A 72089-nucleotide genomic window follows, 5' to 3' on the forward strand; every position below is an offset into this window, starting at 1 on the left:
ATCAGATATGTTTGGAACCACAAAAGACCCCGGAGAGCCAAAGCAATCTTCATAAAAAAGAACAATGCTAGAGGTATCATACTGCCTGACTTTAGCTTGTACTACAGGGCTACAATAATCAAAACAGCATGGTATTGGCAGAAAAACAGACACATAGACCAATGGAATAGAATTGAGAACCCAGAAATAAAACCACATAAATATGGACAGATAATTTTTGACAAAGAAGCTAAAAACATACAATGGAGGAAAGACAGTCTCTTCAATAAATGGTGCTGGGAGAATTGGATAGCCACGTGCAAAAGAATGAAACTGGACTGTTATCTGTCACCATGTACTAAAATTAATTCAAAATGGATCAAAGACTTAAGCATAAGACCTGACACAATAAACTGCATAGAAGAAAACATAGGTACTAAACTTATGGACCTTGGGTTCAAAGAGCATTTTATGAATTTGACTCCAAAGGCAATGGAAGTAAAAGCTAAAATAAACAAATGGAACTATATGATACTTAAAAGGTTCTGCACAGCAAAAGAAACCATTGACAAAATAAAGAGGCAACTGACTGAATGGGAGAAGATTTTTGCAAACAGTTCCTCTGATAAGGGTCTAATATCCAAAATATACAAGGAACTCATGAAACTCAACAACAACAACAAAAAAAATTTAATTGAAAAACGGGCAAAGGACCTGAAGAGACATTTCTACAAAGAGGACTTACAAATGGCAATAGACATATGAAAAAATGCTCAACATCAGTGATCATCAGAGAAACGCAAATAAAAACCACAGGGAGATACAAGCTCACCCCAGTCTGAAGGGCTATCATCAACAAGACAAATACTAACAAGTGTTGTAGAGGCTGTGGAGAAAAAGGAACCCTCATACACTGTTGGTGGGAATGCAGACTGGTGCAGCCGCCATGGAAGGCAGTGTGGAGGTTCCTCAAAAAATTACAAATAGAATTACCATATGACCCAGGAATCCCTCTTCTGGGTATCTACCCAAAGACTTTGAAATCCTTTATACATAAAGACACGTGCTCCAATGTTCATTGCAGCTTTGTTTACGGTGGCCAAGACATGGAAACAACCAAAATGTCCTTCAATAGATGAATGGATAAAAAAGGTGTGGTATATATACACAATGGAATACTATTTGGCGTTAAGGAAAGAGGATATAGGAACATTTGTGACAACACGGATGGATCTTGAGAGTATAATACTAAGCGAAATAAATCAGACAGAAAAAGCAGAGAACCTTATGATTTTACTGATTTGTGGTATATAAACCAAAAACAACAAAAGAACAAGACAAAGAAATGTGAAACAAAAACTCATAGACACAGACAATAGTTTAATGGTTACCAGAGTTAAGGGTTGTGGGGGAAGGGAGATGAGGGTAAGGGGGATCAAATATATGGTGATGGAAGGATAACTGACTCTGGGTGGTGAACACACAATGGGATTTATAGATGATGTAATACAGAATTGTACACCTGAAATTATATAATTTCATTAACAATTGTCACCCCAATAAATTTAAAAAAATTAGTGAGAAGAGTGCAGCTGTTTTACATTTTTACAAATCTCTTTATAGTTGTTCTCAATAGAAGACAGCTGGATTTCCATATCTAACTCTTCATTTAGTCTGTTGCAATATCCCATATCATGTAGTTCTGGAAAACTCACTATACAATATTAAGAAAATGACAGTAAAATAGGCAAATAATTTCTTAGTTATATTATGAAAACAGTTATTTTCCTTACAGGCTCCTTAAAACAGTAATAGTAACGGCCCCCACACCCCCGCTGGAGTCCCCAAAGCACACTTTGAGAACTGCTGTTTTTTGGATAGGACAAAACAGAGTAGAATTGCTGTCCATAATAGAGAAGGAAGGATATGGAGTTTCTGGAGGTGGCATTTCTGGAAAGAAGTGAGAAAAGTTAGGAAAAATATATGAAAGAGAGGTGGTAGTCAGGTTCTGAGGGAGTACTGGGGAAAAAGATCTGAGAAAATGGCATCAAGCTGGGATTTTAGGGGGCTAATGGTGAGTATGAAATTCCAGGTCATAAGGAATGGACAGTGAGTTTTAGGATAGTGATGTCTAATATTCAATTTTTAAAATAGTCCCTACTGTTCTGTGTCCTAAATCAACATAGTCACCCAAACTATGCTTACATGTTTGTTACATAGCAAAAAAGAATGGTAGCCTCAAGAGTGGGAATGGTGCTTTTTTTTTGCAGTAGAAAGTTTCAGTGTGGACAGAGTCAAGGGATACATAAGCTATCCACAACTTGGTAAACATTTTGGTATTCATCACAGAATTATAATTAGGGTTCCAATGTTTTTCTTTAAATACCAAAGAAAGATATTACCTAGGTATTAGTCACTTGGGTATCAGATAGAGGCAGCAGGGTCAGGCCAGATTGCTTAAACCTTCTGAGTGTACCAAGGAAGGTCTCCTGAAAGTGAGAGGGATAGAGATTGAAAAAGTTGTTGAGGATAGTAATAAACATTTTTTAATAGTTGCTGAAGGGTTACATTAATCAGAGTGCTCCAGAGAAACAGAACCAATAGGAGATTCTTTCTCTCTCCTCTATCTCTCTCTATCTCTCTCTCCATATATATATATATATATATATATATATATATATATATATATATATATATATATATGTGTGTGTGTATATATATATGTATATATATATATATATATATATATATATATATATATATATACATATATATATATATATATATGTTTTCTTAAATATGAAGGTTGTCTGGAGGCAGAACTCCTTCTTCCTTAGCAGATCTCAGTCTTTTCTCCACGTTATGGTGGGTAATGTACTTTACTCAAAGTCTATTGATTTAAATGTTAATTACGAATATATCTAAAACATACTTTTACAGAAATACCAAGACTGATGTGTGACCATAGATTAGCCAAGTTGACACATAAAATTAACCATTGCAAGGGGCTTTGATAGGTAAGACCAAGGATAAGAAAAAATAAAGGAATGTTAGCTAATAACAAGGGCCTAGCTGATGTTGGAGACCACTATTTCTTTTTTTTTTTCTATTAAATTTATTGGGGTGACAATTGTTAGTAAATTTACATAGATTTCAGGTGTACAATTCTGTGTTACATCGTCTATAAATCCCATTGTGTGTTCACCACCCAGAGTCAGTTCTCCTTCCATCACCATATATTTGATCCCCTTTACCCTCGTCACCCACCCCCCACCCCCTTACTCTCTGGTAACCACTAAATATTGTCTGTGTCTATGAGTTTTTGTTTCTCATTTGTTTGTCTTGTTCTTTTTAGTTTATATACCACATATCAGTGAAATCATAGGGTTCTCTGCTTTATCTGTCTGACTTATTTCACTTAGCATTATACTCTCAAGATCCATCCATGTTGTCACAAATGCTCCTATATCATCTTTCCTTAACGCGGAATAGTATTCCATTGTGTATATATACCACAACTTCTTTATCCATTCATCTATTGAAGGACATTTTGGTTGTTTCCATGTCTTGGCCACCGTAAACAAAGCTGCAATGAACATTGAAGTACACGTGTCTCTATAGAGGAATGCTTTCAGATTTTTTGGGTAGATACACAGGAGAGCGATTGCTGGGTCATATGGTAATTCTATTCGTAATTTCTTGAGAAACCTCCACACTGCCTTCCATAAAGGCTACACCAGTCTGCATTCCCACCAACAGTGTATGAGGGTTCCTTTTTCTCCACAGCCTCTCCAACACTTGTTACTATTTGTCTTATTGATGAGAGCCATTCTGACTGGGGTGAGGTGATAACTCATTGTGGTTTTCATTTGCATTTCTCTGATGATTAGCGATGTTGAGCATTTTTTCAGGTCTATTTGCCATTTGTATATCCTCTTTGGAGAAATGTCTCTTCAGGTCCTCTGTCCATTTTTCAATTGGGTTGTTTGTTTTTTTGTTGTTGAGTTTCATGAGTTCCTTGTATATTTTGGATATTAGCCCCTTATCAGAGGAACTGTTTGCAAAAATCTTCTCCCATTCAGTTGGTTGCCTCATTATTTTGTCAATAGTTTCTTTTGCTGTGCAGAAGCTTTTCAGTTTCATATAATCCCATTCGTTTATTTTAGTTTTTACTTCCATTGCCTTTGGAGTCAAATTTATAAAATGCTCTTTGAACCCAAGGTCCATAAGTTTAGTACCTATGTTTTCTTCAATGCAGTTTATTGTGTCAGGTCTTATGCTTAAGTCTTTGATCCATTTTGAATTAATTTTGGTACACGGTGACAGATAGCAATCCAGTTTCATTCTTTTGCACATAGCTATCCAATTCTGCCAGCACCATTTATTGAAGAGGGAGACCACTATTTCATTGCATGATAAGGAACTGTGAAATTTGGCTGGGAATGGGTCTTCCACATGGTCATTGGAGCCACTCAGGATGGTAGCCAAATTTGGGCTAGAGAGAAAAGCTGTGTGTCACATGTCAATATTTATAATTAACAAAGGGCATAAAAATAAAGTTGATAGAGACAATGACAAGAAAGAAAGCCAGTGATATGTGACCAGATGCCATGTACCTCACAGACAGAGTGCAGAGCATACTATAATTGGAAACAGCTATGCACAGCAAGAACAATGCCAGAATCTTCTCATGAAGCTTGTGAGGTTATGAGTATCAGGATAATAAGATATTTCTGTCAGGGAGGGTATAAGGGAAATAACACGATGGTTTGATAGAGGCCAACATGGGGGGAAAATATCTTCTAATGTGTTTGAGGATGTAATTTATTTTCTAAGAAATGGGAGTTTGAGAGGGTGCAATTAAAATTTGTTAAAGCAGTGAAAGTTCTAGAATATCTATACAAGAAAAGTTTATAGGCAAAAAGTTGGCTAGAAGTAGGGGCTTGAAGACTTGTTTGGAAGCTTCATTTGCAGAACAAGAACCTTGTTCCCTAAGACTGCTGAATGCTGATACCTACGGTTTGTAATCCATTCCTTAGCTTCTCCGTTCATTTGAATTGAAGTGAGGGTAATCCAGAAGAGTGTGAGATGAGAGAATGGAAGAACTCTAGGGCTACTGTTTTAATAAATGGTGATAACAGGTCTGTTAAAACAAGCTGGCATCCAGGTTCCAAGAGAGTCTTCCATGACAGTATTCAAATGGAATCATAGCAAATGAGCTTATGCTGTGGACTGGTCACTGCAGTGGCCATGCTGAGCAAGTCAGGTTTAGTGCTGGTAAGCCAAGGGCCTAGATGTTTTGTTCATCCTTATTCATCTTCCAAAACTCAGTTCAAAAGTCACTTTATAGAAAAATGATTTCACCGACCCTCTCTATCATATAGAAATGACTGTCTCCTCCTTTACTCTGAACGTGTTTACATGTTTTTATCAGCACTCTTACAACACTCTTTGGTTTGTATTTTCATCTCTTATCCTTGATTCTAGGCTTCTTGAAAGCAAAGGTACTATTTTACCTGACATTTTGTTTGTGGTGCCAAGTGTTTGGTGCATGGTATCAACACAAAAGTTGTTTCCACACAATAGTGGCAAAGCTAAGTGACAATTACTAATAACAGTAATTTATTCCTTTGATAAAAATTTATTGTACACCTGTTATATGTGGGATCATGTTGGCTTGGAACTATAGAGGTGATCATGACAGAAAGTGGTTTGTTTGTGCCTTGTAGAGTTTATGATCTAGGCAGATTCTTAATTTCTCAATCTCAGTCAAGTTCAATATGCACCAAGGAGAAGAATGAAAACTTTGAAAAGGTATCAGTGGCAAACACATGCAGAGGAAGACTTCACTTGAGTCAACATTAGGATGCTGTAGACAGGAGACTTTCTGATTTCACAATCTCTCTCAAAGACATTATTTACTGTCTCACCTCTCAACCTCATATTGTGTGTCTATCCTGCTATACCCCAGCAAAGCCATGACACTGAGCATATAGCCCTTTCTCAATCAGAGCAAGGCTAACTGTCAGGACAGCAAGCTTCACTGGGTTGGAATTTTGGTTTTAGAGCTAGAGGAAACACTCCAGAGAAAGGAAAGGGCACAGACTGTACTAGCCAACATACTTCTAGGTGAACATTGGCAAAAGAGAAAGAAACCATTAAGCACTCAGGATGAATATTGGAGGAAACAACATGGCACATGTTGGACCTTTCAGTAAATAAACAAAGGTATTTAAACAGCATCCCTCAGGCAGTTCATTTGGTGAAAGAAAATGAAACTCAAGTCTCATGAGAACAGCAACAGCAATTCTCAGCATGGCTTCACTGATGCTTCTTCCCTCTCCACTTTTCTTTCCCTTCTCTCCTTCCACTCTACATTTGAAAGTCTTACCTATCTCTTCTTCATTCACACAGAGGGAAATACTTTTAAGTTTGTTAAATTCATTGGCCTACCAGTGCTAGATGAGCATGACTTGTTAAGTCCCCTTCACCTTACCAAGAAGGGATGCTAGTCCCAAAGCAAGTGTCTCCTTCCCAGTCCCTTCAAGAAACAGTTCATTCTACAAGACTCTTAAGGGATAATCTTTACACTCTTTTCTGTTTACCCTTCATCATGATTCTATCATCAGACATGTGAGTCCAGTTGTTAACTGCTCACTTAAAAAAAAAAAAAAAGAAAGATCTTTTTTCCTACACTCATTTTGCCCAGTAACAGCATGACAAACAAATAGCATCTGCCGTTGCTCACAGCGAAAAAATGCAAGAAAATGGAAAACTGAAGGCATGAAGCATGAGAATCCCACTAATGCCTGATGACTGATCCTGTTAGCACGCATAGTACGTCTTCAGATTTTTCCGGAATCTTAGATCTCTACTGAACAACCACAAACACACACACAAAAGCAATGTGGAGCAGGCTGCAGAGCCTCCTCCCACCCTCTGCTTGTAGATTGATTGTCAGTTTTATACACAAACCCAGACAATACTCTCAATAGATGCCTTTTGGGGAGACAATTGCAGAAAGCACGATAACGGGATTTGTCACCCTGATTTGGCTGCTATTTCAGCAAGCATTTCAATAATGAAAGAAAGTTTTACTAATTATAAATGTGAATGAATTTCAGCTGTCTCTTCTTTAAAAAAAAAATTCTTTTGGAAGAAAGCCAATTAAAATCATCTGTCTAATGCATCTATTCACCCCCACTGCAACAATATGTCAGTTATAATAGATGTCTAATAAACTCAGACTTCTCAGGACAGGATGCTGAGCAAGCTGAAACAGGGAGAGATCAGAGTCTCTACCTACACATTGTTTGAAAGTGACTGATAAAAACCTGTTTTTGTGAAATTTTAGTCTATAGGACAGTAAACCTAGGGGTGTTTACAATATGTCAACACACAAGATGGAGTGAGTTTCAAAATAATGATCTGTCTTATCCAGAGCAAGTTTCTTTCCTACTGATGGCCTGGTACACTAATTGTTATCTTTCCGGGAATTCTGGAAGCTAATTGTCAACACTGATTGCCTGGCTACTGGATGCCTGCTACTTTTCATCCAGAGGGAAAGCACTTACGTTAAGGAGAATGAACAAGTGCCTCCAGAAATTGGAACAAAGGCAATTGTGCTGGAAAATTCTCTTTCATGAGGAAATCTCCATGCCTTTTGAGAAATCAAGTTACTGAGAGGATGTTGTGTCCTAGAAAGAGACTGCCTGAAGTAAATTGGAACAAAGGCAATTGTGCTGGAAAATTCTCTTTCATGAGGAAATCTCCATGCCTTTTGAGAAATCAAGTTACTGAGAGGATGTTGTGTCCTAGAAACAGACTGCCTGAAATCACCAGAAATCATTACGTTAAGAAGCAGTGTGACTGCATATGCAGTACATCATTAATTTCTCCAAAAATAAATACACAGTGGCTCCCTGAATTACACATGTACTTTGGAGGTGACGGTCTTCCCTCATGCATACTGAAAAAATTAATTGTACAGAAAATCCTGGGACGATTGCAAAGGAAGGACATGTCTTTCTATTCTTTTAACATTCATACCATCCCAGAAATGAGCCAGCAGCTTATTCTCAATTGCAAATCAATCCACTATGAGACCAGTTATTTTTTCATAGGTCACATTCAACAGCATATTACATACGTTGAAGGGGACCATAGTTTTGGAATGTAAATTTCATTCTCCTACAAGCATGGAACTTTGTTTCTCACTATCTCAGCCGTTGCTCTAGGCTGCTCAACTAGCTGGCATTGTTTGTTGAAGGCTAAGCTATAGTTAGTCCAGTTGGAGCACTCTGGTCTGTCTTTTGGAGCCATAGTCAAGGGTACTGTCTATACTGACATGTTCAAACTACCATTGAGAGTAAGACACTTTCATTAAAGTCCCCAATCCTGCTATTCTGCCCATAGTAACAGCCCTGTTGTCTTTGTCTTTGTTGTCAACATGGCCTCTGTTGCCATTCCCACTATCATGGTATGTACTGTCACCATGGAACTTGTCAACACCTCTGCTAATGTCTACAGCACCGTCTTCATTACCACTGCCACCAGAACCATTAACATTAGTATGGTAAGCTCATAATGGCTCCCAAAGATATCCAGGCTTTGATATGTGGAAACTATGAATGTTACCTTATATGGCAAAGGTATTTGAAGATGTGATTAAACTAAGATTCTTTTTTTTTTTTTTTTAAATTAATTTTATTGGGGTGACAATTGTTAGTAAATTTACATAGATTTCAGGTGTACAATTCTGTATTACATCGTCTATAAATCCCATTGTGTGTTCACCACCCAGAGTCAGTTCTCCTTCCATCACCATATATTTGATCCCCTTTACCCTCATCACCCACCCCCCACCCCCTTACCCTCTGGTAACCACTAAATTATTGTCTGTGTCTATGAGTTTTTGTTTCTCATTTGTTTGTCTTGTTCTTTTTGGTTTATATACCACATATCAGTGAAATCATAGGGTTCTCTGCTTTTTCTGTCTGACTTGTTTCACTTAGCATTATTCTCTCGAGATCCATCCATGTTGTCACAAATGTTCCTATATCATCTTTCCTTAACGCCGAATAGTATTCCATTGTGTATATGTACCACAACTTCTTTATCCATTCATCTATCGAAGGACATTTTGGTTGTTTCCATGTCTTGGCCACCGTAAACAAAGCTGCAATGAACATTGGCGTACACGTGTCTCTATAGAGAAATGCTTTTATATTTTTGGGGTAGATACCCAGGAGAGCGATTGCTGGGTCATATGGTAATTCTATTCGTAATTTCTTGAGGAACCTCCACACTGCCTTCCATAGCGGCTGCACCAGTCTGCATTCCCACCAACAGTGTATGAGAGTTCCTTTTTCTCCACAGCCTCTCCAACACTTGTTACTATTTGTTTTGTTGATGAAAGCCATTCTGACTGGGGTGAGGTGATATCTCATTGTGGTTTTCATTTGCATTTCTCTGATGATTAGCGATGTTGAGCATTTTTTCATATGTCTATTTGCCATTTGTATATCCTCTTTGGAGAAATGTCTCTTCAGGTCCTCTGTCCATTTTTCAATTGGGTTGTTTGTTTTTTTGTTGTTGAGTTTCATGAGTTCCTTGTATATTTTGGATATTAGCCCCTTATCAGAGGAACTGTTTGCGAAAATCTTCTCCCATTCAGTTGGTTGCCTCATTATTTTGTCAATAGTTTCTTTTGCTGTGCAGAAGCTTTTCAGTTTCATATAATCCCATTTGTTTATTTTAGTTTTTACTTCCATTGCCTTTGGAGTCAAATTTATAAAATGCTCTTTGAACCCAAGATCCATAAGTTTAGTACCTATGTTTTCTTCGATGCAGTTTATTGTGTCAGGTCTTATGCTTAAGTCTTTGATCCATTTTGAATTAATTTTGGTACATGGTGACAGATAGCAGTCCAGTTTCATTCTTTTGCACGTAGCTATCCAATTCTGCCAGCACCATTTATTGAAGAGGCTGTCTTTCCTCCATCGTATGTTTTTAGCTTCTTTGTCAAAAATTATCTGTCCATATTTATATGGTTTTATTTCTGGGTTCTCAATTCTATTCCATTGGTCTATGTGTCTGTTTTTCCGCCAATACCAAGCTGTTTTGATTATTGTAGCCCTGTAGTACAAGGAAAAATCAGGGAGTGTAATACCTCCAGTATTGTTCTTTTTTTTTAATATTGCTTTGGCTATTCGGGGTCTTTTGTGGTTCCAAACAAATCTGATGATTTTTTGTTCTATTTCTTTAAAAAATGCCATTGGGATTTTAATGGGGATTGCATTAAATCTGTATATGGCTTTGGGTAATATGGCCATTTTAACTATGTTGATTCTTCCAATCCATGAGCACGGAATGTCTTTCCATTTCTTTGTGTCTTCTTCAATTTCTTTCAAAAATGTCTTATAGTTTTCAGCATATAAATCCTTCACATCCTTGGTTAAGTTTATTCCTAGGTATTTTATTCTTTTTGCTGCAATTGCAAAAGGAATTGTTTTTTCTATCTCTTTTTCTGAGATTTCATTGTCCATCTTTGTCTCTTGTTATCTTTTTCACCCTGAAGTCTGTTTCATCAGAAATCATTATGGCTACACCTGATTTTCTCTGAGTACCATTTGCTTGGAGTGTCAATTTCTACCCTTTCACTTTGAGTCTATGCTTGTCCTTGTAGCTGAGATGTGTCTCTTGTAGGCAGCATATGGTTGGGTTTAGTTTTTTGATCCAATCTGCTACTCTGTGTCTCTTTATTGGTGAGTTCAGTCCATTTACATTTAGGGTGATTATTGATATGTGAGGATTTCCTGTCATTCTGTCTTTAGTTTTCTGGTAAGGCTGTGTCTCCATTGTTCCTTTGCCTTTTTGTTGTTGTCTGTTATTTCTGTGTGGTGGTATTCTATGATGTTTCCCTCTGTTTCTTCTTTTATTACAGTATATATTTCAGATTTGGATGTTTTTTGAGTGGTTACCCTTGAGTTTATGTAAAAGAAAGTTTGATATTTAGAGTATTCCAGTTTCTTCAGTACGCTTACTTTCTCTATTCCCATATTCCAGTTCAGGCCTTTACGCTCCCCCTTTTTATGTTTCGGTTCCCACAAGTTGTCCCTGTTGATGGTGGTCTAATAGCCTCCTTTAGTATTTCTTGTAGTGCAGGTTGTGTATTAGAAAATTCCCTCAGCTTCTGGATGTCTGGAAAGGTCTATATTCCTCCTTCATATCTGAAAGAGATCTTTGCTGGATATATTATTCTTGGCTCATGATATCTCTCTTTCAATAGTTTGAATATTTGGTTCCATTCCCTCCTAGCTTGTAGAGTTTCTGCTGAAAAATCTGATGATAATCTAATGGGCTTTCCTTTGTAAGTTACCGTCTTCTTTTCCCTGGCTGCCTTGAGGATTCTTTCTTTGTCATTGATTTTAGACAGCTTCAATACAATGTGCCTTGGTGAAGGCCTGTTGGGATTGAGGTAATTAGGTGTTCTATTTGCTTCTTGGATTCGAGGATCCAGTTCTGTCCACAAGTTTGGGAAGTTCTCATCGATGATTTGTTTGAATATATTCTCTGTTCCCTTCCCTCTTTCTTCTCCTTCTGGTATGCCCATTATTCTTATATTGCTCTTTCTGATGGAGTCAGAAAGTTCTTGTAGAGTTCTTTCATTTCTTTTAAGTCTCAAGTCTCTTTCTTCTTTCCTCTGTGTAAATTCCAGGTTCCTATCTTCGATGTCACTGATTCTTTCCTCCATCTTGTCAACTCTACTACCTAAGCTGGATATTTTATTGTTAATTTCTTCTATTGAGTTCTTAATCTCCAGAAATTCTATTTGGTTCTTTTTCAAGATTTCAATCTCTTTTGTAAAATGCTCATGGTATTCTTTGATTGTGTTTCTGAGTTCATTAAACTGCCTTTCTGTGTTTTCTTGCACCTCGTTCAGTTTTTTTCAGAATTGCAATCTTGAATTCTCTGTCATTTAAATCACAAATGTCCATATCTCTAAGTTCCTTTTCTGGATTCTTTTCACTTTCTTTCTGCGCTATCTTGTTGCCTTGGTTATTCACTGCAATCACTGATTTACTATTTCTCTTCCTAGACATCTACAGGAGTGTCTTCTGCAACAGGTTGATAGGTATGCGATGAGCTTTTGGAGTTCCAAAGCTCTTTCTTCACCAGATTCAGAGTCCGTTTGTTTCAGCAGTTCTGTTTACTCCTGCAGGGATCGCCCAGATAGGTGGGGCTAGGGGCGGGGTGAGTTGTGAGAGGTGGCCCAGAGCAATGGCAGTGACCACCACCACAGCCAGTCCTGCTTCCACAGCTCCCTCCCCTTTGCCGGAACTAGTTGAGCTGCGAATCTGTGTCTGCGGTCCACAGTTCTCAGAGCAGCAAATATTCTGTCCTTTGATCCAACACTGCTACTTTATCGCTTCTAGCATCGGGCAGGTGGGGGCGAGGCGAGCTCTGGGAGGGTAGGGAGGGGGCGGCTAGTCTCCGTGCCTAAGGCTTCCGTTCTCCGCTCGGCAGTGAGGGCTTAAACCACCGATTTCAGCCCTCTTCCCTCAGTCTTTGCTCCGAGGTCTGCCGTGAGCGAGCGTTGTGTTCAGCGGTTTTGTATGGTGCCCCCTCAGCCCTGTGGGCCGTAAGCGGAGCCCTAGCAGTCCGAGTCCTTCCCTCTCCCGCAGCTGCGGAAGATCCGGGAGCAGCGGGCTCCGAGCACTGAGCTAGGTCTGTGTCCTGCGCCCGCGCGGCTCCGTCTCTGCACTTCTCCTCTCCCTCCTCCCCCGCTCGCGCGATTCACCCACCTGGAAGTGAATTCAGTAGTCGGCCTCTTCGTCTTGCCTATCTGCTATGTAAGGAGTCCTTTGTGGAGTTATTGTTGTCCGATTCATTGTAAATTCCAGGGGAGCGTTACAGAGGCTCACCTCACGCCGCCATTTTTTTTTTCAAGATCAATAATATTCTTTGTGGCTGAGTTAAATGTATAAAAATCAATGGATGTAGAAATGGTTTTCTCAGCCCATTTTTCTTGGAAACAAACATGTTGAGGAATTATCTGATGCTTCATACTCCCACATATGAAAAGAAAGCAGCTAGAATGGAAAGAAAATTATCAATTTATTTTATTAGCATTGGCAGGGTTTACTAAACATCTAATTTTCACATGGCTGGGTCCTGGGCAGGACAGCCTTGCTTTCTTGCAACTACAATAAACCTGAGTAATTCAGATTAGATGACTACACTAATGAATTTACCTTGGAGTTAGCTCATGGTATTCACTTCACTTTGCCATGCAAATCCTTTCTAAAAAATAAAAACATTTTTAATTTAACTTTTATAAATAATTGAAATGAAAGCTTGGCCAACTAATTTATATATTTAGGTAAAAATACATGTCTTTGTGTTACATTTTTGAAGATTCAGTGTAGTATTGATATGATAATTATTTATTTTTCCTTTATAAAATAATATGATTACATTAAAACAATTTAGAGAATTAACAAAATATACATGATCTTATCCCTTGGACGTAACCATTTGTAGCAATTTTCTATTTTTCTATTCATTTTTTTCTATACCTATTACTGTAACATAATTAAAATTAGAGTGTAGGTAGCATTTAAAATACTTCAAATGTTTTAAAATATTTTTATTATTTTTATTAACTACTATGGATAATCACCATAGCCTATAAAATATTTACCTAATATGTAAATTAGAAATATCAAAATTCATATTTAAAAATGAAATAAAATGTATTTGCATAAATATTCTGAGCAACAATCTTAGAAAATTAAAGGTACACCAAAGATGGCTTATTTGTTCCTTCCTAGTGGATAAATTTATTTATTACCTTTAAGACATGTATAACCATCACCATTGGTTACATGTAATAGAATCTTTTCTGGATGAACTGGAGCCCTCAAACTGTCAGTAAATCTAATAACCTGTCAATAGACATCATGTTCATTACACATCAATGCATCTGAGAAATATAGATCTTAAAGCTAAACTTATGTGTATTTCCATCAGTTTTTATATGATGTTTCAAGCATATACTACTAAACCATACTTCAAACTAAACCTAGACTTCTGTAAAGTGGCTTTGATACTTTGTATGATATAGTGAATTAACAGCGTTAAGGATAAAAAAATATTATTTATGTGTGTGTATTCCTTTCCTTTAAGATAACTGAATTTAACTTAAATGATTTAAAATATTTCCACTTCTATTCCTGTTTATATAGCTTTAAAATACGTTCAGTATAAAAAAAAGAAGATACAGAATTCACTGTATATACTTTTTCTTTATGTTTCAGTTTCTACATTAATAAAATAGAAACATATACTTATTACTAACATAAAATTTATACCCAAAATAATTAGGAGCTCTGACAATTAAGTTCATGAACTTGTTTCAACGATGTTGCTAAATGTTTTTTATATCAGAAGGAATATTCATTATGAAGTTGTACCAACTGGACAAACAGTTAACCAAGTTTACTATTTGGAAGTGCTGAAAACGCTGCATGAAAAAGATGAAAATGACCTGAAATTTTCACCAACAATGCATTGCTCTTGCATCATAACAATGCACCAGTTCACATAGCACTGTCTGTGAGGGAGTAAACAAATAACTATATTGGAACACTCTCTCTAGTCACCTGGTCTGGCCCCCAATGACTTCTTTCTTTACTCAAAGAAAAAGGAAATATTGAAAGAAAGGCATTTTGATGACATTTAGGACATCAAGGGTAATATGATGACAGCTCTGATGGCCATTCCAGAAAGAGTTCCAAAATTGCTTTGAAGGGTGGACTAGGCACTGGCATCAGTGCATAGCTTCCCAAAGAGAGTACTTTGAAGGTGACTATAGTGATATTCAGCAATGAGGTATCTAGCTCTTTTTCTATGATGAGTTCGTGAACTTAATTGTCCAATCACATATTTATAAAGCATTTGAAACTATAAAATTTCCTTAAGAAGCAAAAATATTGTTGCAAATGGTAAGTCAGACAGAGAAAGACAAATACCATATTATCTCATTTATATGTGGAATCTCAAGAAAAGAATAAATGAATGAAATAATCAGAAATGGTCTCAGAGAAATAGAGGAAAAACTATGGTTGCTAGATGGGGCAGGGGGTGGATAAGAGGGAAGGTGAGGGGATTAGAAAGCACAATCGGTAGCCACAAGATTGCTACGGGGATACGGAAGTCAATTTGGGGAATATAATAAATAATGTTGTGAAGATTTTGTAGGGTATCCGATGGACACGTGTCCCATTTGGGAGACCACCTCAGGGATGATGTAGATGCCTGATCACTGCACTGTACACCTGAAGCTGAACAATAATGAATGCCAACTATAATTTTATATATGTGTGTGTGTGTGTGTGTGTGTGTGTGTATATGTATGTATATACTTATAAGAAGTGGAGTACAGCATTAGGAATAGAGACAGTGGAAATGTAATGGCTCTGTGCGATGTCAGAGGGATAGTGGATGGGGGAGGGGAGTTCACACAGTGTGAGGGATATAAATGATAAACGTCTAAGTATTACTTTGTCTTGTGCACCTGAAACTAATAAAAAAATAATAATAATCTTGCAAAGATTTTGTAGGGTATCCAATGGACACTTGTCTCATTAGGGAGACCAACTCAGGGATGATGTAGATGCCTGATCATTGCACTGCACACCTGAAGCTGAAGCTGAACAATAATGAATGTCAACTACAATTTTATATATATTACGAGAAGTGAAGTACAGCATTAGGAATAGAGACTGTGGAAATGTAATGGCTGTATGTGATGTCAGAGGGGTAGTAGATGGGATGAGGGAGGGGTTATCACTGTGTGAGGGATATAAATGATAAATGCCTAATTATTACATTGCTTTGTACACCTGAAACTCTTTTAAAAAAGGTAAAAAAAAAAGTTTATAGAAGTAGCAATAGCATACAATAAAATTTAAAAATAGAGATTATCATCAAATACTCATTTCTGTAGCATTTTAGAGACAGAATAGAACAATGGAAGGGACATGGAGTTTAGAATTAGCTATTTGGGTTTAAATCCTAGCTCTGTTCTCACTTGGTGTTTGTTCAGGACAAGTCATTTAACTACTTTGATCTTGGTTTTCATCATCTGATGAAAACAATATGATTGTTAAACAGTGGTCTCCCTAAATGTGTAATATTTGCAATAGACATTATTCTAGAGCTGTGCTGTGCAATATAGCAGCCACTAACCACACACAACTATTTAAATTTAAACTACTTAAAATTAAATACAATTGAAAAATGATTTTTTCAGTTTCACTAGCCACATTTCAAGGTTTCACTTTGTGGCTAATGCCTAGCATATTGGATAGTGGAGACAGAAAACATTTCCAGCATTGCAGAAAGTTCTATTGGACAATACTGGTCAAGGCATAACTGTTATGTGAAAAAGAGTTATTTGTTAAAATGTTTCGGAAACACTGGATTAAAAAAAGTGAAGCCTATTTCTATATTGCAGCACATAGCCTTTATACGTGTACTTGGACATCCAAAAGAATGACATTCTGGCAAAGACTTATCTGATAAAAAATTATCACATACCCAAGTTTTGTTATTATTTGGGGTTATGTCTTTCTCTGTTTTACAAATTGTTTGTAATATGAATACATTACATATATAAGAAAAATAAATTATTTATTTGGAAAAGATCCTTTCATCTCGGGAAAGTGGGTACAGCTCCTGGTCTAAGAGCATACATGAGACCCAGCTCTGAAATGCTAAGAGAAAATCTGGTACATTTCTGGAAGAATATCAGTTCCTGATGGAAGAGATAGACAGATGAGGGAAACACTACGGAATTCTCCTTTTCCCTTTTTTCCTGGCTTAAAGAAGGTGTGTGCAATGCTTTGAGCTGTGGCATTCCTGCTGCAACTGTGGAGGAAAGAGAAGAAAATTACAGAAATACTGACATATAGCCCTGATTTTTGTGGAGTTCCTAACCTATCCTAGAACCCTCTACCTCGGGTTTTTTTGTTAGGTGAATATTAAATGACAATATCTGTAGGGCACTTTGAATGCTGTCTAACACATAGCACAATACATAAAAGTGTTTGTTTTATTATGACTCATGCCACTCTTGGACAAATATTCTATTTTTTGAAGTCAGAAGTGTTTTCACATATGGTGAATTCTGCTTTACTGCCATAGGAGCTTACACATTAAAACACTTGTCAGTGATGTAATTCTGAATGCCTTCAAATAAAAGCTGAATATATTGTTTGCTTGTTTATTTTTTAAGCTTATCATATTTTCAAAGTGATTTGACTAAAGTTTACTACTTTTAGTGAAGTCAATTTTATTAATTTTTTTCTTTTATAGTTAGTGCTTTGGTGCCTCGTATAAGAAATCTTTGCTTATAGCAGATTGTTTTCCTAGAAATACTGCAGTTTTAGATTTAACATATATGTCTATGATCCACTTCAAGCTAATTTTGCACATGGTGTCATGTTAAGAGACAAGATTCTTTATATAGAGAGGTAGATATAAATAGATGGATAGATAGATGATGGATAGAGGGAGAGGGAGAGAGAGATAATAGATAGATAGATGATAGATAGATGATAGATAGATAGATAGATAGATAGATAGATAGATAGATATTGAGATAGATAGATATTGAGATATACAGTTTTCCCAGCATTATTTATTGAAAGAATATTTTTCTCATTGAGTTACCTTAGCACTTTTTTGAAAATTTATTCTAGATTCTGATCTGTCCCATTGATCTTTAAGTCTAGACTTTTGCCAAAATCTCTTTGTCTTAATTACTATTGTTTATATTAAGTATTGACATCAAGTAGTGTAAATCCTCCAACTTTATCTTTTCAAAATTATTTTGACTATTCTGGGTACTTTGCATTTCCATGTAAATATTAGAATCATACTGTTAATGTCTATAGAAAAGCCTGTTGGGATTTCAATTGGGAATAAATTAAATCTATATATTAGTTTGGGAAGAATACATTTCTTTATAACATTGAGTCTTCCAGTCCATACACATATTTACTCTCTCTGTTTACTTAGGTCTTTATTTATTTATTATTATTATTTTTTATTATAAGTTTCAGGTGTACAAGACAAGGTAATCATTCAGCAGAGTTTTGTAGCTTTCAATGTTTTGGTTTTACAAATATTTATTTAAATACATTTAAAAATATTTTATACTTTTAGATGCTATTGAAAATGGCATTATTTTTTAAATTTATTTTCCAATTGTTTATTGCTAATATATAAAAATATAATTGATTCTTGTATATTGACCTTACATATTGTAACTGTTACATTCACTATTAGTTTTTCAGGATTTTTTCTCCCTGTCTGTGATTTGCCTATCTTTCTTTTTAAACATTGTTCTTTGAAGAGTGAATTTTTTTGTTTGGATGAATTCCAAATAACCGATACATATTTTCTTAATAGTTTGAACTATTTGTGTCTTATTTCAGAAAGTATTGCATAAGCAAAGATGATTCCTTTTTTTTTTAAGTTTAATAGTTTTGATTCTTACATTAAGTCTCTGATTCAGTTTCAATAAATTTTTGTATATGGTCTGAGGTAAAGATTTAAATTATTTTTTGTTTTGCATATAGCTATCATTGTTATAGCATCTTTTGTTGAAAATATTGCCCTTTCCTCAAGGGTGTCAAATTACTCTGACACCTTTGTCAAAAATCAAATGACTACATGTATGGGTCTATTTGCTGACTCACTAGTCTGTTTCTTTTATTTATAGTTTTATCCTTACTCCAACACTAGACTCATAATTCCTAGAGTTTTATAATATACATCCTGAAGTCTAGTAGTGTACCTTCTTCAACTTTGTTCTACTTTTAAAATGTATTTGAATATTTTAAATTCTTGTTTCTATGTAAGATTTAGAATAAATTTATTGATTTCTATAAATAAACCTCCAGAGATTTTGGTAAGTATTACATTGAACCTATAAATTAATGTTGAAGAATTAAAATTTTAACAACATGGAGTTTTCCAATCCAAGAACATGGTATATTTTTCCATTTATTTAGGATTTCTTTAATATTTAGTTAGTTTCAAGGTACAGATCTTCCAAATACTTGTCAAATTTCTCTCTAAGTATTTCATATATTTAATGCTTTTTAAATGGTATTTTTTAATTTGATTTTTTTATTAATTAAAGTTTATTGGGGTGACAATTGTTAGTAAGGTACATAGGTATCAGGTGTACAATTCTGTAACACATCATCTGTGTATCACATTGTATGTCCACCACCCAGAGTTAGTTCTCCTTCCATCACCATATATTTGGTCCATTTTACCCTCATCTACCACTCCTCTTCCCCTTTACCCTCTGGTAACCACTAAACTATTGTCTGGGCCTATGAGTTTTTGTTTCTTCATTTGTTTGTCTTGTCTTTTTGTTGTTTCCAGTTTTATATCCCACATATCAGTGACATGGTCTCAACTTTTTCAATCTGACTTATTTCACGTAACGTAATAATCTTAACGTAATTGGTCTTTCCAAGTCTTGGCCACTGCAAATAAAGCTGCAATCAACATTGTAATGCATAGACCTTCATGGATAAATGTTTTCAGATTTTTTTGGTAGATACTCAGGAGAGGAATTTCTGGATCATATGGTAATTCTATGGGTAGCGGACCTAAGCAGACATTTCTCCAAAGAGGACATACAAATGACCAATAGACATGAAAAAATGTTCAACATCACTAATCATCAGAGAAATGCAAATAAAAACCACAATGAGATAGCACCTCACAGTTATAAGGTTGGTGCAAAAGTAATTGCAGTTTAGCTATTATTTTTAACCTTTTAAACTGTAATTACTTTTGCACCAACCTAATAGAATGGCTATCATCAAGACAAATAATAACAAGTGTTGGAGAGGCTGTGGAGAGAATGGCACCCTCATACACTGTTGGTGGGAATGCAGATTTGTGCAGCCGCTATGGAAGGCAGCATGGAGGTTCCTCAAAAAATTAAATTTGATTTTTGATTGCTCACTGAGAATACATAGGAACAGTATTGAATGCCTTCAGTGGTCAATGTGCTATTCCCACTCTGGCTTTGCAGAACATGGACATTTTCCTTCTTGTGTCAGCTCAGCTTACAGTTTCCTAGTAGTTGCTATTTCTCTGGTAGTTGTTCATGTCTGTCCTCTTGGAGACCTTTGTGGTTTTTCCAATCGATATTCTGCCAAAGATTCAAAAGGACCCTTAGGCAGATTTCTGGAACTCTTTTTTGTGAGGTTCCTCCTCTTCATTCTTGTGTCCCATAAATTGTAGCTATCTTAACCTTCTGAACGCAGGTCTCTACTCCCTCATCTCAGTGAAATGTCTGTCTCATGTTTGGGTTTCTCTTTTCCACACTGTGGTTCAGAAAATGCATAAGGCAGAGACTGCTGTACTGTAGTCTCAACTCATTTGTTTTCTTTTCCTCAGTATCACAGTCCTGCATTGCCTATTATATAATGTCTGAAAACTGTTGTTTCATGTATTTTATTTTGTTCAGTATTCTTGTTTGTGCTGAGAAAAGTGGTTTGGTACTAGTGGGAAGCAGAGTCATTTGTTGATTTTTGCAATGTACACTGTCAACCAATAGGATGTGTGCTGTGTGTTTCCCATGTTGCAGGTGTGTCTAAGAAGGGCTGTGCTATTGCTTATAAAAAAAAAAAAACACACCTGTTTATTAACCATATTCATTGCTTGATAATGAAGTAATGTTTTCAGTATTTAGCATTCTAACATGATAGTTTTTACTACTGTGTAAGTGCTTTACCATTTTTTAGTGAACACAAAAAAACTGGTTTGAGGTTTAGCCTAAAATGAAATGCATTATATTTTTTCCCATTTAAAAATTTAAGAAATAGGCTCCTGCTTCACTATTTCATGGCCAAGATCTGAATTTCAGAAATTTCTAAATTACTAACATTAACTGGGAAATGTCTTTATGTGTATAAGGCATCAACTATTTTTGCATAAACCTTATCTGTCTCTGTCACAATTATATCCTAAGAACCTAGGACAGTTACTGGTACATACCGGGGTCCATGAAATATTTGTTGATTGAATGAAAGATAAGTGTTGAAGATGGAATCTTTTATTATTATTATCATTATAATCTCTTTTGGATATTTGTTGCAATTTAATTAAATAAATCATATTGAACTATGCCATGTGCTAGGCTGAATTTTTAACTTACGAGAGCCATGCTCCTTCTCATGAGATACTAGGAATTGAGAAAGGATTATATCCATTCAATAAACACACTTAGCAGTATTTAATAAAATCAGTCAAGTTAGGTGAGGCTCTTTGTTTTATTATGTAACTAAATATTTAGGAGTATGTCTACACTATGGTCAGTTCTATGAATGTCTAACTTCTCACAGTGTGGAAGTACACTAAATTAATGCCAGTTTAGAGATAAGCACTCATTCTCTCAGAGCTCATGGGCTTTTGGCCCTGTCCCACCCCTAACATTTGTGTGGCTGAGAGTAAGAGTACAAATGGAGGACTGCATATCATAGGTCTTAATGTAAGTTATAAATCAGTTATTAAACAGTTCAATAAAATATATACTATCCTGCTGCTTTGACAAATATATTTTTATATATTTGATTAGAAAGCCAGTTTTGATTTTAGAATTCTTGGACTCCTTGGTGTTCATAACCCAAGGTAGTGGTCAATGTATTCCCATTTCACAGTTTGCCCCTTTTTCACCCTTGGCTCTGTTCTACCCTGTGAAGATTTTTGCATACACACTTGTAAACACCCTGCCTACATATCCAAGCTCTGTCCACACTCTTTGCAAGTACCTGTCCCCTGTCTACCCCTTGGGTATAGGGGGATTTATATCAGCAGTGAATTCAGACTTCAGAAGGACAGACCCAAGAACAAGTTGTACCCAGGTCATGGAAGAGGCTCCTCAGTCATTTGGGAGGGTCATTCCTTGGCCTGAGTATCAGGGGCATGATCTGGATATGGCTTCTCAGATGTAGACATTTCCTCTTGGTCAAACTCCCCTCCCATAGAAAAAGGCATGGCACTGGAGGGCCAGTGCAGGCTCTCTGAAATCCAGGCCCAGAGAAGGGTCCCAGAGCAGTACATAATACTCTGGAATTCGAAAGGATTCTAAACATATAGGAGAATGTAAAAGTTTTAAATTAATTTATTCACATAGTGGATTTTAGTGGCAGGCACTTGCAGCTAGCTGACCAATATGTACATTCCTTTATTTCTTACAAATGAAACCCTGATTTTGCTTAGGACAGCAATATTCCTAGCTAAGAAGCTATATTTTTAAGGCATACACACATTTTGGAGCAACCACATGATATGGTTCTGTCCCATAAAACATAAGCAAAATTTTTGTGGGGATTTTTGTTAAAACTTTGTTTTCTTGATATATTCTCTGCTCTTCCCTTCTTGGTGCTTTATTTTTCTTCTTTTCTAGAACATATAAGTGAACTTGGAGGTGGAGAGATATCTTTATAACCATGAAATAAACTCACAGATGAAAGTCACACAGTAAAGATAACATAGCAGAAACATAAAAGAACCCCAAAACACTGATGACATTAAAGAGTTGCATCACCAGGCTTATTATGTTAAAATAAACCGTATTTTGCTAAGCCATTATAGGCATGTCTAATAAATGCATCCAAAAGCAACTCCTGTAAAATGTAATCAGTTAATTTATATAATCCCTATGCTTCATCAAATGTGTGTGCTTTGTGTTGCTTGTTTGCTTATATCAACAATGGGGAAATGATCAAGTTTATTAATTAAACTTATGAATTATTTTTTGTCCATCCACTAGACTTTAAACTCCTTGAATGTAGGGACTAAATTTGATTTATCGTTTTCCCCAGTGCTTTCCACATAATCTAAAACATAATTGCATCAATAACATCAGGATAGAATAGTGTTAAAAATTTGGAAACTGACTCATAGATACAGAGAATAAACTGATGGTTGCCAGATGGGAAGGAAGTTGGGGAATGGGTAAAAAAGGTGAAGGGATTAAAATGTACAAATTAGTAGTTACAAAACAGTCATGGGATGTAAGGCACAGCATAGAGAATACAGTTAATAATATTGTAATAACTATGTATGATGCCAGGTGGCTTACTAGACTTATTGGGGGCATCACTTCATAAATTATAAAAATGTCTAACCACTATGCTGTACACCTGAAACTAACATAATATTGAATATCTATTGTAATTGAAAAATAAAAATTAAAAAATAAAGATAAAGTATTTCTTTCTTTAAAAAATATTGATTTCCAAATACTCAGCTTTATCCATTGTGCTATAAATTGTTTATAATCAAGGGTAGGTAGTAAAGCAACAGCATCTTGAATAAAATGTAAATGGAAAGATGCTTTATAATTTCTGAATTGTTCTTCCATATTGACTCTCCAGTATTCTTTTTCAAAAAAAACAGAAATATAAAACTTATTTTGAGTTGTTTGAATTTTACGAGTAAAAAGGTAATGGATGAATGTTTTTCTTTCTTGATGATTCACTAACAATTTCAAAGAAAAAATTAGATTATTCTGTAATACATCATCTATATATCACATTGTGTGTTCATCACCCAGAAACTGATGCAACTTTACTAACAATTGTCACCCCAATAAACTTTAATTTAAAAAAAATAAAACTAAAAATATTTAAATCACTTAATTTCATAAATAAAAAATATATTTATTTATGATTTTGTTAAATATCTTAGCTATCGTATTTTTGGTGATAACAGAAACACTCAATATTTAGAATTATGAGTCATATGCATTTGCATAAAATGAGCATAGTGGATATTATACAGAAAAATATATGGGACTTTAATGAAAGATCAGCATACACAATGGCAGAATTTAGAATCGATATATGGGAAATTTACCAAGAAATATAACTTTCTTCCACACTTAACTGATTAAGTGTCCTTTATCTTTTTGAGACAAGAAAGGCTCTGTTCTTTGATTTTTGAATCAATGTTTTATTATATGTACATATGCAGAAAATAAAGAGTCTGTAAGACATACCCATATTTTTACTTGAAGTATCTTCTGTGTTACTCTGAGATCCAAATCATTTTTTTGAAAAAATAAACAAGACTATTTTTCCCTAGTTTAGCATTGTTAGATATTAGATTAGCAAAGGGAATGGGTTAGAAGCTAGGCACACTTAACATTTAGATAGCAAAGGTGTTTGAATATGAAAACATCAATTTTTTGTAGAGAAAAAAGTTTTATTTTGTCACCTTACTTTTCTTTGAATGGAGCACAATTTGTTCATCAAATTCTAGTTCACTTCTGCAATGCATTCTGCGAACATATGCCATAAATTCCAACATATTCAGCACTGCACATTCAAAATGATATCAACTTGTAATGATTTTCTGCTTCTATTAACATCCACAAGTTTCTTTTCCCTCTTTCCTCTTCCAAATTAAAGGTATAAGAAATGGTGTCCAATGTCATTAATTACTTACTTCCTCAGAAGATCTGAACAGAAACTATTTCCTTCAAATCTTTTTGGGCTATCTTTATTGCAAATTTTCAGGGAGACCTGAACTGAAGTACTTACTGTTGACCTTAGAGCAATGGTAGCATAATTTCTGTGCTGCAAAAAATATGGAAATAATAAAAGAGCTGGAAAGGATACACATTCGGATTTTTTTTAAGACTACACTATATTCTGATTGACAAGAACTCAAGATATTTGATCAGCTGAGGCACAACTAGTTTAAAAAAGTCATTGAATAAATGATGCAATTTTCATATTTATGTCACTGTAACCCACAGGTACAGCATAAAAATGTTTTCAAAGAAGGAAAGTTAGAATAAAGTAAGCTGTTTTATTAAATGCTTAAACTTATTAGTATTCATAGTAAATTGTATTAAAACTGAAAATGGGTTAAATCTTGCATTAATTTTCCTTTTTTAGCTTGTATTAGTTAACTAAGGCATTAATTCTGCATCATCCTAACTGGAAAAGGGAAAAAGTAGTTCTATCTGCTCCTGCTAAGGTTGATTGTTCATTTGTTCATTTATTCATTTAACAAATATTTCTTTCAGTGCCTCTATATGAGGAGATTCCTACGAGTAAACACAGAACCCTGATATGTAAAATAACGTAAAAGTACAATGTACAATGGTGTCTTAAAATGGAGAATTATCACTTGTCTCTGGAGAAGCAAGACAATGACTCTTGAACTGAGTTCTGGGTCAGGATATTTTAAAGTTAAGCAGGACCTGAGTTGGAGGCATTAGAGATGAGCAGTATGAAGACAGTAGAAAAAATGAGGAGTCAATAATTGATTTGATGTTAGAAGTGTGGGAGAAGTAGACTTCTGGTATGAGCAACGTGGTGAATGGTAATGTTATTTACTAGGAGGCAACCATCTGAGAACTTTGAGCTTTGTTGAGTTCTAATTGCCTGGGACACATCTGAGAGGGGCTTCCAATAGACAGTTGGATCCACAGGTCTGGAGCTCATGAGAAAAGATGGTGCTGGGACTAGAAGTCTTTGAAGCCTTCAGACCATATGGGCTCCCTTAAGGAGAGTGTGTAGAGTGAAGACCAGGATGGCCAATGGCTTCATTAGACTGGAGCACAGATGGACAAAGGAGAGGAGAATAAGGAGCTAGAATCAGGAGACTTCTGAATATCAGGCTGAAGGAATTGGAGTTTGATTCCTAGATTCTGTGGAACAACTGGAAGTTTGTAAAGTGCAGTGGCTTGGTCAAAGTTTGCTTTCAGTGGATTAATCTGGAGTGAAAATAGGCTAAAGCCAGATGACCAACTTTGTAAGCAACAGTTGATGCAAGGTACTGAAGACCCGGATGAAGATGACTCAGATCTTCAGGCTCTGGAGAAGGTGTTAGATCAGAGACATTCTAGTAGTAGCTCTACAGGACTGAGAGGGTATGGGGGAAAGAGTTATGTGACTGGGAAGATATTAAGCACCATTGATAGGAGAGAATGTTGAATTTGAAAAGAAGATTGTTAAAAGGATACTGATTAAGGTTTCGATTTTAAACAGGTTGCATTGGAGGAGAGGAAAGACATCTCACACAGTTGGACATCTGACCACAGCTCTCATCAAAGCCAAGGAGGCTGTCAAAGATGGACATGAAGAATTGGGAGTCATCTTAACAGAGATGATAGCTGACTCCATGAGACTGTTTCCTATCAGAGAAATATTGTCCACACTGATGTCTACAGAGTAATAGAATATACATCTAAAAGAGACTCTTAAGAAAAGCGAAGTGCTTTGTGTTTTAATTGTCATTGGATACCCTTGGTCTATACATGAAATACTAGAAGAATAAATGACTTCTTTGGACTTATTGGTAGCAATGCTAAACTGAACACCAATCCTGAACTTTGTATCATTTTCTTTGTTTATGCTTTTAAAATAATTATTTTAAAAAGAGAGGTGGGTGGTAGATGAGGGTAAAGGGGATCAAATATATGATGGTGGAAAGAGAACTAGCTCTGGGTGGTGAACACACAATGTGATACATATAGATGATGTATTACAGAATTGAACACCTGAAATCTATGTAACTTTACTAACAATTGTCACCCCAATAAACTTTAATTGAAAGTAAATCACTTTCTTGAGTTTTTTTTTTTTTTTTTTTTTTTTAACTCAGGTTAGTATTTCAGACAAATTTTCTGATAACTCTGGTTGAGGACAGACTCATCCAAAAAGCTGGAGCAGCCACCAAACCAAGCCAGTTAAAGGCCCCAGTTTCCTACTATCATTGATGTAATGCATGTACAATGCCTCATGTATTATTAACTATTGCAACTGTACTCTGGTTCCTGCATTTCCACTGAACAAGTATGGCAGCCTGCATTGTTTTGTAAGATACATTTTAAAACTGGCGCCCAGTTTTGCCTTACCTGTTGACATTTAAAAATAACTGAGTTATTTACTCTGTTTTCATTTCTTGTAGCAAATAAAAGTAAAAAAAGATGCTGTTAACATTTGGGTCCTGCAGCCACTGTTGGAGATTTTTTTTCCCCTCTTTCCTTCTTGCTGGATTTTTTTTTTTTTCAAATCAAATGCGATTACTTTTTGCTGATTGGCCAATTAGAGGAACTGGTGGCTGCTACCTATTTCTAAGACTTGATTCTATTATGAAACGTTAGAGGCTAATGCTGCTTCAGTCTCTCCCTAAAGAGACAAAAAGATACACTTACCATTAAGTCTCCCTACAGATGAAGAAGCATAAACCATTGATCACAATGCAAAATGTTGAAAACTAAAAAGGAATCCAATTTATTTTAAATAAAACTACTCTGTTCTCTAGTGACAGATTCCAGAATCAGACAACAGAAAGGAACTGACAGCAGATGTTTTAGAGCCAAGGCACAGAGAGACTGAGTAATAGTATAGAAAAGAAATTGCTTTGAACTTCACCCCTGCTTTAAATACTTCAAATCAATAGGTCACAGAGCTCTTTAATAGAGTGATGAGGTCTTGCCCTAGCAGATCTGCACAGTGACAAGTTGATGTGCGTCCTAGCAGCAGGGTCATAAAAATGGCAGCCTGCTCCTTGAAAGGGGGCTTTGTGTGAGCAGGGTCCATTTGGAGGGAATCCCCTGAATGGCCAGTTTCGAGAGCCAGGCCCTAATAGTCTCCATCTAAATGGGACTGACCTCATGAATTACCTCAGGAAACTTAATCTATAAAGTGGATTCTTATGCAGGCTGATGAATTCTTGTTTATTCTTAAATGGCTGTCATAAGACCTATTCATCAAACTCTTAAGGGGGGAAAGGAGGCTCACAGAAGCCAGCCTGAACTGCAGCACCGTTAAATAATCATTAGGCTTCTCGGCTAGTCTTGAGACCCAATCCAAATCCACAAAGCAGGCTTTTTCTTTATTTTTAAAACTATTCATCAGAACTGCATTTAGATGAGATTCTGATCTGATAAAGAAAAAAGAAGAAAAAGAGAGTGTTTTTTTTGCTACTATCAGTTTCATGCTGTGTTTTTTCTCTTTTGAGAGTTTTTTTTTTTTTTTAACAAAAGTAAAAGAAAATAAAGGCAGATGGCCAAATCTTTTCAATATCCGTTTGCTTTATTTGAGCAGTTTAATGTAGTGAAACAGAGTGAAATGTTGCTGATTGCTAAATGGTAAACAACACCATTACCCAGAATTCTGCTGTAAATTGGTACAAAACAGGGTGCTGGTGATTAATTAAACCGTTGTAATTGTAATGCATGACACATAATAGAAAGTATGCAGTGTATTTTAAAAGCAGCAAATTAGCAAATAATAACTTTCCTACATAGCACATCTCATTGCTGTTGCTAATGTATAAATAATCAAAAAATAAAAGGCTATTATGCTCCTACATAATAAAACAAATGATTCTGATGTTCACCAATCCATAAACATGTGCTAGTAAAAGTACATATAATGGCTGCTGTGCATCAGAGGCTCCTGAAGGTGAGAGGAAAAATTTTCTCCCCAGTGGACTTTCCTGTCTACTGAATTACAGTGTTCCTCATCTTTTTTTTTAAAATTAAAGTTTATTGGGGTGACAATTGTTAGTAAAGTTACATAGATTTTAGGTGTACAATTCTGTATTACATCATCTGTAAATCCATTGTGTGTTCACCACCCAGAGTCAGTTCTCCTTCCATCACCATATATTTCATCCCTCATCTCCCATGCACCCCCTTACCCTCTGGTAACCACTAAACTATTGTCTGTGTCTATGAGTTTTTGTTTCTTACTTGTTTGTCTTGTTCTTTTGTTGTTTTCGATTTATATACCACATATCAGTGAAATCATAGGGTTCTCTGCTTTTTTTGTCTGACTTATTTCGCTTAGCATTATACTCTAAAGATCCATCCATGTTGTCACATATGGTTCTATTTCATCTTTTCTTATCACCGAATAGTATTCTATTGTGTATATATATGACAACTTCTTTATCCATTCATCTATTGAAGGACATTTTGGTTGTTTCCATGTCTTGGCCACCGTAAATAAAGCTGCAATGAACATTGAAGCACACATGTCTTTATGGATAAATGTTTTCAGATTTTTCGGTTAGATACCCAGGAGAGGGATTGCTGGGTCATATGGTAATTCTTTTCATAATTTTTTGAGGAACCTCCACACTGCCTTCCATAACAGGTGCACCAGTCTGCATTCCCACCAACAGTGTATGAGGGTTCCTTTTTCTCCACAGCCTCTCCAACACTTGTTACTATTTGTCTTGTTGATGATAGCATTCTGACTGGGGTGAGGTGATATCTCATTGTAATTTTTATTTGCATTTCTCTGATGATTAGTGATGTTGAGCATTTTTTCATATGTCTATTTGCCATTTGTATGTTTTCTTTGGAGAAATGTCTCTTCGGGTCCTCTGCCCATTTTTCAATTGGGTTGTTTGTTTTTCTGTTGTTCAGTTGCATGAGTTCCTTGTATATTTTGGATATTAGCCCCTTATCAGAGGCACTATTTGCAAAAATCTTCTCCCATTCAGTTGGTTGCCTCTTTATTTTGTCAATGGTTTCTTTTGCTGTGCAGAAGCTTTTAAGTTTGATATAGATCAATGTTCCTCAACTTAATAACAGTCATACACATGCAGTAGTCTCTTATACATATTTTATGCTTTTGTAGAATACCAACCTGAGTTACAGAAATGGCTGCACAAATACCTTTTATAGGGAAAACATAAAATAATAAAAAAGAGTTATTTTGTGATACCATGTATGTTCATGTTTGGTCTGTGACTTTTTTTTTTTTAAATGGACAGTCAATGTGATCTTTACCCCCCCAACCCCAATTCTTTCTACCTGGAGTTCTTTAACATTTGGTTGGCAAAGAAAGAGACCCAAGAGAAGGTAATTTAGGCAAACCAAAGAATGCTTGCCACTCATTTGGGATGATTGATATAAAAATGCACAGATGGAAAGAAGGGGCTCATATGACTTCTATGAATGTGAGAAACTTTCAGCACAGTATCTTTTTCCCATATCCCCATCATATTTAAGCTCAGTGATCAACCTTGGATTTGTTTTTTTTAAGAGCTTTATTGAAATATAATTTATATACTGTGAAAATCACCCATTTTAACTGCACAATTCAGTGATCTTTAGTAAATTTATACATTTATGCAACCATCACCACAACTCAATTTTAGAGCATACTTCTATCACCTTCAAAATATTTCACATGTCCATTTGTAGTCAATCCCTGTTCTCACTCCCAGCTGTAGGCAACCACTAATGTATTTTACGGCTCTATATATTTGCCTTTTCTGGACCTTTCATATAATGAAGTCATGCAATATGCAGTCTTTTATGCCTGGCTTCTTTTACTTAGCACAATATTTTTTTTTATTTTTTTTTTTATTTTATTTTATTTTTACATCCCTCACACCGAGAACCCCCCTCCCCCCATCCACCACCACCCTGACCTCACACCAAGCCATCACATTATACACATAAAATTATAGTTGGCATTCATTAATGTCCAGCCTCTGGTGTACAATGCCATGACCAGGCATCCACAGCATCCCTGAGGTGGTCTCCCAAACAGGACACATGTCCATCGGACACCCAACAAAATCCCCAAACACTATTGAATAAGTTCCCCAAAGTAATTCTCAAAAAACCCTGAGGCCATCCTGTGGTCACCAGCCAATATTTTTGATGTTTACCGATGTTATAGCATGTATCAGTATTTCATACCTCTTTTAGACTGAACAGTACTTCATCATGTAAATATACCACATTATGGTTTTCTGTTCACAAATTTTTCGACATTTGGACTTACATTTTCATTTCTCTTGGGTAGATTCCTAAGAGTGGAATTGTCAGGTCATGTGGTAAATTTATTCAACCTGGGCTTTTAAAACAACCTCTCTCCATTTGGAAAATGATGTTGAATTCCGGTAGTGAAGAGCTATTACTTATTTTTACCCTGGAAGATACTGGATCTGCTTGCATGTCCACCATTTGCACCCATGTGATCACAGCCAGTAATATTGCTCACTCTATTGTTCCCAAGGGATGGCATCCCTCCAATTAACAAGGCAAGAGAGAACTAGAAACACCAACTCACTGCTGTTTGGAGGATTTGAATTAACAGACTTGTGTAGACAGATAATAATTTGGCACACAGTAGGAAGCGTGCAGACCAGAGGCAATAGCCCAGTGTTTGGAAACAGGGAGGAATAGGAGCTGGTAAACCTCTCCTCCTTGGGCCTAATATTGTTCCACGAGAGGAGGGTGAGTGAAATGCAGTAGAACTTTGCTGACACAGAAGATCCCTATATGTGATGCTGCTTTAGTGGTCTTTTCCTTGCAAATTGCATAAACATATTCCCAGGAGGTACAAGCGAGGTGTGATCAAAACATACAGTGAATGTTTAAATTGGAAAAAAAAATTATTACAGTAAAACACACATTGCCTTTAATACCCCTCAAAAAACTCCCCCTCCCTTCAAACACACTTATCTCTTTGTTCTTCCCACTTTCTGAAGCAGTTCTGGAAGTCCTCTTTCATGAGCGTTTTTATTTCTACTGTCATGGCTTCTTCAATGTCCTGAATCAATTCAAAATTTACCTTTCATGGTCATTTTGGCTTTGGGGAAGAGCCAGAAATCACATAGTGCCAGATCTGGTGAATAAGGTGGATGAGGACACACTATAATGTTTTTAATTGACAGAAATTGCCACACAAGAAGTAATGTATGACATGGAGCCTTTTCGTTGTGATCACAAAATATGGTGACTGCTGCTGCCAAGTGCCATCAAATGGAAAGATAGGGGTCTTCAATACTGGAAACAGCACATTGAACCTTAGTAACAATATGTGACAAGTTTCAACTTGTTCAGTGTAGTCAGTTGGGTGTGAGCTATGGTTAAGAGAAGGTATGTTTTAAAATGTGCTGTAAATCATCCTCCATCATGACAAGGCTCTGTGTCACATATCACATCTGGTATATGGCAATTACTGTCAAATGAAAACATTACAGTGTGTCTTAATCCACCTTATTCATAGGATCTGGCACAGTGTGACTTCTGGCTTTTCCCCAAAGTAAAAATGATTCAGGACATCAAGACAGCCATGACAGCGCAACTAAAGACACTCACGAAAGAGGACTTCCAGAACTGCTTCAGAAAGTGGCAAGAACAATGGGATAGGTGTGTTTGAAGAGAGGGGGAGTATTTTAAGGGAGATTAATGGCAATGTGTCTTTTATTGTAATATTTTTTTAATTTAAACATTCACCGTATTGTTTGATCGTACCTCGTAAGGCATCTGGAGCTCCATGTTTCCCACTTTACTGAACTATCTATTCCTGGTAATCAAAAAGTCCTCTGCTTATTCCAGTGGCTAGGAATTATTTGAGTATACATAGTCACCGAGGTGCTTTCTACTCCCAGTCTTTGGCTTAGAATGCTGATAAACAACACTCCATCTTACTGTCACTCTGTAAATACACACAAATGGTAATTTCCCTAAGTGTAGTCTAGTAAAACTGTGATTAATACTGTAAAGCAAAATGTAGTTGATTGCTGCCTGCCATATAAGTAATGCATTTCAACACTTATTGTCTCCCTTTAATAGTCCAGGTACCATTTAATCAATAAGACTCATTGTGTGTGAGTGCATGAGTGCAAACCCTTCTTTCCTTGCCAGACACAGAATTTTGCTCTCTAACACAGGGGTTTCCAAACCGTGGCCTGCGGGCCAACTGCAGCCCGCAATCCATTTTTAATTGGCCCGCAGCAAATTCCAAAAATATATTTTGCTTTACTTAAATAAACCAGGTGAGGCAATACGTACTTTACCTTGAGTGAGTGGCCCGGCTGTTTATGTATTTTACCGCATATGGCCCTTGGTGAAAAACATTGAAAAAAGTTTGGACACCCCTGTGCTAACCTACAGCGGGATTCAATAGACTCAAAAAAGTAATCAAGTGAAACAAGGACATCCTGGGAGCTGAAAGCAGTGTAAACCCCATAGAGTAAACTTCCTATACTTTTGTGGGATTCAGGAGTTTCATGGAACACAGACATTTCCCAGTGGGAGATGAGAACATTATATACAAATAACTGTGCAGAGGGTGTGTTCTTGCTTGTATTTGTTTCTTCTCTGTGACAACATGATTTTTAAAATAAAGTAAGGGCTGGGTGATTCTTTTACTTACCTAAGATTGTTAAAGCTGGGGAGCTGGAATATGACACAGAGAGTGTTCCATGGGGGACATATACATATAGAATAGTGTAATAAAACAAAGGGCAGGTGTATCTCAATCACAGTAATGCCAGGTTTATAGCAAATTCCTTAAAGATACATCTTCCTATTGCAGCCTTGACAATGTAGCCAAGGATTGGGATGTACTTAGGGTGAAAGTTGTGCCTGAGAGGTTAATTAGTTTTATTCAGACTATCCAGAGCTCAGGAAATCTAAGAACCTGTTATATGTGGCCAGCATAGTATCTCACATTTACAATACATCAATCATCAGTCTTTTTGCCTGCTCTGCACATTCTCTGCCCACTGCTGATTGGTCAGTTTCTCCATCTTCTGCAGAACTGAGTAGGAAAGTTCATCTGATTGGTCACAAGAAAAACCATCACCCCTGCAATTTCTAAATGAGAAAATAATTAAAAACCCACACTAAACTTGAGTGACTTTTTAGTTGTTTTTTCCTTTTAATTTCAGGAAAAAAAAGAACTTTTCTTTCAGTAGATAAGCAAAATTCAATTTTTCTGAGTTAGATCTGAGACATAAGCTTTGCCCCAAGTCACCCCATAGATTACTTGCCAAACTGTGGATGATTGTTGAGCCACTTTTCATTCCTGTACATTCATTAGACATTTCTGCACAAAGGCTTGGCAAGTACTACCTACTTGAATTTGGAAATAAAGTTCTTTAGAGAAGAAGAGGTCAAACAAGGTGGGAAGTGGATTAATCAGCTCAACATAGAAATCAGACAAAGGGGAATGGTTCATATTCTTGCAACAAACAACAAAACAAAACAAACAAAAATGCTGATATACTAAACAGGATTTTGATTTAAATTTGTGGCAAATGTTTAAAAATTAATTCAATACATGTGAGCTGAAGACTTACCTGTATAAAACACCATGACTATGAAGAAAATAAGAGGAGTATGATTAGAGTACCCAGTAGTACAACAATTACTTACTCATCAACAAATGAAAAGCCTGAGGTTCAGAGAAATTGAGATATGTTCAAAGCCAAACAGCTGCAAGCAACAATGTAAACTTGAACCCATGTATCTAGGGCTCCAAAGTCCATTCTGTCTACCAGACTGCCTTCCAAAAATGGATATGGTTAGTCTTCTCCATTTAGGAACTTAAATATGATTAGAAAAATAAAAGGTAGCTTTCAGAAAAGATATTAAATCTCTCTTGAGGATGCATATGTTAGAAATATTTTCTACATATGAATTATTATACTTTTTACCTTACACACATAGGAAGCCTAAATCTTCAGTATAAAATGTAGAGATCATTTGTTTACTATTTACTGAATGTTGTTTATGAGTTTGCTTTCTTGGTACAGTTGTGGATGAGCTACAGCCTCTGATACAGATGTCATCAACACTGGTTTGGCCTCCATCTAATCTGCATTACTTCCATGATTCCACAAAGCTCTGAGGACTTACATCACATGTTTATTTGTTTAAGAATCACTTTATTTAACAATGACTGTCAATGGTGTTTATATTATCTGAATAAGAGCAAAATTCTAATGCCACTCCTTATTAACTTAGCTAATGAGACAATTTCTAAATGAGAAAATAATTCAAAACCCACACTAAACTTAAATGACTTTTTAGTTGTTTTTTTCCACTTAATTTCAGAAACAGGAACTTTTCTTTCAGTAGATAAGCAAAATTCAATTTTTCTGAGGTAGTTCAAGAACTTGTGTTTATATTTAAGGTAACTTGTAAAAAAAAATTATTAGTATTTAAAAAAAAACGTGTAAAAAACCACCCATAGACAATTGATAGGAACCCTCATCAGTGTGAACACCATGTCTCTGTCCCCAGATGAACCTCACAAGCTTTAGTGCCAGTAGTAGCTTCTGCCTCCTACCACCTCTGAGCCCCACAGTCTGGTTTCTTTTCTCATCATGGCAGCTTGGCTCATCTTGCCTGTTCTGTTTGAGAGGACTCTGCTTTTGGTGTGTGTAATAACTTTGGTTCACTCTTTACCAAATAAATAACACACTACCAATTTCAGTCTATTCTTTCAGTGTCATTGATCTGTTTGAAGACTGACCTGACTCAGAGGGAGAAGCTTTAATTGCTTGCCTTTTCTTCCTTCCTGTTCTGTGTTGGGTGTCTCTGGGAGAATGTTGGAAAGAATTGGGTGCTTTTTTCACATTCCTGCATAATCAATGAACTAACAATTACAAATTTTCCCAAGAAATAAAATGGTTTTTTTCTTACCTACAAGAAGCTGTGAGAAGCATGTCACACACTTCTTTTTCCAAAAATGTCAGCCTCCAAAAATCAGTCTTCTTTATCTTCTTTTCCAGTTATAATCCATCAGAATGTGAAATTCCCCCAAATTTTATGCCTAGAGAAACTAGTATCCTACTAAAAAACTAGTAACCTACTTGCATTTTTTCATTTCTTCCTTTCTTCCTTTTTCTCTTTCTTTCTTTCTTTCTTTCTTTCTTTCTTTCTTTCTTTCTTTCTTTCTTTCTTTCTCTCTCTCTCTCTCTCTCTCTCTCTCTCTCTCTCTCTCTCTCTCTCTCTCTCTCTCTCTCTCTCTCTCTCTCCTTCTTTCTTTTTCTTCCTTTCTTCTTTCTTTCAAAATTGGTTGATCTCAAGTACCCTTTTCTCTCTCAGAACATCTTGCCCCAAACACTGCTAATTTGTATTAATTTATTTTACAATATTTCATTGGGTTAAAATTCATGTCACTGACTTATTTTTAAAGAATGTTATGACATTGTGGGGTACTGCAGAACTATGCAAAACATTTTAGTTATTTGGCCCCTAAACTCTGAAAAGTAGAGTGATAGTCAAATAAGCATAGAATGAAAATAATCTGCTTCCCTTGGAAACCAGGTTTTCCTCTTATCTATTAGCTAATGATAATTTCCTGTAGTCAAAGGGCTGTTAATGTAACTCCACCTCTAACCCTGTATTAACAGAAATTCTATTTAAATTGTATTCCTTTTTACCAGTTAAGAATTTCATAAGCATAGTTTCTACATGATTTTACTGAACATTACTATTAAATATCATCACTTTGGTTGCATTTATTAGGCATTGAAGAAAACTATCTCTTGCCAGATGGGAGGGAGGTAATGAATGGGTGCAAAAGGTGAAGAGATTAAGAAGTACAAATTGCAAGTATAAAAACAGTCATGGTAATTGATGTAAATTACAGCATAGAAAATATAGTCACTAACATTGTAATAACTATATATAGTGTCAAATGGGTACTAGCCTTATTGGGGTGATCACTTTGTAAGTTATATAAATGTCTAATCACTTTGTAAGTTATATAAATGTCTAATCACTTTGTAAGTTATATAAATGTCTAATCACCTAAAACTAATATAATATTGTATGTCAACTATAATTGAAATTTTTGAAAAATTAAAAAAATACTCTTCGTGAAACATTTTTAAATTTGAGATTTTAATTTTATTAGAACATATGAAAATTATAATTCACATTAGTTCAGTACATTATGATTTATAAAGCTGTTTCAAATACAATATGATATCTGATCTGCAAACCAATCATTTGAAATAATAAGATGAGAGTTTCTGAGTTTAAAATCCATTAGAGGGTAAGTGTTGAGCTGGGATGAAAACTCAGTCTCCATTCTCTGAGTTTAATAGTTTTTTTTCTAAGAGTAAATATTATTGAAAAATTGCATTTCAGAGGCAGAAAGTATCTTAACAGTTCTCAGCTCAGTCTCAGTCAAGAACCTAGAGTATAGTGAAAGTTATATATACCAGACAGTCTGAGGAGTTATCAAAATAGCAACAGCTTGTGTTCCCATTATATGTGTGAAAATTCATCATCTTTGGTCAAAGTTGTAATCCCAGCATGATTTTCTCTGGATTCTCTGGCTCATCTCTCTTTGTTCCCAAATGGTCAGTGTTCAAACACCAAATAACAATAATAATAATAAAAACCAATAAGCCAAATGTAGTTAGGAAAAGAAATTTGCCATGAAGAAGAGTAAAATCCTTATGCCACAGAGGTTCTTGCCTGAGATTTGGACTATTCTGATGGTCTTGATCATACTTTTATTGATTTCTGCTCCCCTTAAAAGCTTAAAAAAATATATCTCATGGGATATCACTCTTCAGAATCATTCAAGCAAAGCTGATAAAGACCTTTTCATGAGGAAGGTGCCTAGGAGAACTATTCCTGTTATGTTCCAGACTCCTTCCACTATGCAGCCATATAGTCTTGGGGATACCAGATATAGATTGAGCCAACAAAGCTTAGTAGAGATACCTCACCTCTCACCAGCACAACCCACTAAATCTTTAGCTCCCTGGAAGTATTTGGTTAGAAATAAGGTTAATCAGATTGAACCAAAATAGGAATTTCTATATGATGAATTTTGACCTGCTAAACAATGAAGAGCCACTGTAGTATGGCAGGGTAATACTTTGAATTGTTAACTAATGTATATTTTTAGTGTTCACCAGGATCCCTTGGTTTTTGAGATTCAGAATCTTAAGTCCCAAGTAAATAGGATTTGTGTACACAAACAATTGATGTGGGAAATAAGACTTACTGTGCTCCCTTTCCCCGCAACCTTCAAGACTTGAAAACAATTATCCCAGGTTGGGGAAGAAGGAGAAGATAAACATGAAACAAAAAGTGAGGGGATATTGTGGATTCCTGAGAAAGGAGGTCTCTCAGGATGGTTCCTCTGCCTCTTGAAAACAGTATTTTAGGAATATGAAATATAGCAGGGAAGATTTATTGGTAAGTGAAACTGGAAACTTACTTTTATAAAGCACAGCCTTATAGAAACTTATAAACTAATATGAAAAAAAAGCAACCAATACTACAAAAATAAACAATTATTGGTTGAAAATAGTCCTGGAATTTGCTGAGCTGACTAGCTAGACCAACACTCAGATAAGATTAGCATGAAGGATACAGCATGAAAAGATGATGATGGCTTCAATTCTATTAAGCTAGATACAACTTTTACTTCCTGCAGCAATGATTAATTTTTCTACTGTAGACTAGCTATTAAACATTAGGGGTTTTTTTCTACGAGTATCCTTCAACCCCAAACTAACCAAAAAATAAGAAACTTCTTATTTTTGGAGCTTCTGGATGTCAGCATCATAAAGCAGAATTTGTCTAACTTAAAAAGGAAAGGCAATTTATTGCAAGATTATGGAAAAGTTTTAGGATCAAAGACAAGGCTGAAAACAAGGCAGAAAAAAAGCAGGAGCCAGTCAGTTTCAGGGACTCAAGAAAATCACTGTAGGAATTACATGACCGTTTTCTCCAGGCACAGTGACAGGAAGGTATCACATTCAGACCCATTCATTCTCTGTCATTCAGGTTTAAATTTTAGGGGTAGAACTTGGGTCACATGCTCACCACTTGGATAGGAGAGGGATAAATTTCCTTGATAAGCTGTCTTCAGTGGTGCAGAGTGAATGCCCCCAAAGGAAACCAATACCGAAAGAAGTACGGAAAGAAGGTGGAACTGGTGTTACAAAGCCAACCAATAACACATGTTCTCTGTAAGCAATATGCCATTTTGACATTTATGAATAAACAGCAGAGGTACCTCTACTACCTATGTAATAATTCCACGTATTTCTGTGTTTTCTGGCTTGCAGATTCCATTTGCACAAAGGATGTCAGAATTGCTCTCCTGCAAATTGCCTTTTAGAGGAAGGAACAGTTTAACAGATTCTGAGATGCTAAGACTGAATCTGAGCCAGAGATACTAAGTGCTGAACGTTAATATTTAGCCAGGGACCATGAGGTCTCCTGTATCGAACCATACATCTCTTCTGAAAAAAGAGAGTTTCCTTTCCAATCAACTTGAGAAACAACCGCAACACCCATTCTTTAATGTATTTTGTAATATCTGCTGTCCACAGAACTTTTGTCTGTTGTAAGGGAAACTGCTACCTCTTTCTTCATCGCTGAGATCATCACTAGGAACCTAAGTATTTGGAACATCTCAATCTTCACACTTAAGTTAACCTTACAGTAAATGATAAATGATAACCTTAAAGTAAATGATATATTTTATTTATTAAATTAAGTGACCACCTGCATTTATGATCAAAGAATGAAAGATGGACATTTTTCATTAGAGCCTAAAATTTTCAGTCTGTAATGACAACATTCTGACTTAAATCATCCTTAGCATTCTACTGAACTTTCTGCACCAATATACTGGGTCTTTCAATTGGGCTAAAGATTTAACAATTTATCAACTCTTTCTACATAAATGCATTAACTATTCATTCATTTATACCATTTATTAGAAATCAATTATTGTAGAATACTCAAAACTTGCTTAGGGGCCGATTCATTTAAAAAATCAATTACACAGTTAGGTTGTTCAATGTACCAATTAGCCTAAATGATTTTAGGCCTTTGTAAACTATTTGTAATTTACAAATATATCTCATGAAGTTAACAAATATATATGTACATATTTGCTATATAAATATATATATTTATATAACATGAAATTATATAAATGCATATATATTCATATATACATATATACGTATATGTGTGTGTGTGTATATATATATATATATATGTATATATATAACTCAGCAGCCTGCATTTTATCCACATAATTTCTTGTGACAGCACTTGATATAAATATTGAATATGGGGCTATGGGAAATGCTACAACCATCAATTCTTATATACCTCACTGGAAAGAGTACTAGGGGTAGAGGTAGAAATAGCACCTGCTCTATACTCGTTCCTTTATGTAATCTAATATGGAGGCATGCAACCAAAGCGATTGATTTCAGTCTCAGCTTGAACAAAACACAACATACAAACATATGCAGACACATGTTAAAAGGAACATGTAACACACACCACTCACAGACACACAGAGATCGTAAAAGAGCTCATTACACAAGGACAAACAAATTGACTCCCATTTATCTATGAGTGTAGGCTGGTAAAATCCATACTATAACACAGTTTTCCATTTCAGTTTCATCTCTGTATTCATTTCACCATGGTATTCCCCTTTGTACCTATCATAACTCAGTCATAGCAGTTGTTCAGTTATGTTTTTGTATAAGAATATCATTAAAAATAAACACAGTTTAATGTTATTTTACAGTAATTTCTACTATGTCCAATTATTTTCTTTTTAAAAAGAAACAGAAGAATTGTTTTATTCAATCTTATTCCATCTATTGAAGATTTTAATAAGAAATTTATAACCTCAATGCAGGTGCTAGAACAGAAAACAAGAATCCAAAATCATCCACAAGCAGTCATCAGCTGCTGAACATGGAGAGTATGACCTCTCCCAATTGAGTATTCAACTCCTGCAATGTCCCACACTGGTTTTCCCCTCTAAAAGGAGTGTGACTTGAAAGGTAAGCCACAACCAATTTGTAGGAGAAAATAACACCAGATGTATTCAGTGTATGATAAAAATCGCATGTATGTTGAAGATAAATTTCATGTTCAGAATGTAAGATCTTCCTGGTGTTTCGCTCAGATAATTTTGTGAAATTCCTTGAATCTTGACTATTTTAACTACTTTAGGGTAAAAACTACTGTCAGACACCTGGACTTTGGCACTAACTACTACACCTTTTTTATTTGTCTTTAAATTTTCAGTTCTGTAATGAACTCAAATGAAACATTTAAATAGATCATTGCCAATCAGAAAATGAAATATTACAAAGTAATCCCTCTGTACACTGCTATTTTTCTGAAGTAAAAACTTGGATTGTTTCAAAATATGTCATTTCATCAACCTTATTACCTAAATGGCAGCAAAATTTCATTTTGAAACACTGAAATTGTGTGAAGACAAAACAAATCTTATAAGCAAATGTTTATATTAACATACGTGTACTTGTAGAATCATTGTAATTCATCACACACAATTAGAAAGACTTTTCAAAAATTCAATCCAACATTATTTTCCTACTTAAATGGGTATTTATTTTCAGAGTTTCAATTTTCTTTTATGCCAGTTTTGTAAAATCAGTTGTTTCTTAATTTTTTCTTCGCAAATAATTACACAACAGGAATGCCCTGGATTTCACATCTGGTGATACCACAGATATGATAGAGCCATCCAATCCAAAGGAGATTTGTCTCATGTCTTAGTGTTTCTTTTAGAACCTTATTTCATGAGATGAAAATCACTTAATTTTCAATGGGATTAACTTAGAGGGATAACAAATAAAGAAATTAAGAGGATTGACATTATAAATAGAAAAATAACATATCATAAGCTATTTAGGTTGACAAAATGGAGAACTTTGGAATGAGACCAAGGCCTTTATAACACTGGCACCAAATAATTGGTCACCTTTAGGAATTAAGTAAATAATTTACCCTTAAGTTTAAAAAAATAGAAAGAAAGGAAGATACTTTCTGGTGAATTAAAAAAATATGGATTGCCAGATCTACTCCCTTGTTTCTCTTAAATGTTTCTATAAATTAACATTTGGTCTAGAATTTCTTTTCATTCCCAAAGGAAGTTGTCACTATGACTTTCAAAATGATGTTACAATGTCCTCATCCAATTTATTAATTGCCAACAGTGAATTTTGGAGAGAATTGGAGATGAGAGGCAAGAAAAAGAAAGAAAGGAATTGAATCCAAGTTCTCAACCTGAAGGAACTGAAGCTCTTGAAACCCAACCAGTTGAGTCTTATTCAACTCCATTTGTGAGATGTGTCTGAACTCCCTAAATCCTTCCAGGGTGTCTGGATACTGACTGCAATAAGACTAGTTCAGGGAATTAGTACTTAGTTCCTAAGTTGCAGTGTTGGAGCAAATTTAGTCAGATGGAACATCAGAAATATGATTAGCTGCATAATTCAGGTGCAGGCAGTGTTTTGATTGAACCACAAATGTGCAGAAAAATTTGCCCATGAATAAGAACAGTCATTCCTAGAGGCAGGGAAGTTGATTTAATTATCTGTAGAGTTCTTTTTCAATTCAAAGACCCTGTGGCCTCCTGCAGAAGACTAGACAGATGGGAATACAATGATGGTTACCAGGATTTTGAGTGAACACATTTTAAGAATCAAAAGTAGAATCCAATTTATTGTGTTTGCCTTGCAGAATCCATGAAGTTAATACAATAATGAAGTTATTGCACATAGAAGGGGGTTTTAATCACTGTTTCCTAAGCATTGTTTAGTGTGTGTGTGTGTGTGTGTGTGTGTGTGTGAGAGAGAGAGAGAGAGAGAGAGAGAGAGAGAGAGAGAGAGAAATATGAAGAACTTAAGAGGATTATTTCATTAAATTATTTTCTATTTTTTAATAAATATAATTCATACTTAAAACAAAAACTCTCTTTTAAGTTGGTCAAATTTACTTGAGTGACAGTTTGATTTTAAAATGAATGACATAACCTAAATAGCTTATGATATGTTATTTTTCCATTTATAATGTCAATCCTCTGAACTTCTTTATTTTCTATTTTTTAATAAATATAATTCATACTTAAAACAAAAACTCTAACTCTTTTAAGTTGGTCAAGGTTACTTGAGCGACAGTTTGATTTTAAAAAGAATGACAGAAATGTTCCTTTCCATCCTCCCGTTTTGGTTTATGGTTCGGATCTGTACTTCCTCAGTACCTCAAAAGATTAGGGAAATGTGCTGTGGTCTTAGGGTTGTCAAATTTATCAAATAGAAATCCAGAATGCTCAGTTAAATTTGGATTTCATATTTAAAAATGAATATTTTTTTGTATAAGTGTGTCCCGGGCATTATTTGGGTCATACTTATACTAAAAAAATTTTCTGTTGTTTGTCTGAAATTCAGATTTAACTGGGTATTGTGAATTTTATCTGGAAACCCCATCTGACCTCTGTGCTGTTTCTATGAGTGGCTAATTTGACAGACAATGTTCTCTGTACTGCTTATCTATATTGCCAGTCAGCGATCTAGTGCTTTTCAACCCCTACCCTCACCAGAGCCACCATGACCTTAAGCTTCTCACAGACATAAACCATTTTACTCCTGGTGACAAATCATAAAAGCCAGGAGAGTTTAAGGTTCCAGTGACAAACATTTAAAAAAACAAAAACAAAACAAAAAGAAGACAAAAAGAAAAACACCATGTTGCACTGAACGTTTTGATAAAAAGTCTCATTGTTTAGAATGTTAGATGTCAGCAAAAGAAAAAGACATGAGGTAACATGTACCAAATCCTCCTCACTAAAGCTTGGTCACTGAGGTTTTAAACCCCTTAAATTTGAATCTCAACTCTGCTACCTACAGCTGTTTGAGTAGAAGCTCTGAGTCTCAGCATCTTCACTTTCAAATTGGAGATAATGAGACGTAATAATAATATCTACCCCAGAAGGAGGATTAAATGAGATAAAACATATGAAGTACTTAGCACAGTCATAATAATAGCTATTTCTATTACTACTTTTACCATTACTACCATGATAACTATTGCTATCACTAACATTATATGCAAGACATTGTGGCAGACAATATAAAGCAGTTGTTAAAGAGCTCATAGGATGTTTTAGAAATAGACCAACTCCTAAAGAAACAAGGAACAATACCAGCCAGCAGGTCGTTAAGTGCCAAATGAGGGTCATAGATGGATATGCTACAGGAGCTCAGAGGAGTAAGGGACAATGGCCACATCCCTGGAAGCATATGAGGATAGAATCGTTTATGTCCTACCATTTCCCCTTAGAAATTTCCTCTTCATGAACAACTCCAAATGTAGATAACAGATTACTTGTTATACCTGTTGCCAGCTGCCTCCATTTTCTCCACTATTACTTGCAACACCTTAGGTCTTCTCCCTAACAAACAGAAGTGTTGTCCCTAGAATCACCAATAATTTTCTTCACCTTAAATTCAAAGGCTATTATTTCTTTCCCTGTTCTTCCAAAAAAATATATAGTATATGTATTCTTGGCTCTGTTCTTTCTACCCTTTGCTTTGAATGTCAGTCCCATGCCGTTTTTATACTTGTCTATGGTTTGTACTTTTTAGCTCATTCATGCAAATGGTTATTGTTGCTCATTGCATAGGAATATCTTGTCCCTTTTGGGAAAAAATCCACTCCCACAAATCACTAAAATAGTTCAGTTTTTACCTATACTCATCATCATTATATAGTATTGAAAATAGTATATCCTGGTAATGGGGTCCATTTTTTAGAATATTGGCAAGACTGTAGTCTTATACTAAGAATGAGTTCATAAAATTGGAGCCAATATAAAATTAACATTGTACCGAAATGAGTAAGGTTGAAAGATGTCCACTTAACTAAATTAATATTTCTAACTTACTTGAATCATTTGGCAAGCTTCCTGGGTTGACTCATATGGTTCTTCTTTCTGCCCTATCCTGAAAAGTATATTATTAGGTTTTTATTTCAATAAACATTGAGAAACAGGAAGCTTTCTGCTTTATTCTTTTTCTTTTTCTTTCTTTTTTTTTTTTACAGTGACACCTATTCACCTAGATCTGTCATTTTGTGAAATAGGCATGCACCAGTGATCATAACAGTAGAACAATAGAAGGAGGCGAAAATTTAGATGTGGTGGGGACTCAGAGAAGGAGAATGGTGAGGTAGTTTTCTAATTTATCAACATAATATTCCTGCAGCATTTATTTAATAAAACAAATTGTACATCCTTAATTATAGACAGTAAGATGTTCAGCTACTAAAAGGTCAAAACCTTTCCAGAGCACCAACTATTTGTCTGTTTCTCATGGTTCAAAAATAACTTAAATGCAAGTTGTGCCCTTCATGCAAGTTTTTACATGTGGCATGAGAGGATCTTACTGACATCAGACTAATAAATTGGTCCGGCTGAGCAAGACATTTGTTGCTTTAAAAAAAAAAAAAAAAAAAAAAAAAAAAAAAAAAAAAACCTAAAATCAACAGAACTGGTTGGTTTAGGTTAACCTACTCTTTTTTTTTTTTTAAAATTTAAAAAAGATTTTTATTAAAATATAGCTAACATATAATATTACATTCATTTTGGGTGTACACCATAGTTATTCAACATTTGTATACTTAAAGAAGTGACCATCTGACACTGTATCATGTTATCACAATATTATTGACTATTTCCTGTATTGTGCATTATACCCACATGACTTATTTGTTTTATACCTGGAAATTTGAACCTCTCTCTTACACCCCTATACCTTCCCCAATTTTTAAATTTTTTAATTGCACTTGATATTCAATGTTATTTTATATTAATTTCAGTTGTACATTAGTGGTTACACATTTATACAATTTAAGAAGTGATCCTTCTTACTAGTCTAGTACCCACCTGGCATTATATGTAATTGTTACCATAGTATTAACTATACTCCCTATGCTTTACTTTGAATCCCCATGACTATTTTGTAGCTACCAATTTGTATTTCTTAATCCCTTCACTTTTTTTGTCCTGCTCCCCAACCCCTCTCCCACCTATCACCTTGACAAAAATAGTACCTGTTAGACACAATACATAGATATTACAATATCATTGACTATATTCCTTATGCTAGACCTTATATCTCATGACTACTGTGTAACAACCAATTTGTACTTCTTAATTCCTTCCCCTTTTTCACCCACTCCCAACCCCCCTCCTATCTGGCAACCACCGAAATATTCTCTGCATCTATGAGTTTGTTTGTTTTCTTTTGTTTTGTTCATTTATTTTGTTCATTTTGTTCTTTAAATTCCACATACAAGAGAAATCACATTGCATCTGTCTTTCTGTCTCTGATACGCTCCACTCAGCACACATCCCTCCAGATACATTCATGTTTTTGCAGAAGGCAAGATTTCCTTTTTTTTCAATGGCTAAGTAATATTCCATTGTATAAATGTACCACTTTCTTTTTATACATTTATATATTCGGGGACATCAGGTTGCCTTCATATCTTGGTTATTGTAAATACTTCTGCAATAAACACAAGGATGCACAAATCCCCTTGAAATATCATGTTGCATTTCTTCAGATATATATCCAGAAGTGGGATTACTAGATTCTTCTTTGTCTCTTGTTACAGACTTTATTTTAGAGTCTCTTTTGTCTGGTATAAGTATTGCTACACCAGCTTTTTGTTTGTTTGTTTGTTTGTTTGTTTGTTTGTTTGTTTCCAGTTTCATGAAATATTTTTTCCATGTCTTTGCTTTCAGTCTGTGGGTGTCTTTTGGTCTGAAGTGAGTCTGTTGCAGGCAGCATATATAAGGGTCTTGTTTTCTTATCCATTCAGCCCACCTACGTCTCTTGGTTGAAGCATTTAATCTATTTACATTGAAAGTAGTTGTTGATAGATATGTAGTTATTGTCATTTTATTATTCATATTTTTATTTCCCTCTCTCTCTCTCTCTCTCTCTCTCTCTCTCTCTCTCTCTCTCTCTCTCTCTCTCTCTCTCTCTCTCTCCCTAAAAAAGTCCCTCTAAGATTCCTTGTAATACTGGTTTGATTGTGATGAATTCCTTTAGCTTTTTTTTTTGTTTTTGGTCTGGAAAGCTCTTTATCTGTTCTTGGATTCTAAATGATAGCTTTGCTAGGTAGAATAATGGTTGTAGGTCCTTACTTTTCATCACTTTGAATATTTTGTGCCAATCCCTTCTGGCCTGCAAAGTGTCTATTAAGAAATCAGCTGACAATATTATGGGCGTTTCCTTGAAGGTAACTAATTGCTTTTCTCACTGCTTTTTATATTCTTTCTTTGTCTTTAGCTTTTGGCATTTTAATTTTGATGTGTCTTGGTGTGGGTCTCTTAGAGGTCATCTTGTTTGGGACTCTGTACACTTTTGGGGCTTGCATATCTATTTCCTTCACCAGGTTAGGGAAGTTTTCCATCATTATTTCTTCAAATAGGTTTTCAGTTCCTTGCTCTCTCTCTTCTCTTTCTGGTACCCCTATGACACAAATAATGGTATGCTTGAGGTTGTTCCAGAGTTCCTTAAACTTCCCTCATTTTTTTGGATTTTTTTTTTCTTTTTGCTCTTCTAATTGGGTGTTTTGTGCTCCCTTATGTGAAAAATTACTGATTCTAACCTCTGCATCTAATCTACTATTTATTCCTTGTAATGTATTCTTCATTTCAGTTATTGTATTCTTTATCTCTGACTGGTTCTTTTATGTTTTTTATCTCCATTTTTATGTTTGATATCTCTTTGTTGAAGTTCTCACTGAGATTACTCAGTAACCTTATAACCAGTATTTTGAACTCTGTGTCTGGTAGATTGCTTGTCTCTATTTTGATTAGTTTTTTTTCTGGAACTTTGTTTTATTCTGTTATTTGGGACATGTTTCTCTGTCTTCCCATTTTGGCTGCCTCCCTGTGCTTGTTTCTATGTATTAGGTTTCCCAGTCTTAGTAGAGTGGCCTTATGTAGTGGGTTTCCTGTGGGTCCTAATTCCACAGTCTCCCTGGTCACCAGAGCTGAGTGCTCCATGTGTGTCCCTTGTGTCAGTTGTGTGTGCCCTCCCATTGTAATTGAGCCTTAGTTGCTGTTGCATATCATTGGCGGGGCAGGGGGAATTGACTTTCAAGCTCATTTGTTGTGAGGAATGGCCGTGTCTACAGTGGAGGAGTTGTGGTTCAGGGAGTGACCTTATGAAGCAGGATTTGCTTTTGCAGGACTCTGTGTCTGCCCAATCTGCCCTTTGGGTGTGTCATCCTTGGAGGCAGTTGGGTATGCTCTAGCTCAGTCTGAAGCTGGCCACTGGACATGCCAGCCCTGAGGTTTCCTGGGAGGGGACCGGCTATAGGCCTTATTCAGTCTCAGCCTATGCCCTGCCCAGAACCACCTGGCATGAGCCACCAAGCAATCCACCGATGGCAGCCACCCATGTTATGCTTGTAGGTGCCTTGAGAGGCCAAGCCATGAACCAAGGCCAGCTGTTGGTAGTGCCAGCGTAAGCTGCTCAGCAAAAGGTACAGAACATGCAGAAGCCAGATTCTCCTTGTTTGCATTTTGTGAACCTGTGAGAAATTTTAGAAAATTCGACAGCATAAGCCAAGGCAGGCCATTTGTATGTAAAAGCCACTGGAAGTAGCCTGGATGGGCCCACAAGATGGGTGGGGTGATATCTGAGGATCACCAACATGGGGTAAAAAAAAAATGGTGTTAGTCAGATTGATGGAGAACTAGATATGGCTGACACCGGGGTCTGCACAATGGGTGTGGAGAGAGCTCAACAAAGAAACAATGACTTCTGCCAACTTTTTTGATTAGGAATAAGATGCTCCTCCAACCCTCACTCTGAAGCCAGGCAACTCAGTTTCTCCCCATATGTCTCTGGCACTTTTTGAGCTGCTGCCCCAGCCCTAGAGCTCAGAGAAAGTGAGTCTGACAGTGAGTGAGTTTGTGTGTGGCCTTTTAAGAGGAGTGACTGGGATTGCAGTTACACTCATCTCCTCAGCCACAATCTCTGCTGGTTTTCACAACCAGAAGTTATGGGGACTTCTCTCCCCAGCACTGAAACCCTTGTCTGAGGAGCTTAGTGTAGGGCTGAGACCCCTCACTCCTTTGGGGGACCTTCACAGCTGAGATACCCCTCCCAATTTTTAATGGTCACACACAGGTGTGGGACCTGCCTGTTCTGCATCTCTGCCCCTCCTACCAGTCTCAAGGTGTCTTCTTCTGTATTTGTTTAGTTGTAGAGCTTCAATTACTCTTTGGAATTACATTTTAAAAAACTCAACATAAAATGAAGTATGTAGCTCTGTGTGGGGACCAAAGAACACTTTAACATTCATGAACAATTAACGTAAAACCAACTATCAATCAATTGATTACTATTCTTTTAGAACTGAGGATCTACTCAGAGACATAGTTCATAAGCCACATCCTTCACTCATATTCATTTAGGAGGTTATTTTTTAATGGGAATTAAAATATCTACAATTCATATAAAGCTTTGCATTTGTAAAGTTTCTTTATATACATGATGAAAGGGACAGGATCAACAGTCAGAGGTCATGGGTTTTTGTTCAGGCTCTACCACTTTCAACGTTATCAGTTTTCCCACCTGTAAAATGGAATGCTGATATCACTCAAGTATATTAAGAGAATTCACTGAGTTTACCTAATAGTTTTGTCCATTGAGATCCAAGGAATTAATATCACAATTATTCAAGTTATATAAAAATAACTTTTATTATTTTTTTAAGTTATACTAATGTTGAAGCAAAAAACAAGTGGTTTCCTCACACTTGTCTGTCATTCAGAAACACCTGTCAAGGCATATAAAGGATTTAGTTTATCAATGAATTGCATACATATACATGAGAATCTTGAACATGGCAATCAATAAATATTTGTTAACAAATTATAAGATGACACTGATGAATATCAACATAAAATTTTTTATCAAGTAACTAAATTTTTGTATAGATAATATAAAAACAAAAGGATCTTCTTAGAATTTTCTAGATCATGTGCCCTTTGGGCAAATTTTGGGCAAATTTTGTGTTGAAATACACAGAACAGGCCTACCTTTCATTCAAGACCAGCATCCATTAGGATTTGCTGATGTCTGTGCCATAGGCATTAAATATTTTTAATTTTATGTCTACTTATAATTACATAAAGACATTTTTAAAATTGCAAAAAATGATTAGTTGATATCTAATTCATTCTCATCCTATTACATCATTAAAGAGATTCACCATTATGGGAAAGAACTGAACTACTCTTTGACCCCTTTCTTAAGCAAAATGAGTAATAAACTTACATAAAACATCTGTAGAAGTGGTAAATATTCCCTCCATGACACTTTTTGTATCTTAAATGTTCTTGTTGGCTACATCTACATGGTGCTAAACATTGACATGAAAATTTAAAAGATATTAATTTTAAAAAATTCAGATGCTTAGAAATGTTTTCTATTTATACCTTGTTTATTGATATTCTTCTTATGTGTGTTTTGGGAATGTCTTGGATAATAAATAAATTAATTTTCCACCTCTGTTAGCAAATATATGTTGATTGCCAAATATGTGTGTTGACTGATTAGCAAATGTCCAAGCAGGTAGTTGTTTATACTGATGATAGAAAGTCACCAGAATGATCATTATTACTGAATTTTTCTTTTTCTGTAGGCTCTAATATGGCTCAGCATGACACTGTTACTGATCTCAAGTCATTCATAATTTTGATATTTTGTCATGTTTGTTGGTTTTAATTTATTTTGACTGTGTGGTTTTGATGGAAGGGTATGCATATAGACCAATATAATGGAATAGAGAATTTATAAATAGACCAAAATAAATGTGCTCAATTGATTTTTGACAAGAATGCAATAGCAATTCAAGGGAGGAAAGAGCCTTTTCAAGTGATAAAGCAATTAAACATCATGGGCCAAAAAAAAAAAAAAAAAAGAACCTAAAACTAAGTCTTACACTTTGTGCAAAAATTAACTTAAAATGGAATTAAATATAAAAAATAAACTAAAACTTTTAGAATAATAGGAGAAATCTTTGGAATCTAGGGCTAGACAAAAAATTCTTAGACTTGACAACAAAAAGATAATGCAAAAATGAAAAAAGAAATTGATAAATTGGACTTCATCAAAATCTTGCTCTTTTAAGAGCCTGTGAAGATGATAAAAAGACAAGCTACAGACTAGGGGAAAGTATTTGCAAAATACATAACTGACAAAGGACTAGTATCTAGAGTATATAAATAATTCTCAAATTCAACATCAAGGAAAGAAAATCAAGTTAGGAAATGGACAAAAGACATAAAGAAACATTTAAAAAATTTTTTTAAATTAAATTTATTGGGGTGACAATTGTTAGTAAATTTACATAGATTTGAGGTGTACAATTCTGTATTACATCATCTATAAATCCCATTGTGTGTTCACCACCCAGAGTCAGTTCTCCTTCCATCACCATATATTTGATCCCCCTTACCCTCATCACCCAACCCCAACCCCCTTCCCCTCTGGTAACCACTAAACTGTTGTCTGTGTCTATGAGTTTTTGTTTCTCATTTGTTTGTCTTGTTCTTTTGTTGTTTTTGGTTTATATACCACATATCAGTGAAATCATAGGGTTCTCTCCTTTTTCTGTCTGACTTATTTCACTTAGCATTATACTCTCAAGATCCATCCATGTTGTCACAAATGCTCCTATATCATCTTTCCTTAACGCCGAATAGTATTCCATTGTGTATATATACCACAGCTTCTTTATCCATTCATCTATCGAAGGACATTTTGGTTGTTTCCATGTCTTGTCCACCGTAAACAAAGCTGCAATGAATATTGGAGTACACGTGTCTTTATAGAGAAATGTTTTCAGATTTTTTGGGTAGATAGCCAGGAGAGCGATTGCTGGGTCATGTGGTAATTGTATTCGTAATTTCTTGAGGAACCTCCACACTGCCGTCCATAGCGGCTGCACCAGTCTGCATTCCCACCAACAGTGTATGAGGGTTCCTTTTTCTCCACAGCCTCTCCAACACTTGTTACTATTTGTCTTGTTGATGAAAGCCATTCTGACTGGGGTGAGGTGATAACTCATTGTGGTTTTCATTTGCATTTCTCTGATGATTAGTGATGTTGAGCATTTTTTCAAGGAAACATTTTTTTTTCTGAAGAGGATATACTAATGGTCAATAAGCAATGAAGCAATGTTAAATATTATTAGCCATTAGGGAAATTGAAATTAAAACTGCAATGAAAGATCACTACACACCTATCAGAATGGCTAAAACAAAAAACAGTGACAAAGCCCAATGCTGGTGAGAATGGAGAAAATGAATCACTCATATAGTGCTGGTAGCAATGTAAAATGATAGTCACTCTGGAAAACAGTCTGTCAGTTTCCTAAAGACCTAAACATACAACTACCTTATGACTCAGCCATTGCACCCCTGGGCATTTGTCCTCCTAAAATTGTGTTTATACTAAAATCTATATATTAATGTTTTATAGGACCTTTATTTGTAATAGCCCCAAACTAGAAGAAAGCTAAATGTCCTTCAATGAGTGAATGGATAAACAAACTGTGGTACATTCATACCACAGATACTACTCTGCAGTAAAAAGAAACATATTGTTGATGTGTGCAACAACCTTGATGAATCTCCAGAGAATTATGCTGAGTGAAAAAAAAAAAATCCCAAAAGATTATGTACTATTTGATTCTATTGACACAACATTCTTGAAATGACAAAATTATCAAAATGGAGAAAAGATTAGTGATTGCCTAAGACTAAGATGGGGGCGGGGGTAGCAGAGAAGTGTAGGTGTCTTTGAAAGGGCAACTCTAGGGACACTTGTGGTGATAAAAATGCTTTATCTCTTGACTGTCTCAATTTCAATATCTTGATTATGACATAGTATTATAGTTTTGCAAGATGTTGCCACTGAAGGAAACTATGTAAAAGGTAGTGGTGAAAAAAATTTTCTACATTATTTCTTACAACTACAATTATCTCAAAAATTTAAAAGAAGTTTAATTAAAAACAAACTTTAAAAATATATTGCATTGAAGTATTATTTATCTTGATTTCTGAGTTTTTTGGTGGCCCCTTAAATTTTACATCTGAGAAAAGTAACTTTCTTGCCTCACTCTAGTTCAAGACCTAGAAATCAGGTTACATGAAGGTGAAATCAGAATGAATGGGAGTCAAAAGGAATCCTCAGAAGTTCCTAAGGAGTATTCTGCTTGCTTACAGTGATAAAATGCTTTAAAGTATATGGGGAGATAAGACAAGAAAGATAGCAGAGGAGACCAGAAACCACAAAAAGTTCAAGAAAAGTTTAGAGCCATAAAGCTTAGGAAAAGAATCTTTCTCTCAGTACATGTAGGCAGGCACATAAAGAAGGGATATTATGTAAATGTAGATATTTGGAGGAATAAAACAAAACAAGTTTTTATTTCTGTTCCCTTTCCTTCACTCACTCTCTCCCTCCTACTGTGAATCTTGCCAGGAGGAAACTCAGACTGGTATTTGACACACTGAATGATAATTACACAGTGGCAAATTGATTTCTGACTCACCCCTTTGCTGATCAGCCCTGCAACTTTGCATTCATTCCAAGTCTCAAGGCGTTGAGCACAGCAACAACAGAGTCCATCTTCATCCTTCAGATAATAAAGTTGAATCATGCAGCTTAAAATAAAATAAGCAAGAAGCAGATGGTGAGAGGACAGAATGTAGTATATTTAATATGTCCATGTTTGCAAGAAAGCAATTGTCTTCTTAGCTCTAGAAAATATAGTAAGACAAACAATAAAACTTCTCTTTCCTGGGTACATATGACACTGTTTATATAGGTGATCTGGAGTTTGGGGTAATTCGACGATTTTTTGCTGAATTACTTTTCTTGACATCAGGAAACTGAGTTGGCCCACTTCTCTAGATAGGCAGTCAACACTGGGAGAGGTTTAGCAGTGGCCTGCTCAGTAAACAATGCTGAACAAAATGATTGTACCCAAATGAAACCAGTATTGGAACAGGTGACCTCTCAAGACCTGGGGTGTTCATTTATAATAAAAGAGCTGTAGGAGCAAACGGGCAATTGTAATAGTTCACGGTAAACTGTTAGGCAGCCACCAATAGGAAAACACAAGGTGGTAAAGTAGCATCATGGAGATTTTATTCCAATTGGTTTGTTTAGAATTGCAGCAATCCTGGAGAAAGGCTACCAAAAGAAAGAGTGCCCTTCACTGAGAGGGCACTCTGACATAGAAATCTGGAAAACTGGCTTGAGCCCTTTGCCTGGAATTTTTTCTTATTCCAGTTCAGATGGCACCTGAGCATAGTTAATGTGTCAATGAAGGCCCATTACTGACTGCCAGAGTGGAAGCATCCAGTACTAATCTACATGCTAGAATGAGGAAAAGCTGGGCAGGTAGAGAATAAGAAGATATGAGAAATAAGAAGAGGGGTCAAAAGCCAATGAAAATAAAGTTCAGGCTTGTTATTTTTTCCATTATGTTTAATCATAACAGGGGAAACATTCAAAACATTTGCATGTTTTTAAAAAGAATCCATTCAAATAGAAGGAACTTGGAGATATTAAAAAAGAGAACTGGCAATAGGTCTGACTCCCCACCTTGTTCTGCATGTACACCCTGGGAGAGTGTAAGTTCCAAAAGGGAAAATACTACGTGGTCTATCAATAGGTGAAAGCCATTCCTTTTATCCACACAAGCTGGGCTGTGTTCTCTGTCTTCTAGTGCTACGCTTTGTAGTCTACTACTATGAGTCAGAAACTGAATGAGGAAGACAATAAAGAAACCAGCTTCCCCTTTGCATTGTATATCTATTCTCAACCAAGACTTTACCAAGTCCAGTATTGTCACGCGGGGTACCCTGCTCGCTGCGCCATTTGTCGTGCAGGGTCTCAGCTCCCACTCCCCGCCCAAGAACGCAGGACACGGTAAGGCCAAACAGGAACACCCACGGAGCCATAGATAGGGGAGTCAAACCAATATATTCTCGCTGGAGGCTTGGCTGGAGACACAGGAAGCAGGATCTACATAATCTGCCTAACAGCAGTCCGCGCTTGCCAGCCACCATCTTCTTGCTAGCCCCCATTCCTTCTCTGCTAGCGTAGCCACAGCCGTTATATTAGTGGCCAATGGCCTACGGGTTACAGCTGACGGCCAACTAGCCACAGCTGCTGGCATCTGATCACAGTTGATGGCCATTTACTACCCGAGCCAGCACCTTTCTATGTGAGGCCGAGAGCCTGGAAACTGTTTTTTGGGGTTTTGTCCCCACAAGTATACTTCAGCCCTTCCATTTCTTTTATAAGTTTCTATCTCATAGAACATGTACCACAGATCTCAACATTTAGCTTTCTCATGTTTTCATTTTCATCTACCTCATTTGTTCACCCACTTTGCTAACTGGATCTTAGCATGGGTAACATGGAGAGCCAAACAGCCATGATCATAGAGTTTACCATCACTTAGGGGAGCAGATTTTAAGCAAATTTCCTTAAAAGCAAAGACCCTCCTTGAATTTCATAATTTCTCAAAGATTACAAAGTTTGTTTAAGAGGATTCATCTGAAAATAAGTAATCTGACTCAGTGTAGTGGCTCCTAAATTAGGATTTATTTATACAAATACAGATGCTGAACATATAATTTTATTTTCTAAGAGCAAAATATGAGACTCCCTTAAATGAGATTATTGTAAACTTATAGTTATGTCATGGGCAATAAGAAATGAAACAGTCCATGCAATAACAAAATTAGAGATTGGAACTTGCCACTGACTGTGGTTTTAAACATGTGGACAAGAAAATGGAGAAGCTGGTCATAAGAGAGAGAAGAATGAAGCAGATACTCAGGAGAGCACAGCAATGAAGAATGGTGAACAAAATTTCAGTGTGCCTGCACTGAAGGGTTTCCAATGACGCTGGATTTTCAGTGCTAAAACAAGGATCATTCCAGGCAAGTTAGGATGAGTTAGTCACCTTACTAGGATATCCTGCAACCCATCTTTGTTCTTGCATTTGATTCTATGACAGATTCCTCTTTTTGCTTACACTTTTTCTAATTTGAGTTTCTGTCATTTCCTTGGAAACCAGAGTCCTATTAAAAAAATAGTTAAGCAGTATTTTCCACTTTATATTTTTTTCAGTCTCACAGGAACTCTTTACACCAAAGTAGATGACACCCCCATTTTAGAGAGGAGAAATAGATTTGAAATCTTGGGAATATTTATTAAGATCATATGGCTAATGGGTCAGGTAGCAAAGCTGGGTTCTGTGATTCCTATCAAAAGACCTTTGTACTTCTAGAAAATTTCTTCTCAGTGTGCAGGGGTTTTAGCATATTGCAGAAATAAATTCTGCAGTGCCTGGGCAATCCATCACAACCTGCACTTTTTTTTTTTATGCTTGTGATTTTTTTTTTTATTAAATTTATTGGGGTGACAATTGTTAGTAAATTTACATAGATTTCAGGTGTACAATTCTGTATTACATCGTCTATAAATCCCATTGTGTGTTCACCACCCAGAGTCAGTTCTCCTTCCATCACCATATATTTGATCCCCTTTACCCTCATCACCCACCCCCCAACCCCTTACCCTGTGGTAACCACTAAATTATTGTCAGGGTCTATGAGTTTTTCTTGTTCTTTTTGGTTTATATACCACACATCAGTGAAATCATAGGGTTCTCTGCTTTCTCTGTCTGACTTATTTCACTTAGCATTATACTCTCAAGATCCATCCGTGTTGTCAGAAATGCTCCTATATCATCTTTCCTTAACGCTGAATAGTATTCCATTGTGTATATATACCACAGCTTCTTTATCCATTCATCTATTGAAGGACATTTTGTTTGTTTCCATGTCTTGGCCACCATAAACAAAGCTGCAATGAACATTGGAATACACATGTCTCTATAGAGGTATGCTTTCAGATTTTTTGGGTAGATACCCAGGAGAGCGATTGCTGGGTCATATGGTAATTCTATTTGTAATTTTTTGAGGAACCTCCACACTGCCTTCCATAGCGGTTGCACCAGTCTGCATTCCCACCAACAGTATATGAGGGTTCGTTTTTCTCCACAGCCTCTCCAACACTTGCTACTATTTGTCTTATTGATGAAAGGCATTCTGACTGGGGTGAGGTGATATCTCATTGTGGTTTTCATTTGCATTTCTCTGATGATTAGCGATGTTGAGCATTTTTTCATATGTCTATTTGCCATTTGTATATGCTCTTTGGAGAAATGTCTCTTCAGGTCCTCTGTCCATTTTTCAATTGGGTTGTTTGTTTTTTTGTTGTTGAGTTTCATGAGTTCCTTGTATATTTTGGATATTAACCCCTTATCAGAGGCACTGTTTGCAAAAATCTTCTCCCATTCAGTTGGTTGCCTCATTATTTTGTCAATAGTTTCTTTTGCTGTGCAGAAGCTTTTCAGTTTCATATAATCCCATTCGTTTATTTTAGTTTTTACTTCCATTGCCTTTGGAGTCAAATTCATAAAATGCTCTTTGAACCCAAGGTCCATAAGTTTAGTACCTATGTTTTCTTCAATGCAGTTTATTGTGTCAGGTCTTATGCTTAAGTCTTTGATCCATTTTGAATTAATTTTGGTACACGGTGACAGATAGCAGTCCAGTTTCATTCTTTTGCACGTAGCTATCCAATTCTGCCAGCACCATTTATTGAAGAGGCTCTCTTTCCTCCATTGTATGATTTTAGCTTCTTTGTCAAAAATTATCTGTCCATATTTATGTGGTTTCATTTCTGGGTTCTCAATTCTATTCTATTGGTCTATGTGTGTGTTTTTCCGCCAATACCAAGCTGTTTTGATTATTGTAGCCCTGTAGTACAAGCTGAAGTCAGGCAGTGTGATACCGCCAGCATAGTTCTTTTTTCTTAAGATTGCTTTGGCTATTTGGGGTCTTTTGTGGTTCCAAACAAATCTGATGATTTTTTGTTCTATTTCTTTACAAAATGCCATTGGGATTTTAATGGGGATTGCATTAAATCTGTATATGGCTTTGGGTAATATGGCCATTTTAACTATGTTGATTCTTCCAATCCATAAGCACGGAATGTCTTTCCATTTCTTTCTGTCTTCCTCAATTTCTTTCAAAAATGTCTTATAGTTTTCAGCATATAAATCCTTCACATCTTTGGTTAAGTTTATTCCTAGGTATTTTATTCTTTTTGCAATGGACTTTTGTATGTTGACTTTGTAGCCAGCAACTTTACTGTATTCATTGATTGTTTCTAATAGCTTTTTGGTGGAGTCTTTAGGGTTTTCTATATATAGCATCATGTCATCTGCAAAGAGTGACAATTTAACTTCTTCATTCCCAATTTGGATGCCTTTTATTTCTTTCTCTTGCCTAATAGCTCTGGCGAGGACTTCCAACACTATGTTGAAAAGCAGAGGTAATAGGGGACAACCTTGTCGTGTTCCTGAAAGTAGAGCAAAGGGCTTCAGCTTTTCACCATTAATTATGAGATAAGCTGAGGGTTTGTCGTATATGGCCTTTATTATGTTGAGGTATTTTCCTACTATACCAGTTTTAGTAAGTGTTTTAATCATAAATGGATGTTGTATCTTATCAAATGCTTTTTCTGCATCAATTGATAGAATCATATGATTTTTGTCCTTTATTTTGTTTATGTGATGTATCACATTGATGGATTTGCGAATGTTGAACCATCCTTGTGCCCCCGGGATGAACCCCACTTGGTTGTGATGAATAATCTTTTTAATATTTGGTTGTATTCGATTTGCTAGAATTTTGTTTACTATATTTGCATCTGTATTCATCAGAGATATTGGTCTGTAGTTCTCTTTTTCTGTGTTGTCCTTACCAGGTTTTGGTATCAGGGTAACGTTGGCCTCATAAAATGAGTTACGAGTACTGTCTCTTCTTCAATTTTTTAGAAGAGTTTGATCAGAATTTGTATTAGATCCTCTTTGAATGTTTGGTAGAATTCACTAGTGAAGCCATCTGGTCCCGGACTTTTGCTTTTGGGAAGGTTTTGGATGACTGATTCAATTTCGTTACTGGTAATCAATCTGTTTAGATTTTCCCATTCATGGGTCAGCCTTGAAAGGCAATATTTTTCTAAGAACTTGTCCATTTCTTCTAGGTTATTGAATTTGGTGGCATATAGTCCTTCATAGTATTCTTGGATGATCTTTTGTACCTCTGTGGTGTCCATAAAAACTTCCCCTTTTTCATTTCTGATTTTGTTAATTAGTGTCTTCTCTCTTTATATCTTAGTGAGTCTAGGCAAGGGTTTGTCGATTTTCTTAATCTTTTCTAAGAACCAGCTCTTTTTCATATTAATTTATTCATTGTCTTTTTGTTACCTATTTCATTTAGTTCTGCTCTGATTTTTGTTATTTCCTTTCTTCTGCTGACCTTGGATTTCATTTGTTCTTCTTTTTCTAGTTCTTTAAGCTGTAAGATGAGGTTATTTATTTGGAATTTTTCTTGTTTCTTGAGATACGCCTGTAATGATATAAATTTCCCTCTTAAAACTGTTTTACCCGCAGTTTTAAGCAGCTAAAGTTTTAAGCATTTTACCTAAGGTTGGTAGGATGTATTTTCATTGTCATTTGTTTCTATATATCTTTTGATCCCTCCTCTAATTTCTTATTGGCCCAGACGTTCTTTAAAAGTATGTTGTTGAATCTCCTTGTTTTTGTGTTTTTTCCTGTTTTCTTTTTTCAGTTGATATCCAATTTCAAAGCCTTGTGATCAGTGAATATGCTTGGTATGATTTCAATCTTCCTCAATTTGCTGAGGCTTATTTTATGTCCCAATATATGGTCTATCTTGGAGAATGTTCCATGTACACTAGAAAAGAACACATCATCTGATGTTTTAGGATGAATTGCTCTGTATATGTCAGTTATGTCCATTTCATCTATTGTGTCATTTAGGGCTGCTATTTTGTTGTTTAATTTCTGTTTGGATGATCTATCCATAGCTGTCAATGATGTGTTTAAATCCTCTAGTAAAATAGTCTTTTGGTCAATTTCTCTCTTTAGTTCTGTTAGTAGTTGCTTGGTATACTTCAGTGCTCTCTGATTGGGGGCATAAATATTGATGACTGTTATGTCTTCTTGTTGTATAGTCCCCTTTACCATTATGAAATGTTTATCTTTGTCTCTTGTTGTGTTTTTCACCCTGAAGTCTGTTTCATCTGATATCATCATGGCTACACCTGATTTTCTCTGAGTACCATTTACTTGGACTGTCAATTTCTACCATTTCACTGAGTCTATGCTTGTCCTTTTAACTGAGATGTGTCGCTTGGAGACAGCAAATGGTTGGGTTTAGTTTTTTGATCCAATCTGCTACTTGTGCCCTTTTATTGGTGAGTACAGTCCATTTACATTTAGGGTGATTATTGATATGTGAGGATATCCTGTCATTCTATCTTGAGTTTTCTGGTAAGACTGTGTCTCCATTGTTTCTTTGCTTTTTGGTTGTTGTCTATTATTTCTGTGTGGTGGTATTCTATGATGTTTCCCTCTGTTTCTTCTTTTATTACAGAGTATATTTCAGTTCTGGATTTTTTTTTTGAGTGGTTACACTTAAGTTTATGTAAAAGAAAGTTTGATGTTTAGAGTATTCCATTTTCTTCAGCACGCTTACTTTCTCCATTCCCATATTCTGGTTCAGGCATTTACTCTTCCCCCTTTTTATGTTTTGGTTGCCACAAATTGTCCCTGTTGATGGTGGTCGAATAGCCTCCTTTAGTGTTTCTCATAGTGCAGGTCGTGTATTGGAAAATTCCCACAGCTTCTATATCTGGAAAGGTCTTTATTCCTCCTTCATATCTAAAGGATATATTTGCTGGATGTATTATTCTTGGCTCATAATTTCTCTCTTTCAATAGTTTGAATATCTGCTTCCACTTCCTCCTGGCTTGTAGAGTTTCTGCTGAAAAATCTGATGATAATCTAATGGGCTTTCCTTCGTAGGTTACCATCTTATTTTCCCTGGCTGCCTTGAGGATTCTTTCTTTGTCATTGATTTTAGACAGCTTCAATACAACATGCCTTGGAGAAGGCGTGTTAGTATTGAGGTAATTAGGTGTTCTATTTGCTTCTTGGATTCGAGGATCCAGTTCTGTCCACAAGTTTGGGATGTTCTCATTAAGAATTTGTTTGAATATATTCTGTGTTCCCTTCTCTCTTTCTTCTCCTTCTGGTATGCCCATTATTCTTATATTGTTGTTTCTGATAGAGTGAGAAAGTTCTTGTAGAGTTTCTTCATTTCTTTTAAGTCTCAAGTCTCTTTCTTCTTCCATCTGTGTAATTTTGAGGTTTCTATCTTCGATGGCACAGTTTCTTTCCTCCATCTGGTCAACTCTACTACCTAAGCTAGTTATTTCATTCTTAATATCTTCTATTGCATTCTTAATCTCCAGAAATTCTATTTGGTTCCTTTTTAACATTTCAATCTCTTTCCTAAAATGCTCAAGTTGTGTTTTGATTGTGTTTCTGAGTTCATTAAAATGCTTTTCCATTTTCTTGCATCGTTGAGGTTTTTCAGAACTGCAATCTTGAATTCTCTGTCATTTAAGTCACATATTTCCATATCTTTAAGTTCCTTTTCTGGAGACTTTTCACTTTCTTTCTGAGCTGTCTTGTTGTCTTGGTTATTCATGGCAATTACTGATTTATTATTTTTTTCGTAGACATCTACAGGAGTGGTTTCTTCAACAGGTTGATAGGAAGTGGTCTTTATTTTATTTTCCATTTCTTGTTGGTAGAATGTTTTATTTTCTCTCCGACTGCAGCCTTTTTTTCCTTCTCTCACACAGTAGTGTTATATTTTCTCTGTACTATTCCAGCTTCTCACACAATGGGGGGATTCCCTGGGATATGGGTTTCTCCTCTGTTATTAGTTCGCCTGGGTCACAGGGCGCAGTATCCACGTGGGTATGCAGAGAGCTTTTGACTTTCCAAGGCTCTTCTTGCACCAGATATAGCACCCGTATGTTTTAGCAGTTCTGTTTACTCCTGCAGGGAGCAACCCAGATAGGTGGAGCTAGGGGTGGGGTGAGTTGTGAGAGGTGGCCCAGAGCAATGTTGCTAACCACCACCACAGCTGGTCCTGCTTCCACAGCTCCTTCCCCTTTGCTGGAACTAGTTGGGCTTTGTCTGTGGTCCACATTTCTCAGAACAGCAAATATTCTGTTCTTTTGATCTGACACTGCTACTCTTCCGTTTCTAGCACCGGGCAGGTGGGGGCATGGTGAACTCTGGGAGTGTAGGGAGAGGGGTGCTAATCTCAGTACGTAAGTCTTCAGTTCTCTCCTTGGCAGTGAGGGCTTAAATCACTGTTTTTAACCTTCTTCCCTTAGTCTTTTCTCCAACGTGTCTGCAGTGAGCGTTGGGTTCAGCCGTGTTATATGCTGCCGCCTCAGCCCTGTGGGCCGTGAACAAAGCACTAGTCGTCCGAGTTTTTCCCTCTCCTGCAGCTGCGGTAGTTCCGGGATGCAGCAAACTCGGAGCACTGAGCTAGGTATTTGTCCTGCGCCCATGCATCTCTGTCTCCGCAATTTTCCCTTCCCTCTTTCCCTGCTTGCGTCATTTGCCCACCTTTAGTTGAATTTAGTAGTGGGCCTCTTCATCTTGCCTGTCTGCTGTGCAAGGAGTCCTTTGTGGAGTTATTGTTGTTCTATTAGTTGTAAATTCCAAGGGAGCTTTTCAAAGGCTCATTCACGCTGCCATTTTGATGATGTCGATTTCTACAACCTGCACTTTTAAAGAGACCCCCACCCACACTTCCACTTTGCTAGGTTTGGGAGTTCCTATACTCTACACTGTTTTAAACTCTACCATTGTCACCCTTTTCCTATGTATAGTCTTCATTGCAGCTTCACTTCATGAAAAATTGGGAAAGTAAGAAATAACCAAAACTCAGATATTATTTCCCTTTAGGGCATTATCTAATATAATTCTCAAAACAACTGTGTAAGGTAGGTCTCAGTATTTCTATTTACAAAAAAGAATCTGAAACTCAAGGATGCTTCAAGATCCACAAATCAACAAAATGAAGGATAAATATCACATGGTCATTTCAATAGCTGCAAAAAGAGCATTTGACAAAATTCAACACTCATTTATGATGAAAACTCTCATCCAAGTGTGTAAAGAAGAGATATAATAAAGGTCATTTATGACAAACCCACAACTAACTTCATAATCAATGGTGAAAAGCTGAAAGATTTTCTTCTAAGATCAGAAACAGGACAATGGTGCCCATTCTCACCACTTTTGTTCAACATAGTATTAGAAATTCTAACTGCAACAGAGAAGAAAAAGAAATAAGAGCCATCCAAATTGGAAAAAAAGAATGTAAAACTGTCACTATTTGCAGATGAAATGATACTATGTGTAGAAAAACCCTAAAGAATCCAGCAAAAATCTATCCAAACTAATAAATGAATTTAACAATGTTGCAAATTACCGAATTAATATACAAAACCTGTTGCATTTTTATATACTAATAATGAACTGTCAGAAGAAGAAATCAAGAAAATAATTCCTAGGCATAAAATACCTAGGAATACATTTAACCAGGGAGGTAAAAGTCCTGTACTCTGAAAACTATAAGGCAGAAGAAATAAATTGAAGAGAACAAAAATAAATGGAAGTAAACACCTTGCTCATGAAAGGAAAGAATCAATAAAATGTACATACTGCCCAAAGTAATCTACAGATTCAGTGTAATCACTACAGAAATGCCAATAAAATTTTTCACAGAACTACAACAAATAATCCTGAAATTTATATGGAACCCCAAAAGACCCGAAATAGCCAAAGCAATCTTGAGAAAGAAGAAAAATGTTGGAAGCATCATGTGTCCAGGTTTCAAACTATACTACAAAGCTACCATAATAAAAAAAAACCACACTCTGGTACTAGGACAAAATCAGAAATAAACACATGATTATTTGATCAGTTCATTTATGACAAAGGAGACACAAATATGCAACGGGGAAAGACAGTCTCTTCAATAAATGGTAATGGGAAAACTAAACACCTACATGCAAAAAAAAAAACCCCAAAAACTAAAAAACAACAAACCAAACAAACAAAAAAACTGGAACACACCATACACAATAACTAACTCAAAATGGGTAAAAGATTCAAATATAACATCAGAAACCATAAAATTCCTAGAACAAAACAGGCAGCAGTAAACTCTTTCACATTGGTCTTAGGAATATCTTTTTGGATCTATCTCCCCAGGCAAGGGCAAAAAAGAACGAAAATAAACAAATGGGATTATATCAAACTAAACACTTTTGTACAGCAAAGGAAATCATCAACAAAATGAAAAGGTAAAGGGGAGAAAATATTTGTAAATAACACATTCGTTAAGGAGTTATCATCCAAAATATATAAAGAACCAATAAACAACATACAAAAACTAGGCCGGCGGCAACTGCGGCAGCGGCGGTAAACCACAGCTCTAAAGACACAGGGAGATATAGAACACTGAGGAGTCCGTTGCTCATCACATAGAACAGCGGGGAGACTCGTGGAGACATTACCTGAAGGTGCGCTCTGATTGCGAGCAGGGGAGGAGGCAGGACAGGGAAGTGGAAGCGCGCTCCGCCCCCCCCACAGCGGAGCCGAGGCCGGCCTGCGACCCCTGCCACGGCGCCCAGGACGGAGCTCAGACTCGTGGAAGGTTTGTTTTGGGGTGCGCTAGATGGGCAAGCGAGGATGGAGAGAGGGGCACGAAGTGAAAACGCACCCCTCCCCCACGGCGGAGCCCAGGCAGGACAGGAACCGTTGTGCTGAGCAACTCCCAGGACAGAGCGGAGACTCATGGAAGGTTTGCTTTGGGGTACGCTAGTTGGGCGAGCTGGGGAGGAGCAACGAGGGCAAGAGGAAACGCACCGTGCTCTCCCCACCCCCCACGGTAGAGCCGCGGCCCTGCAGAGCGCCCACAGCAGCAGCGGCAGGCAGCAACCGGGGCTCTAGAGTCCGACGGGATCCCAGGGTGCAGCGGAGAGCACAGAGTCCAGGAGGTGGGCTCTTTCCCTGCGTCCCACAGCTGATCGCTCCCGCCGAGGCGGGCAGCTCGTGGACCCTAGGGCAGACAAAGAACTCAGACGCCACACCTGGGCCCCTTACGCCACTTTTTGAATCCTCCCCCTGCCTTTCCAGAGACTTAAACTGACCCCTGAACTGAGGAGTAGTGTCAGATTACAGAGGGGCGTCTGTGCTCAGGAGCTGGGAAGATAGGCAGCCAGCTCTGACCTTTTGAAGAGGCTGGGAGGAGGAGATTTTCACTGGACGAGGAGAGACGAGACTCCCACACCCCACAGCCAACACCTTTTCAGGCCTGCGGGAGGAGTGTGACGTGGCTGGCCTGGGAGAGAGAAGACCCCTCCATCCCCAGCCCCCACCCTCTCTGGCTGGCCAGAGGCGGAGCAAGGGCAACCGCGGAAGCACTCCCTGAGTTCAGCAGTAAGCGGCAGACACAGCTCCCAGCTTTCAGAAGCTTAGAAATCTCCCATCCGCCCCCTCCCACACACCCACGGAAGGAGGGCCCTAAGACTCAGGAGTACTGGGCACAGGGCTGGTGGAGCTACTCTCAGAGTACATTTGTGCAGGAAAGTACAGAAACTGCACGGTCTCTCTGAAAACTGTCATCCAGACCCCATAGCCCCTCGCATTTAAATCTACACTCCCAAATTCTCTCTGGGCACCAGGTGACCAGCGCTGCCTGCGCAATAGGCAGGGAACTCTTTGGCACAGCGGAGGACCACCTGGAGATTACTTGGTGGGCTTAGCCAAGACTGGTGCTGCTTCCTGTTTTGCTTTGCTTGTTTTTTTTTTTTTTTCCTGCTTGTTGTGATTTGCTTTGTTCTGTCTTTATTTCTTTGATATCTTTGCCTATGTTGAGTGGGGATTGTCGGTTGTATTTTACATGTGAATGTACTTGATTTGTTTTCTTTGTTGTTGTTGTTGTTGTTGTACTTGGTAACTTGATTTGTGCTGAAACTGCCCTAACAGGGCCCAGCTTAAGAGGCACAATATTCAACATATCCAAAAGCCAAATCTGGACCAAACCAGAGTACTACCGAGTTTGACCTACAAGTCACACACCCAGAGGGAATTCTCTGAAGGCACAAGAGCCCACAGAGGCCAAACGTCATTTAAGTGGCCAACCCTCACCCTGCAGAACACCCTGCGGTGGGCAGAGCCAAGTCTCACAACTAGACGGCCTAGGAGTTTAACCCACCTACTCAAAAGCAAAAAGCAATTAAAGTTCTTCTTGAACAGGACACTATACTAAACACACGAGCCACCTGTGGAGCACATGCAGAGGAGAAGAATGAAGTAGTCCAAGTCAAATATAAAGGACACATACTACAGCAAGAACTAAGAGCTCTAGGGGATCTTCCTAATACATCAAAGCAAACACAGAGAGTCAGTCAGAATGGTGAGACAAAGAAACAAGTCCCAAATAAAAGAACAGAAGAAACCTCCACAACTGGAACCAAATGAAGCAGAGGTAAACAACCTGTCAGAGACAGGTTCAGAACACTGGTGACAAGAATGTTTAAGGAGCTTAGAGAAGACATAAAGAAGGATATAGAAATGATAAAGAACAACCAGTTAGAACTAAAAAAGAATGTAGAAATCTTAACGAAAAAACAGCTAGAACTAAAGAACACAATTACCGAAATTAAGAACTCACTTGAAGGGATGACCAGCAGGTTAGATGAAGCAGAGGATCAAATCAGCGACTTAGAAGACAAGTTAGCAGAGATCACTCAAACTGAACAACAGAAAGAAAAAAGAATAAAAAACAATGAAGATGGGTTAAGAGACCTCTGGGATAACATCAAGTGCAACAACATGCGCATCATAGGAATACCAGAAGGCGAAGAGAGGAAGCAAGAAATTGACAACATATTTCAAGTAATAATGTTCGAAAACGTTCCTAACCTGATCAAGGAAACCAACATACAAGCCCAGGAAGTGCAGAGAGTTCCAACCAGGATAAACCCAAACAGGTCCACACCAAGACACATTATAGTTAAAATGGCAAAGCTTAAAGACAAAGAGAGAATCTTAAAAGCAGCAAGAGAAAGGCAGAAGGTTACATAAAAGGGAACTCCCATAAGACTATCAAATGACTTTTCTACAGAAACATTGAAGGCCAGGAGGAAGTGGCAGGAGATACTCAAAGTGATGGAACACAAAGGCCTACAACCTAGATTGCTTTATCCAGCAAGGGTATCATTTAAAGTTGATGGAGAGATAAAGAGCTTTCCAGAAAAGAACAAACTGAAAGAATTTATTACAACCAAGCCAACATTGCAAGAAATACTAAAAGGACTTCTATAAATAGAAGAAAGATGAAAACAATTTACTTCAAATTTAAAAACGGCAATAACTATGTATCTATCAATAATCACTTTAAATGTAAACGGATTAAATGCTCCAATCAAGACATAGGGTGGCTGAGTGGATAAGGAAGCAAGACCCTTGTATATGCTGTATACAAGAGACTCACCTCAGATCAAAAGACACACACAGGCTGAAAGTGAAGGGTTGGAGTAACATTTTTCATCCAAATGGAAGCGAAAAAAAAGCTGGAGTTGCAATACTTATATCTGACACAATAGACTTAATAATGAAGAACATATTAAAAGACAAAGATGGGCACTATATAATAATAAAGGGATCAATCCGACAAGAGGACATAACCCTAGTAAACATCTATGCACCTAACATAGGAGCACCTAAATATATAAAACAGGTACTGATGAACATAAAGACAGAGATGAACAGCAACACTATTATAGTAAGGGACTTCAACACACCTCTGACATCAAGGGACAGGTCCTCCAGACAGAAAATCAATATGGAAACAACAGCCTTAAATGATACATTGGAGCAGTTGGATTTAATTGATATTTTCAGAGCATTACACCCCAATGCTGCAGAATACATGTTCTTCTCAAGTGCACATGGAACATTTTCCAAGATATATCATATGTAGTCCACAAAACAAGTCTTGATAAATTTAAGAAAATTGAAATCATACCAGTTGTCTTCTCTGACCTCAGTGCTATGAAATTAGAAATGAACAACAGGAAAAAAAAAAAAAAAGAAACAGGAAGGCACACTAATTCATGAAGGCTGAATAACATGTTACTAAATAATGAATGGGTCAAGCAGAAGATCAAGTTAGAAATCAAAAGATATCTCGAGACAAATGAGAATGAGAACACGACGACCCAAAATCTATGGGATACTGCGAAAGCAGTCCTAAGAGGGAAGTTCATAGCACTGCAGGCCTACCTAAAGAAACAAGAAACATCACTAATTGACAGTTTATCTTCACACTTAAGGGATCTGGAAAAAGAACAGCAAAATAAGCCCAAAGGGAGCACAAGGAAGGAGATAATAAGGATCAGAGCATAAATAAATGAAATAGAAACCAGAAAAACAGTACAAAAGATCAATGAATCCAAGAGTTGGTTCTTAGAGAAGATAAACAAAATTGACAAACCTTTAGCCAGACTCATTAAAAAAAGGAGAGAGAGGACCCAAATTAATAAAATCGGAAATGAAAGAGGAGAAGTGACAATAGACAACACAGAAATACAAAAAAAAGATTAAGAAATTACTATGAGCAACTATATGCCAACAAATTTGACAATCTGGAAGAAATGGACAATTTTCTAGAGGTGCACAACCTTCCAAGGCTAACTCAAGAAGAAACAGAAAGCCTGAACAATCTGATTACCACTAGGGAAATTGAATCAGTAATCAATAATCTGCCAACAAACAAAAGCCTTGGATCAGATGGCTTTACAGGTGAATTTTCAAAACGTTCAAAAAAGAATTATCACCTATTCTCCTCAAGGTCTTCCAAAAAAATCCAGAAGGAGGAAGACTCCCAAACACTTTTTATGAAGCCACTATCACCCTGATCCCAAAAGCAGACAAAGACACCACAAAAAAAGAAAACTACAGGCCGATATCTCTAATGAACATAGATGCAAAAATTCTCAACAAAATATTAGCGAACAGAATTCAGCAATACATTAAAAAGATCATATACCATGATCAAGTGGAATTCATCCCTGGTATGCAGGGGTGGTTCAACATCTGCAAATCAATTAATATGATACACCACATTAACAAAATGAAAAATGAAAATCACATGATCATTTCAATACATGCAGAAAAAGCATTTGATAAAATCCAGCAGCCATTTATGATAAAAACCCTTAAGAGAGTGGGAATAGAGTGATCATATCTTAACATAATAAAGGCCATATATGACAAACCCACAGCTAACATCATACTCGATGGGGAAAAGCTGAAACCATTCCCCCTAAGATCAGGAACAAGACAAGGTTGCCCACTTTCTCCTCTTCTATTCAACATAGTGGTGGAAGTTCTAGCCACAGCAATCAGACAAGAGAAAGAAATAAAACTATTCAAATTGGTAAGCAGGAAGTAAAATTATCATTATATGCAGATGACATGATACTATATATAGAGAACCCTAAAGACTCCACCAAGAAACTATTAGATAGATGAATTTAGTAAAGTAGCAGGATATAAAATTAATATTCGGAAATCAGTTGCATTTGTATATACCAATGATAAAATAGCAGAAGGAGAAATTAAAAAAAACAATTCCATTTACAATTGTTCCAAAGACTATAAAATATCTGGGAATAAATCTAACCAAAGATGTAAAAGATCTGTACTCAGAAAATTATACGACACTGAAGAAAGAAATGAAAGAAGACATAAATAGATGGAAACACATTCCATGTTCATGGATAGGAAGAATTAATATAGTTAAAATGTCCATACTGCCTAAGGCAATATACATATTCAACGCAATTCCTATCAAACTACCAACGACGTTTTTCACAGAAATAGAATATATAATCCTAAAATTTATATGGGACCATAAAAGACCCCGGATAGCCTCAGCAAACTTGAGAAATAAGAACAAAGTAGGAGGTATAACGATACCTGATTTCAAACTATACTACAAGGCTACAGTACTCAAAACAGCATGGTACTGGCATAAAAATAGACACATATATCAATGGAACAGAATAGAGAGTCCAGAAGTAAATCCATGCCTATATGCCCATCTAATCTACGACAATGGAAGCAAGAATGTACGATGGGGTAAAGACAATCTGTTCAATAAGTTGTGTTGGGAAACCTGGACAGACACATGCAAGAAAATGAAGCTGGACCACCTCCTTACACCATATACAAAAATAAATTCAAAATGGCATAAAGACTTAAATGTAAGATCTGAATCCATAAAATATCTAGAAGAAAATATAGGAAGAAACTTCATGGACATTACCCGGAGTAAGATTTTCACTGATATATCCCCTCGCGTGAGGGAAGTAAGAGAAAAAATAAACATGTGGGATTACATCAAACTAAAAAGTTTTTTCACAGCAAAGGAAACCATCAATAAAACAAAAAGGGATCCTACTGAATGGGAAAAGATATTTGCCAATGATATATCTGATAAGGGATTAATATCACAAATCTATAAAAAACTTACTCAACTCAACTCCAAAAAAATAAACAACCCAATTAAAAAATGGGCAGAGGACTTGAGGAGACATTTTTCTAAAAAGGACATACAGAAGGCAAGAAGACATATGAAGAAATGTTCAACCTCACTAACCATCAGAGAAATGCAAATAAAAACCACAATGAGATACCACCTCACTCCAGTCAAAATGGCTATCATCAATAAATCAACAAACAACAAATGCTGGCGCGGATGTAGAGAAAAGGGAACGCTAGTGCACTGTTGGTGGGATTACAGATTAGTGCAGCCACTATGGAAAACAGTATGGAGGTATCTCAGGAATCTGAAAATGGAACTACCCTATGATCCAGTAATTCCACTCCTAGGCATCTACCCGGAGAAATCCAAAACTCCAATTCAAAAATCAGTATGCACTTTTATGTTTATTGCAGCACTTTACACAATAGCCAAGATATGGAAACAATCGAAATGCCCATCGGTAGATTACTGGATTAAGAAACTGTGGTACATTTATACAATAGAGTATTACGCAACCATAATGAAGAAATCTTATCATTTGCAACAACATGGATGGATCTAGAGAACATTATGTTAAGTGAAATAAGTCAGAAAGAGAAAGACAAGTACCATATGATCTCACTTATATGCGGAATCTAAAGAAAAGAATATGTGAATGAACTAATCAGAAACAGTTTTGGGGACACGAAGAAAAAACCAATAGTTGTTAGATGGGCGGGGGAGGGGGGGATAAGGGGAAAGGTGAAAGGATTAGGAAGCAGCTGGTAACCACAAGATGGCCTCAGGGTTTTTTGAAAATTAATTTGGTGAACTTATTCAATAATGTTGTAAAGATTTTGTTGGGTATCCGATGGACATGTGTCCTATTTGGGAGACCACCTCAGACATACTGTGGATGCCTGATCATGGCATTGTACACCAGAAGCTAAACATTAATGAATGCCAACTATAATTTTATATATATAATGTGATGGCTCGGTGTGAGGTCGGATGGATAGTGGATGGGGGGAGGGGGTTCACAGTGTGAGGGATATAAATGATGAACATCTAAGTATTACCTTGTCTTGTACACCTGAAACTAATAAATTAAAAAAAAAAAAAACATACAAAAACTAAACAATCCAATGAAAAACGAGCACAGGACCTAAATAAATATTTTTCCAAAATAGACATACAGATGTCTTCTTTGGCTAACAGACACATGAAAAGATTCTCAACATCACGAATAATCAGGGAAATAGAAATAAAAAAACACAATGAGATAACACCTCACACCTGTCAGATTTGCTATTATCAAAAAAATAACAAATAACAAGTTTTGGTGAAGATGTAGATAAAAAGGAATCTTTGTACACTTTTGGTGGGATTGTAAATAATGCAGCCACTATGGAAAATAGATGTTCATAAAAAATTAAAAGTAGAAATACCATATGACCCAGCAATTCCACTTCTAGGTATCTATCTGAAGAAAATGAAAACAGTAATTCAAAAAGATATGTGCACTCCTTTGTTTATTGTCCCATTTTACTTACAATGGCCAAGATATAAAAGCAGTCTAAGTATCCATCGATAGATGAATGGGATATATATATATATATATATATATATATATATATATATCCCATTACAAAAGAAAGTACAAAAGCAATACAAAAGTACAAAAGAAAGAATCAGAAACTTTATATATGGGATATATGTATATATATGTATGTGTATATATCTTGCCATATATCTTGCCATATATCTTGCCATTTGTGA

The sequence above is a fragment of the Rhinolophus hipposideros genome, assembly GCF_964194185.1.
Source record: "Rhinolophus hipposideros genome assembly, chromosome: 13".
Taxonomy (NCBI): Eukaryota; Metazoa; Chordata; class Mammalia; order Chiroptera; family Rhinolophidae; genus Rhinolophus; species Rhinolophus hipposideros.